This window comes from Bactrocera tryoni, chromosome 2 (assembly GCF_016617805.1).
Source record: "Bactrocera tryoni isolate S06 chromosome 2, CSIRO_BtryS06_freeze2, whole genome shotgun sequence".
In the NCBI taxonomy this organism is placed as follows: domain Eukaryota; kingdom Metazoa; phylum Arthropoda; class Insecta; order Diptera; family Tephritidae; genus Bactrocera; species Bactrocera tryoni.
In genome coordinates this window covers 21820268-21892356 of record NC_052500.1, presented here as the reverse complement: position 1 = coordinate 21892356, position 72089 = coordinate 21820268, and the positions used below count along the sequence as shown (strand labels likewise).

At 35.5% G+C, this 72089-nt stretch overlaps 2 protein-coding genes across 2 annotated transcripts; both read left to right on the top strand.

Annotated features, from left to right (window-relative positions):
• Nucleotides 1-34365: 34365 nt before the first annotated feature.
• LOC120767409 (sodium-independent sulfate anion transporter) lies at nucleotides 34366-43867 on the top strand. The gene is made up of 6 exons (XM_040093451.1): nucleotides 34366-35640; nucleotides 39780-40000; nucleotides 40070-40391; nucleotides 42734-42895; nucleotides 42979-43265; nucleotides 43354-43867. Exons 1-6 carry the CDS (start codon nucleotides 35142-35144, stop codon nucleotides 43774-43776), a joined length of 1914 nt encoding a protein of 637 aa, XP_039949385.1. The 5' UTR covers nucleotides 34366-35141; the 3' UTR covers nucleotides 43777-43867.
• Nucleotides 43868-53928: 10061 nt separating this feature from the next.
• Nucleotides 53929-57874, top strand: LOC120768953 (GATOR complex protein MIOS). Its single transcript, XM_040095742.1, has 13 exons — nucleotides 53929-54104; nucleotides 54210-54383; nucleotides 54444-54584; nucleotides 54695-54805; nucleotides 54869-55058; nucleotides 55120-55337; nucleotides 55405-55885; nucleotides 55966-56056; nucleotides 56116-56397; nucleotides 56471-56748; nucleotides 56809-57001; nucleotides 57070-57275; nucleotides 57347-57874. The coding sequence occupies exons 1-13, from the start codon at nucleotides 53987-53989 to the stop codon at nucleotides 57435-57437; spliced, it is 2574 nt and encodes an 857-aa protein (XP_039951676.1). The 5' UTR covers nucleotides 53929-53986; the 3' UTR covers nucleotides 57438-57874.
• The last annotated feature ends 14215 nt before the right edge of the window (nucleotides 57875-72089 follow it).

The following is a 72089-nucleotide window of genomic DNA, read 5'->3' as shown; positions in this document are numbered from 1 at the left end:
TAACTTCAAAGCCTTTTGACTATGTCAACCTATTTACTTTTTTGATCTAAAGTCTGATAGGTCTTGCTTTTTGGTTTTTGGAAGCGGTGTTAAATATACGGATCAATTCCGAAAAATCATCTAGATTAAATGAGATCTTTCATTTCATTCTTACCGCTTAAGATACCAATTATAAGTTTGACAAAATGGACAGAATATACTTCCAAACTGTTCAGATATGTTCTGATACATATGAACTCTTACTATATTCGGAAAAGCTGCTTGTCTTTCTTCACTGTGATTATTTCATATACCACATATAACTAAAAAACCGTTTGTACTTGAAGGTACTGCTTCATTTTCAATCCATATAAGTTGCAAGAGTATAAAATGTTCAGTTGTATCCGAACTTGGCTTTCCTTACTTCTTTTCATTTGCATTTTAAGCCAAAACTGATCATTATTGTACATTTATTGATGGTCAAATCTGTCTGTTTTTGGAAAATAAATCATTAATACTTTACAGCAGATTAATTTTAATAGATATTAAGCGATAACAATAGTAAAAATGCTTTAATAACAACAAACTGACAACAAAGGTATTGCCTCCAACCACGGCTATACATGTCCTTTTTCAAAATAAGTCTTAAATGATAGTATTGTGCAATTCAATGAAAATAAAAAATAAAAAAAAATGATTTTGAATAAAAGTCATAAATTAATGCTTAAACTTCCAACTGAAACAAATTCTTAAACACAAATGTACTTGTATACCATTTCACTTGTTTTTAAACGTAGCAATGTGCGAATATCAATTTTGCTTTCTTTTGAAAATTTTTCATTTCAACTTAACAACTTTGTAAGCACACAATCGAATGTGTGAGCGAGTAATTATAATTAAAGTCAGCAAATTGCGAACAAACATATCTGTGCAGATGTACGAATGTATGTATGTGTGCGAAGAAACTTCACTAGTAATAGCTTAACGCGCATTTTGTTTGAAAACTAATTTCACTTTAGTATTTTGTTTCGTAGCATTTCCGGCTATCAGCGCGTATGAGAGCATATGAAAAGCAATATTAGGTTGGCACCGAAAACTTCGGATGGAATTAAAAACATAAAAATAAACGGAAATGTAGCTAAATTTTTTATAAGTGACATAATATTATAACGTTTTTGTTACCCTTAAAACATACTTTATTTTTCAATTTCGATATTATATTTCTAACGCCGGTATTCTGCTTGAGACGAGTGTCTCATGTCTCTAATTGTCACAATCGTAATTTAGTGACTACAGGTATGTTTGTCAGGAGTCTCATTTTGGTATTCTATACAGTATGCTATACTGTATCTGCCAGAATACCAAAATGAGACTCTTGACTAACAGAGTCACTAAATTACGATTGTGACAATTAGAGACATGAGACAATCGTCTCAAGCAGAATACCGGCATTAATGTAACAAAAAAATTACATAAAAACGTTGCATATATTTAAAAAAAAATCGATCGTAAAAAAAAATGAGTGTGATTTAATTTATGATTCAAACTAAGCCATCAGTGGACACAGTTCTCAATATATGTAAATAGACACCTATGGTATGTGCAAACTTCTTATATGAAAATATCACTCATACGCCCTGTAGACCCGATATGGTAAGTCATTAAGGCTTATACATACAATGTGATTGTTGCAAAAGTTTCTAACGCAAAGGACTGCTTCAAGAACTGGAGTAATACGACCACCCTATATGTCGTGAATATGCTGATTTTTTCTTCGAAAATTTGGAAAACGATAACGTTTTTTTTAATCCGATTTTCATCTTTTCCGATGAGGCTCACCTACATCTGTGTGGTGCGGTCAGTAAACAAAACTGCCACTTTTCCTGAGAAAAAAATCTATGAATGTCACCATTACATTCACCTACATCGATAGTTTGGTGTGGTTTTTGGTCTGATGGAATCATCGGTCATCATGGAGGAAAAAGTTGATGCTCACAACATCTGGTTCCAACAAGATACAGCTACTTGCCACACCGCACGTTCAGGTACCGAATTATTGCGAGAAACGTTTGGAAATACGATTATTTCAAGAAATTGTGACATTGAATGGCCTCCAAAAAGTGGTAATTTAACGCCATTGGACTAGTTCTTTTTGGGTTGTTTGAAGTCATTGGCCTTTAGCAATAAATCAGACTTTCTTCAACCTTGAGAAGTCAATAGCAAACGTGCTATTTATGACATATGTACGATTTTATTAAGTGGAAATCGGATTCATGGAATTTTTTTCCTGCAAAAAGAAGTCGTGGAGGCCATTTGAATAATGTTAACATTGTATGGATTGTACTTCACATTAAATAACAAATGAATTTCTTAACAATTAGTGTAATTAGTTTACTTTTTTTTTTTTGAACAGAAATCATATCATACTGATTAGGAAACCCCGCATTACACATTTGCCTCACTTCCTCAAACCATACAGAAAGCATAGCAAATTCTAAAAAATATGTTCAAGTGTTGTCAGCGAATTAAAAAATTATGAGTACGACAAACGATCTATTTTATTTTGTTAAAAAAATTCAAGTCGATTATACTATTATATGTTCAACTTACCAAATTTTTTCAAAGAAATAACATTGTAGAACTATATTAAAATTTTTCCTGCAGTAAGCCATTTATAAAATCCAAGAAGAAGTTTTACATACCTGAAAGAAAGATTATTGAAATTACACAAATTATTGGATACTTTATATCAATAAATTATATTACAACTATTACTTAAGTACTTTGGAAGTTATGAAAGTTGGAGTTAATTGTAATTGCAGTGATGCTTTCTTATCTTTAGACGGCTCTTTGGAAGCCTAGCAATTACTTCAGCTTTTAACAATTTGGCCCCACCCTAAAATCGCTGAGTAAATGCAATGTGCGTTTCACCCACAACATATTCAATAGAGGAAAATGTTTTTAATTGAGTTGCGCTTAAAATACTATTTCAAACGTTTCAACATTTGAAAAGGGTGATTCACAATGACGTATGTTCCTTTTCAGAGAAAGGGAAACTACCAAAGTATAATATATTCGTAGAAAAATATGATAATTGCGATTAAAATTCCATATCATAACTATTTAACGCTGAAAATAGAATGATACTAGATAATACCCACACAAAGCAAATATTTCCTAGTATGTAATATTATCGGAATATATTGAGAGTTTTAATTAGATATAAATTGGGATGGATTTGCCAACTATTGAAAAACTCAGTAAAAATGTAAATTAATACAAAAGGCAGAGAAAGAAAAGAAAAATCTTACGGAAACGGTTCGGGACTGATTTAATTTAAATCTAGTTGGAAAGAGAGTTGCCATCTGTCTTAAAATCTTACACTGCGAAAGCTTTGCAAAAAGTAATGGTTTTATGAGAAACATAAGCAAAAAATGGGCAATAAAGTTAAAATTTAAATATTTTTCAGAAAAGAGTTGCCACCTATCCAAGAATCTTAAGAACATGTATATAATAATGATTTCATAAAAAATTTACCACAAGTCGCTATAAAGACCAAAATTTCAACTTTTGATGTAAAAAAGGGTTGCCACCTATTGAAAAAATCAATAAAAATGTAAAATATTACAAAAGGCAGAAAACGAAAATCACCTTACCAAACAGGTTCAAGACTGTTTTAATTTAAATATAGTTTGAAAAAGAGTTGCCACCTATCCAAAAGTCTTAAGCCGCGAATATATGGGCAAGAAGCCTAAAATTTAAAAATTTTTTGGAAAAGAGTTACCACCATTAGAAAAAGATGTAAAATATTACAATTGGATTTGGAAAAACCTTACTGCTATTTTAAAAAAAAGTTTGAATTTAAAATAAAATTTACATTTAAAATTTTGGAAGTGACTTGCCACTTATCTAAAAATCTTAAACAGTGAGATATATGTATGAACATATATGTATAATATCAAAATGATTTCATAAAAAAATTCACCAAAAGTGGATAGAAACACTAAAATTAATTTTTTTTCTTTTATGAAAAAGGGTTGCCACCTATCATCACTTTTCCAAAGTTTCGAGTTTTTAGTTTCGGTTATTAAATGGTCATTTAGTGGTTATTATATCTGAAAGCAATTTCCGATTTTTTTTGTTTTGCATTTAAGATGTCTGATAAATTTGTCCAGGTACTTGCGCAATAATCAGCATCAACCAGAACATTTCCAATATAACACTCGAAGTAGTTAGAATTTGGCACAAATAAACTTGCACGTCTCAAAATGTGAGCAATTAAGTTCATGAGTTGGATGCAATATGTCTCACACATAAATGCAAGCGTAACTATAATTTACGTTTAGCTTTTCGAAATATACATACATACATTTGTAATTCGGCAAAAGTTTATGTACTCTAATATATTGGCTGGAACGAAGAGCCTACATACTAAATAAGGGTACTATATATGGCTATGTGTATACATAAATTGGAGATTAGTACAAAAGTAGCAATTCTTAGGGCACAACAGCTGTTACAAGTGCAATAACTCCGTTGCTTATACTTGTACAGTGGTGGTCATAATTGTAGCGAAAGTGATTTTTTACCCTTAGAATATGTTGCTTTAGAATGTAATAGTTTTTTTTTTCTAATGAACTACCTATTATTTTTACTTATTTTACTATTTTCGCATAATTAAAAACACATTTTGTTAGATTTGAAAATATAGAGTGAAGTTAAACAAAATTTGAAAGATATGTATCTTTATAATTGCATAATAATATAAAATTACTGAAAATAAGAACTATTTTGCTCAAAGAAGCCCATTTGTATCAAATGTACTATTATGTATCAAATGTAGTGAACATGCATACAAGGGATCCACCATATGCATTTTGTGTTACTCATTCGACATGGTGTCCGAAGTATGGCAGGGTTTAAATTAAAATAAGCCATATTTTGCTCGAGTACTCAAGTAACTTAAAGTTTGCATCAAATATACTGAGCATTCATACAAGTGATCCACTACATATATACATACATACATATGTATTTACTACATTATTTGTTACTCATACGACATGGTGTCCCAAGTATGGCAATGTTTAAATTGAAAATAAAAAGCTTGTTTACGTAGAATCCTTGTTTTTAAGACAAAAACTGAAAGCTTAGTGGATACGAAAAGCATTAATTTGGGAAATTACGATAATATACATATACATATTTGGTTTCAGCAGAAAGATTTTTTCAAGAACAAAAATAGGCCTCATATGTTTGACTATCATTCTATATGCAAACGCCGTCAATAAGTGTAATGTCTCCCACAAAATTTTATTTCACTGTAGTTCGAATAAAAAATATGTATTTCATTTAAAAAATGTTGTTTAAGCGAATTATTTCTAAAAAGAGGTCCAAAAAATGTATGTGATACCGCAAACTATTTGTTTTTTGTAACTTAACACAAATCAAACTTATCTCGAATTTTTTAAATTTATAAAAAAACAGCACTTTAATATTTCGGTATGCAGATTGAAACTTAATATCGGATTTTTCATTCCTACCAGAGCTGAAGAGTTAAAACATGCAACCAGTCCATTTTCTCCCATTCACGCATACGGGATTAAAATGCTCATGCCTTAACGCAAACACACCAAGAATAATTTAAGTGAATTTTTTTTTAGTTTTTTGCTAAGCCATTAAAATAGTACGTTTTGACCGAAATGCACAGCTGTGCACTTATATATTATACACATATGTTTCTAGTTGTGTGCGTGGGCGCCACGTAATATTAACGTTACGTTACGTACATATGTGGGTTTGTTTTTACTAGCAACTTTAGCATTTGACTTTTTCACGCACCAGCTGATGGCTACTTCTATTTAAGTTATCACCGAGTAATGTAAATGCACTTTACCGTTATCTATCACTCATGCTCTTCGCTCCGCACACTTGAGCCACAATTGTTTATGCTACTGTCCGGCCACTTACAAATACTCACACACTTCCGCAAGCGTTTTGAACACACGTTTTAGTTGCTTTCCTATTGTCCCTTTTTCTTTGCAATATCCGCCTTCTTAAAGGAGTGTGAAGTGGCACCAAAAGAAAGTGAAATAGCTGGATAAAACGTAGTTCTTGCCTTAATTTGATACTTTTATTTTCGAATTTTATATGGTATAGTGAGCAATTTTGTGCTGCTAATTAGTAACATGATAGATACCCAGCAGCTTGGTTACTATATGTCAGATGAATTACAAAATGCGAAGTGAAAGACTCAGTAGCACACAGCCAAACAACGAAAACTGGAGAGGCAGAAAGAGAGAGAGGGAGAGAGTGAGTAAGAAATTTAACTAATTCAAGATCGCCTCCGGACAGGGACCTAGCACTGTAGTTTCGGTCATCAGACTTATGGGAAATATTGCCCCAGATTACCACCTGGATATGGATTTAAATCATTTTCAAACAAAAAAAAAAACCTTAACAATGACCTTAATATCCTTCTCATATACAAAATATTCCATAGCAAAACTTGATTTTGTTTGCTCAGTTTATATGGTAGCAATACGATATAATGATCCCATCTGAACAATTTCTTTGCAGATTGCACCATTGCCCCATGCAATAACCCTTACCGAATTTTGAGAAGATATCTCGCCATATAAAAAGCTCTCCGTACAAAATTCGATCGTTTAGTTTGAATGGTAGCTACACTAGGCGGAAAAAGTCTGCGAACATGCTTATATCTTATTTTCTGTTGTTAAAGAATAACTTACTTGTTTCTGCTACAATATATGTACATATACATTAGAGTGTTTTTTTTGTAACTATTAATTGTTTTCAGTCCCGTCACGAAAATTCCTTGGAAGTACTCTAAAAAAATTCTCTGAAAATTTTAGCCCTTAATATTAACATTAAGAACTGGGCCAAGGCATGGAAAATACACTACAATCGTGATTTTTTATCTTTAAATTCCTACAGATCAGAGGTGTTTTATAGCATCACTTTGACCTTAGACGCATATTTCTCAGAATTGTTCACTCTACAAAAGTGCCTAGCAACAAAGTCGTAACTCATACCGGCGAGGTAGTACGGGTCTCTAAACCTGATTTTTCCACGAAATTCGCATTTTTTTTATATATATCTCGTAAATGACAATAGCTATAGAAAAATGTTCATGACAAACTTGTAGAAAATTTGATTTGCTATAAAAAAGAACCGAGGGCAGAATCACTATTATTAATACTTCTCGAGATATTCGACTGTATGTAAGGCTGTATGGAATTTTCATAGATGGTATGTAATAAAAAATCACTTTGCACTTGAGCAAAACTCGGCAGAAAGATATTTTTTTCCGATGAGAGCAAGATTTACGACCTTGGAATCAAAGGGCGTAAGATTGTAATGCGAAAAACGGATACGGCACTTGATAAGGAAAACTTGACGCCTACTGTGGAGCATGGTGGTGGTGGTGGAACAATGATATGGCGTACATTGATAGTAATGGTGTAGGCTGAATGGAATTTATAGAGTCCACTATGGGCAAATATGTTTATCCCAATACTTTAAAAATAAATATAAAGCAAAGCGCGAAATAATTGAATGAAGGAAGTAACTGCTATTTGCAATAAGATTACGACCGGAAGTATACCGCCTAAATAGTGAAGCTTTGTTTACTCTACAACGTTCCCAAACAGCTTCGAACACCACCGCAATCGCCAGATTTGAATTTCATAGAGCACCTAATGGATTCACTGGAATGAAAAATCTGCCAACGCACAATTACCTCAAAAAATATGGATAAGGATGTACAGCACGTAGAATGGTGTAAAATCTGTTCAAAAGAAACCTCAAAGCTTGTTAATTTAATGCCAAAACGCCTAGCAGAAGTTTTAAAAAAAAGGGAATATTCAACTTCCTATTAAATTTAAAGAGCAACTTCGGAGAAGAATATCTTTAGTAGACTTTTGTTCGCACGCAGACTTTGTCTAATGGATTTTTTAGTCGTGTGTATATTTGTTTTTTTTTTGTTTAAGTGTTATTTTTGGAAAATTATTTACTTAAATTCACAAAACTACATTTTTAATATCTTTGAATGAAAACAATATAAATAAATTGAATTTTATAAAAAGTGTTTAAAAGCCTTTTTTCCAATGAGTCGCTTTGGTTTGTACCGTGTATGCAGACTTGTTTTGCCTAGTGTAGATTTTATAGTGGTCCGATATCAGCAATTCTGACAAATACGCAGCTCGACACTCTCGATTCGGTACATGTGGGCTCAGGCATGTATGGACTTGCCTCAAATCAGAGATGTCACATAAGAAGATAGCGATTTGTGTGACCTTATCTAAACTTTCATTGAGACTCCAAACGAAAGGAGTCTCAGAGTCACTGAGTCATCCAAAACAAAAGAAAGAATTTAAAATGGTGTTCTATGGAAAGTAGCAAAATGTGCTGTATTCTAAAGCTTTTCTATCCAACTTTTGTTGAACACGCTGAGTGTTTAATCTATTTAAGATGAACAAACATATTATGCCATGTAAAAAATGATTCATCACTTATTTCAAAATATGAATATTTAGCAAAAAAAAAAGTTTGAAAAAGTCTTTCCTTTCGGGTGCTTTCGTTTAAGAGGTTACATGGGTTTCCGGATTTCAAAAAATCGGGTTTGTTACTGTCTTATTAAATTCTACAAGACCCTTAGGATATTGTTCTAAATTTTGAAGTTGATGTGAATAACAGTTTCGGAGATATAGCCTTGAGAACTTGTGCGCTCGAGGCTAGCTAGGCTAAGTGCCGCAGGTAAACGAGTTTTTTTCGAAATTTTTGAAGTCTATTGGCAAGATTTCTCGAGAACTACTCAACCGATCTTCATGAATTTGTACACAGGTCTTTGAGATACACTTCTTAAAGGCTTGGACGATGGATGTTTTTGCGGTTACAGCTATTTGAAAAAAAATGTCGAGAGATTTTCACTTTTTTTAAAAGTGTATACCAAAAATCCAATTTTCATTTTTTTCCTTCGTCCAAGTTCTAAGTGAAGGTTTTAACTAAAACACCAATTTTTTCACTTTAGAACATTCTGTAAGGAGTTATCACGCCAACGCTGGCGCATCTTTTTTCCGAGGGTTTCCAAAAATTTCAAAATTTCTTTGATAATAGTGTATGTTTGCAACAGTAAAAATTTCTAATAAAATATTTCATTTTTTATATGAGAAAAAAATTGTTGAAAAAGTCTTGGCTTTTAACCGAGGAAACCCATGGGAAACCCTTTAAAAATTAGAGTGTGAGAATCTTACCTCAAATTAGAAATATGTGTCAAACAACTAATAAAAATAATTTCGTAAAATTGGTCCGTGTTTATTTTTAAGTCAAAATTGTTCCACAAATAGAGCATGCTCTAAGTACTCACACATACATATGTATGTATGATGTCAATGAAATGACTGATCGACTGCCAAAACGAAAATGCGAAAATTCCAATGCAAACAACGCAAATCCTTGGAATCAAAAGCAATGCAAAAAAAAGCGAGAAAACAAATCAAAAAACGAAATAAAATTGAAAAAGAATCGGGTAAAATATTGCGAGCAGCAATGTTCACGCATACAAAGGAAGTGGCGGAGCAAAACTGCAATCAGCGTCAGCAAATGTCTCGAATGCTTGATGGCTCCACTAGCAGTGGCAGGCAGAAAAACGTGTAGAGCGCGCTCCAGCAGCAAACGCGGAGGGAACAAAGGGTTGGGCGAAGAATGTGTAGCATCAAAACCTGCATGGGCATCAGCGAAAATTTCGTCCATAACGGTTTGCAAGGCAGCAGCAGAATTGAAGCGTCTGCGCTGTATGAAGAAGGACACAACGCTAAGCGGCGAACAATTGGCAGCGGGACTGCATTATTTCGCTTGCTTGGAGCATTCCTTTTGACCATCGGCGTGTAGTAATGCCCAACATTTACGGCTATTTAATTCAGCACATTTATATTATTTGCTTCTTTGGCAAATATTTTATTTTGTTATCGCACTGGATAAAGAGGTGTTTATAACCATTGTCTGACCCTGACCTGAAGCTGACGTTGACGTTGCTAATGCGAAAAGTTTTTTTTGGTGGCCAGTTGCCCTTTGTGTGACAAAACACGAAGGTGGAATTGTGTGGCAGTGATTTAGCTTAGCCCAGCAGTGCAAAAGTTTATTTCAATAACTCGTGATTAGTTTGCACTCTTCTAGTACCCTCACGTACCCTCATGTTTCTCGCATCCCCGTTTTTGAGCCCTAACTCAGGATACCATCGCTCTAAAATTTATAGCGGCTGAAGAATTGAGTTCCTTTCTTTTTTCAAATCCCCTTCGATCCATCTAATGCAGTGAAGGTAAACACTGAAGAGGTGTTTTGTTTCCCACATCCAATCAGTTCAGAAAACTGGATAGATATTTTATGGTTGGAACCTTGTTGTTGTTGTTATGATGGGTACCTAATCCCCGTTAAGGTAGTAAGGATTAGCTAAGTTTTCATCGACGTCATCCAACGGTAGGCTCAAGGAACGACCTGTTTCGATGGGGTGGGACCAAGATGTGGGGGGTTTCGATGAGTAGGGTTATTGGGTCATGCAAAAAGGTGGCAAGCGGAGACTCATTGCACACAGGACATATATTCGATATGTCAGGCTCTATTCTGGATAAGTAGAAGTTTAACCTGACAAAGTATCCAGAACAAAGCTGCGCAAGGGTTGCAGCAACTCGAGCTCTTCGTCTGCAATGGGTGAATCCACGCTATTCACTGAGAGATGAAGGTGCAGTTGGCTCCACTGTGAATGACGGTCATTGCTTGTCAGAAGTTAGTTGTGTCTAAAGTCTGGTCGGCTTATTGCTTAATGTCGTCGACGTAGTTGAAGAATGACCTCTTAATGCCCCTAGTAGCCGGTTTCACCCCAGGCAGGTGACTGCAGGCGTGATTTCTTGGGTTGGAGCCTCTTGAGTTTCTTCTCTCTTCTCGGAGTAGTCTACTTTAACAGTCAATAATGTTATGACCATGAACGAAAGAAGAAGGCTGGATCTAAGCCTGTTGTTGTCTGATTTTTTTTTCAAGGTCTCATTCTTCAAGTAGTATGAAACGAAAGCCAGGTTAAGGCCGAACTAACTTGCGTTGACCATGACTTAAAGTATAAGTTTTATAATAAGCATCTGTCAACTGGTTTTCAGCTTGAATCCTCTGCAAAACTTGGACATCGTGAGATTCACGTTCTGCCTCTGATATTCAGGGAACTCAGCAAGGTAAGATGTCTATAACTAAATTCATCGTCAATTAATGAAATGAAAACAAAAGCTTTTGGTATTAGGAGACATTGCACTCTAGTTCCATAGCAATTGGACCCACTTAACCTGAGTGGATCCTGTTTTAGACCAGCCAGATAGCTTCCAAAGTAGTTGCAAATATGTAACCAGAGCGGATCCAGATTGTAGTCTTTCAACAGCCAAAGAGCTTCCTTCGCAGTTGGATCTAAGTAAGTAGAGTGGATGCAAATTTTACTCTTTCAATAGCCAGAGCGCTGCCACAACAGTTGGACCCATGAAACCCGAGCGGATCCAGATTCTATTCTTTCACCAACTAGAGAGCTATGTTTCATACAACACACCTCTCAATCGTTGGTCTGATTCACCATTTCCTTTGCCCTTTACTTTTTTAAACATTTTTTCTCTCTACAGTTTTCGCTCCTTGTGCTTCTCGTCCTCTGATGACTTTATGCGATTTGCTAATATAATTTGTTATTCCCGCCTTTCTCCTGCACATCGCTGCACCCACTTCGGTTTACTGCATTGTACAGCGTCTGCGGCGCTTTGGCTGTCAGTGCGTTGTGCGGACACAGCTCTATACTAATAGCTTGTGTCGCATTCCTGTTGTCCTTGATTGCCATTGTTGCATTTCTCTCCTTCTATGTCGCTCTCAAACAGTTTGCACAAACATATTACTATGGCTGCGTTCAACCTGTGCGAACTTATCGGCTGCCGAAAACATTTCAAGTCTGTCAAAAGCACCAGCCAGTGATGGCTGCCCGTTCAGTCTGCAGCACGTCGTGTTATTTGGACTATTTGCGCATTTCATTCTCATTTCTTCATTTATGCGATAAATTCCTTTTCATGCATTCGCAATTGCATTGTGTACGTGTGCATTTCTATTAGTGCGTTTGTGCAAATATCAATATTTGGGTGCCAATGTGAACAGCTGGCTGATATGTCAGTACAGCTATTGTTGCTATTGTATGCATCAGTATGCATCACATTTGTTGTTGTGCTATGTTAGGCGAGTAATGTCTCGCTGTCATCGGTTAAATCGAAACATCTCAGTCAACATCCTTTTGAGTAGCCAAATTCCTTCTTTTGAGTTTAAGTATTCAGAATGTGTTTCAGTGTGTTCGGTTAGGAAATTCAGATGTGGAGGTCATGTATAATGTCGAAGACAGCAACTTTGTTCGCTTCGTATGCTTGTTGGACATGGCTGCCAATAAAGCTAGCTGAGGTTCGATCCATTAGAAGACTTGTTGAAATGAATGAATATTGAAAAACGAATAACTAAGGCCTGAAAGTGAATACAGAGATTTCAATGTATAGAGCCCTCTTTGGATAACAGGGATCTTGACATCTCTCTCTCTCTCTATATATATATATATATAAATATATATATCCCTCTCTTTCTCTCTCCCCCTTCCTCTCTTTTTCTGTCTCACTCTCTATCTCTCACTTTTTCTCTCTCTATCAGCCTACCAAACTCATCCAGCATCTTCCAAGCGGAACTACTAGACAAAGAGAAGAGCTGTTTGTCTCTATTGTATAACTACTGGAAATTAATAAAGCCACCATAGTAACAGTTAGTCAGATGGCATTGCTGGCCTTGCCGTTGCCAGAAACTAGTTCTAATACATTGGAAGGTCAAATCCCCTTTGTCGATAATCAGAGTTCCCGTCTACAGGAACAATTTGAACAAGGAAAATACCACCGAGTTGGTCAAGCCTCTCTAAACGAATCTGAATCCAAAATAATACCTTGCTTTCTAAAACCAATCAAGATGAAGATCTGTACAGATTTTTAACAGAGCTCAGAGTACCTTGCATCCCTATTTGTCTCACTGTTATCTTCAGAAGGATTCTTTCGATAATTTAAGTATAAAGTACCCTTGGTTTCACCAAAACTTCATTTCTATGCGAGTTAGATCTATCATTTTTATTTGTATCAGAGTTTATCTAATCTGGAAATATTTGTTAAATTTCAATTTTCGATAAAATTTTCTTTAAACAACATTTCTGATACATAAATAGTGCCGTGAGATCTGTCTGATCTATCACAAAGTCCGACTCTTGGTTTCTATGTAACCGGAACCGGACAGTTATGCTGACTCAGGCAAACGGGTCTTACTCCATAGCACAACCGAATAATATCGATTTCCCAGCGAAGAAAAAAATTCTTCACAGTCCGGAGAAACTCCTTCTTTTCTCTACGAGACTGCACAGATTAAAGTTACAGTGCGACAGTGAGACGCAACCTAGAAAGACGCTCATAATAACCTTTAAATCATTCGTAGAAAAAAATCGCGTGTGTTATCCTTCAGCAATTTCCTTTTGCCCAACCATGAAAATAAACTCAAAGTTCAATATTTGTTTCCACTAAATAACGAAAGCATACAAACACTCACTCACATGGATAGCATTAGCGAAGAATGCATTCATGTGCATCAGACGCGTTGCAGTGGGGCGCTATGTTTCATGCGTAGCTATCTGTCTAAGCGAAAGCGCAGCAAATCCACACACTCAGACTGACGTGCACAAGCGCCAGAAGTTGTAAACGCATTTCGCCTCATATTTGTATAACAAATTTCAATTCTTCGCCGCCGTCATCATTCGTTTCAAGTCAATTTCGTTTACTAGACTTTTACGTTGGCTGCGGTTTTCATGGAACAAATCCGTGATGCATAGTGGGACTGTTTGCGATATATAATGCGAAAAATTAGTATGAAAAGTCATATGTATTGGATAATTTTTGCATGTTAAAAAAATGTTTGAGAAATTTCGGGGGAATTTATAAAAAGTCACATAGAGGATTTTCGTTTCTCAGATTGTAAAGAAAGAAATTGGCTGATGACTCAATATTTCTCAATGGACTCCTATATGTAGTCCTTTGTGAGGCCATAGAAAAGGAGAATTTCTTTGTTCGAAGTATAAATTAGCAAACCGTTAAGTAGTCAATACAAATATGCACAGGTGTTTCATTTCCTTTTCCGCCAGCTCGGTGAGATGCTCCCAAGTGCTTAAGTCTTAAGCTTCCAATCCCCCCCATCTTCTTCATCTCATCAGCTTCTGCACATGGCTTCTGGTGGGATTTCCAGCCTTACTGCGTGGACGCCCATACGGCAAGGCCCGTTTAAACCCCCAAAACTAGGGAGAGCCTAGCCTTACCGAAGGCAAAGAAATAACGAGATCTCTTGCGATCAATCTTGGGCCAAAAGGCTTTTTCGGCAGCGCATGTACCGATGGTCGCCCAGCGCCGACCAAGCTTCCGCGAAGGCCAGCTACTTAGCAGTAGAACATAATTCTACCGATAACAGTTCTAAGATGCCTATTCTTACTAGCTTATCAGCTTTACAGTTTCCTGCGATTACGCTGTGGCCTGGCATCCATACCATTCTTATCACAAGACCACTCTATGCTATTAATAGCGAAGTTAAGTACTCTTAGACCAACCCTGATCGCACTGTTAGTGAGTTCAAGTCTAGTGAATGGTCACTTCTCTGAAGGAGACTACACTCCGGAGCAGTAAATCTACTGCTACCTTAATAGCTGCAACATCGGTCTGGAAGACACTGCAATAGTCAGAAAGTCGGAAACTGGAGTTGGCAATAGACTCCTCCATCAACCTTTCCCCCAAGCTTTAACCCATCCGTGAAGAACTTCGTTACACCCCTTTTCCAACGGCTTCTTCCCACCCACAACTCCTTCGCTGGTATGTGTGTAGTGAAGGAGCCGCCAGAGTTCGGTTTGCCGGCTCCATGTTCCAAGTGATCCCTTATAAAGTCGAAGTGAGTGAGGAGTGTTTAGACCCGTGTTCTTTTAGGAACTTAGACTCTCTGAGTCTGATGGCAACTTTCGCATTAAGCATAGTTTTAATGAATGATTCGACTATGAAAACTTTACATTCGGAAAATTTTGCAGTCCAAGACGACCCACACTCTGCAAGGTGAATGTCGATAAAATAATGTATGTCGTCCAATTCGACCGTCAAGTAAGCACTGTTTAAGCTGTCAAGGAGCTAAACAGTTCACAAAAAACAGAAAATGGCCGGAGTAAATGGTAGTCAAGCCAGAATTGACGGTCAGAAATGTATTCTTAAGTGTATGACGGACAAGCTCTTAATCGATCATATACTAACAATTATACGACTATATACATCGATAGTGACTCGATACACTAAGCTCTGGGAGCTTGTCTATGAGGTTCTTAGGAATCCACCTTAAAGCCCCATCTGGCACCTAGTATTTACTACCTGCTCCTGCCTATGGTGAAATAGTATTTAATAAGTACCTACTCGATCAACGCAAGAAGTCTTGATTTTTATACCAACAAATCAACTAAACGAATGATGACTAACCAAACATAATGAACTTACTAGATAAAACATCTTAGAGTTTATCGGACTTTCCAGAAACATATAAGTGTCGTATCAGATCAGTGAGGCAAGAACTCATCAGTTGAAGATCGCCTAGATACTTGTGATGCGGATCATCAGTTTTATATGAAATGCATGTTGACAGGGGTGTCTTCGTCTATATGATCTCCTTCTAGCCTTAAGGTCTTTCCTTTCGTTTACCTTAGTTCTTATTATATATATATTTATATATATTTATAATAAAATAATTATTTTTTCGTTTTTAATTTAAAAATATTTATTATGTAATTCAACGAAAAACCTTTGCTTGAATCGAAACTTCAGTTTACAATCCACGAAAATTCCACAGAAATAATAAAAATGCGCCACTGTGCCCATGTTGCCATCTTTTTGCCGATGAAGCGCATTTCCATTTGCATCTTTGCAAAACGGATGCGCAAAAGGCATTCCGTTATATGTACCTTGAAAACTACTGTATTTTTACATGCATGTTAGCCGCCGGCGTTGCGCGCAGATTCCCAGATTCCCCCCCTCAACAATTTTATCGTTTATGCATAAATCAGCGAATTTCATGGTGTGATGAACAATATTCGCATTTACTAATATTTTGCAAGAGTTGAATTAGACAAGCGACGAACAAAAATAACGGCGGTGCGAGAGGCGATTTGTGGCAGAGTTTTTACGGAATAAATGAATATTTTGACAGAGTGGAAGAAAACATGATCTAACGGATGTAAAAGGAATTGAAGCGCATCAAATGCGGTTAGAGTGGTTGTGAGCGTTGTTGTTGGGGTTTACACATTTTCTTTGCATTTTTTTACACTGAACAGGGTATATTAAACTTGCCATGAAGTTTGTTCTACCCCGAAGAACTCGTTGGTGACCCTATAAAGTATATAAAGAAATGATCAGCAAGAGAAGCTGAGCTTATCTGTCGGTATGTACTTGAATCAGTAACTAAGTTTTGTGATATCAGTCTGAAATTTCCCACATCTCCTTTTCGCTCCAAGAACCTGTTCATTTGTCGGACCCACCGATATCGGACCACTATAAGATTTAGCTGCCATACAGACTGATTCAACTAGATACAATTTTTGCATAAAAAACTTTTTTATTTGACAAGATATCTTTATGAAATTTGGAATGAACTTTTATCCAAGGTACCGCTATAAACTCCGCAAAAATTATTCAGAGCAGAACTCTACGTCATATAGCAGCCATACAAACTGAGTGATTAAAATTAATTTTTTCTATGGAAATAATATTATTTGTAAAGGGTATGATGGCTTCGGTGCAGCTGAAGTAATTTTTTTTTTATTGTTATTCCACGCTTTGTTATTGTAGCCATCACTTCGTTATCGCAACTGGTGTTCGGCATTTGTTGCGGTTTCTAGGGGTTTCTTTCTTATCGTTTTATTCTCAACTCAAAGGAGTTTTATGGCAGTTGTTGTTGTGTGATTGCGAATTTTTATGAAGTCCTTTATGTGAAAAGGGCATATTTATTGCTTTTTATTATCACACTCCTTGTGTCCCGAAGCCTTACTGCATGCACGTGAATGCGTCGTTAGTCTGCTTTTGGAATCGCTGACTCTGTGACTTCAGTGGTGTATTATTTGTTATTAGAAAAGTTGTAAGGAGTTTTAAATGTACATATATACATCGCAAAAGGAAAATATTTGATTGACATCATATACATATGTATGGGTATAGGCGCACTTCCACTTCCCTTTTTGATGGTAAAATTGCTACTACTACTTCTCCATTAACTTCCAAGAAAATACGATGTTTTTTAATCGTTAATTTTTTACTTTTATGGTTATATTCCAACAACAGATACCAAGAATTACTTTTCGAGCACTGGACTTATAGACCTCGCCAAAAAATGTTTTTTTTTTTTATTATTCCGAGAACTCTTAAACTACTTTCATATATTTGAGGTTGAAACAAACCTATCCTAGGAAGGGAGCTAAAATTTCTGAATTTCTTAGATACATGAAATTCAAATACTAATTTCTGGCAGCTATTAAGCCAAACTGATCTCCAATTCTGTTAAGGGGTTATATTTACTTGGAAAGTTCAAGAAATATATTCGAATGCATGTTGTATATATTTGCGATTATACTCCGAAATTAGTAAATAGTTTCGGGCATACAAGCGTATTTGTAAAATTTTTTTAGCTTAGTGTAGTCGGCTCTCGAAACTCTAAATATTTGATAAAAATTACTTAAATTACTGATTACCATACTGAATTATAAAATCTTGTTCTTTATTGACGTACACACAGCTAACGCGGTTATAGCTGATTTAACAACTGCGCGCCAGTCGTTTCTTCTTTTCGCAAGGTGGCGACATTTGGAGATTCCAAGTGAAGCCAGGTCCTTCTCTACCTGATCCCTCCAACGCAGTGGAGGTCTTCTTCTTCCTCTGCTTCCCCCGGCGGGTACTGTGTCGAATACTTTTAGAGCAGGAATGTTTTGGTCCATTCGGACGACAGGACGCAGCCAGCGTAGCCGCTGTGTTTCAATTCACTGAATTCTGTCAATGTCGTCTTATAATATCGTCGCATAAATCTTCCGCAGAACCTTTCTCTCGAAAACTCGTAACTCCGACTCGTCAGATGTTTTCATCGTCCAAGCCTCTGCACCATATAGCAGGACGGGAGTGGCCAGAAACGATTGCTTTACACATGACTCAAGCAGCCCACAACTTTCGGTCTTAGGCCAAGTAGTCGTTTGAAAGCGAGCTAAAGTGAGAAAGCGCGACATCTCTCCGTTAGGTTGTGCGCTAGGTTTGCGACCCGCCAAGTAAAAAATAGCACCACTAAGGAAAGGGTTAGTTTTTGGATTTGAAATAATTGTAATTTGAAAAATCTTTCTCACCGCCAGACACCTTTTTCCGAAGCCGTGCTAGAGATAGAATATACGTAGGTTCAAGGGAGTCTAAATTGACAGCCTCTTGTTAAAAATTCACAAAAAAACGCTTGACTTCCAGGAGGATGTTACCGTCAAAAGGAACTATTTCATAGCAATTACTATTAATCCCTATATCCAACCACAATTGAAAAAGATGAAAGTAAGAGAATAGAGCCAATAAACGCATCGGCAAAACTGCATCATTTCTATCTTTCCAGATCCAACAAAAATCTTGCAACCACTATAAACTGAAACTTAACTAATCAGCTAGATACACTTTTTCATGCATGCAGTCCTTTTCATGATACCAGATACATATACATATATAAGAATTCCTCTTTACCTTAAAAACAAAATATTATAGTCTCATTAATTACACCACTTCTGAATTTCAGCTCTCTCGCCAAAACAACTTTCATAAAAAAAAAATGTTAACTTTTATGGACAATTAATGATTCCCACTAAAAATTGGAATAAAAGTTCGAAAATATTGCACCTAAATCAACCGATGGATTATACACTGCAATTTTTTTCTTTATAATCCTTCTCTCTTTTCATTTTAGAAGCTTCAGCTTCGTAGCCCCGACTGACAATCATCGCCTATAAAGGCATTTAACACAAAAAATCTGCCCCCAAAGCATATCAAAACACAAACGCAAGCGTCGGACACGTGGCAAATGCTGTGATTCTTTATCCCACGACCTTTGTCACTTCACTGGGCGACCAACATGAAAATTGCCCGAAGCGGTCAACAACAACTGCAACAATGCGCAAACAAATGCAGAGTAAACGCTGGCAATTTGAGAAGCTCAATCTTCTTGATTTGTTTGCAAATTCTTTTTGCTTCTTTTGCGGATTTAAATGCCATGATGGTGTAAACTGTAAATAAAGTTTCATTTTGTATTGGTTTAAGAAGTGAAAAATTAAGATAGATTTGAAGATAGAGATCGGAGAAATGTTCACAAAATAACCAAATACTCTCGGGCATATTCTTGCGGAAAGTCAAAGTAATTTTAAAACTATTAAGTTCAGAAAACTCAGAATTTATATAATTAACACCAAAATCAGTTATTATGTAAGCTCTCTACAATTCAAAGGTATATAGTACCATTATCTTAGGAAATAATATGTGTTTATGCTTTCAGAGGTTCCTCAATACAATATTCTATTTAAAAGATTTCCAGTAAAGATTACTTCTTCATTCAAAGGCTCTAAGCACCAAACACTGCCAAAGACATCCAATTTTGAATTTATTGACGAGCAGACCAACAAGCGGTTTTGTTCCGTACTTTTTATTGTTTTCTGGTTGGATTGTTATATTGTCTTTATTTTATCGACAGCGAATATATATCATCAAATGCGTAACCGTCTTCAATAACTTTAGCTGGATGTATATTTATGGCTTCCAATATTTACGCTCGCTTTTTCTAAGGGCTATGAGACTTTATTCATAATTTTAAAATTCTTAATTTATTCTTCAAAATCGATGCCGTCCCTTTCAAAGTTATCCCCTTGGCTCCAATAAATATCTACCTACGTTGCTCTCAATCCTCGAAATAGTTTTTAAAGTTAATTAGCCTTCAATGCACGTAGCGTTTCACGTTTAATGTCTTCAGTTGAATAAAAACGGTTTTTCCCGGTGCGGTCGTTTGAGTTTGCGACCGGTGAACGGTGGTTGCGACACGATATTAGTTGAAAATTTAGCAAAAAACTCACGAAAAATCAATGCAGTATGCCACGGTGCATTCTCGTGGCGCAAAAACCGAGAGTTGTCGGTCGATAATTCCGGACTCTTTTTACGAATAAATTCGCGCAAAATGACGCTCAACACTCAAATAGCCCCACACCTCGATAATCAAAGAAAACTGTTAACATAGCCTTGATTTTTGACCTGCTCGACGTAGTTTTCGGCTTCTTCTCAGCCTTGCTACGATATTCATCCGATCGATCATCTAAATCCGGATCGTAAACATATATGCAAGACTCACCGCCAGTAATAACACATTTCATGACATTCTGGTAGTCGGAAAGCATTGTTTCACAGACGTTAACGCGACGATATTTTTCTAAAAAATTGAGTGATTTTGGAACCAATCGTGCTTTCACTTTTCTTAGGCTCAAATTAACTTTCAAAATGGTTTTCACTGATTCTACCGATATTCCAACGATGTCAGTAAGATCTCTGACTGTTAATCGTCGATTATCAAGCTCAAATTCTTTCGATTTATTCATGTGTTGATCATCACATTATGTTGATGGCCGTCCTAGCCGTAGTTCGTCGCCAACGCGTTCTCGACACTCTTTGAAAAATTTGCACCAATCAAAAACACTCGCTCGAGACAAACAATTATCACCGAAGATCTTTTCCAACATTTTGAACGTTTCGGCATTACAGATTTGATTCCACACACAAAATTGATTGGAAGTTCTTTGTTGAATAATTTCAACGTAAAAATCGCCGAATGTACTTCATGTACTACTGTAATCAAATTGAAAGGTTAATTTTGCCCACTTATGCCAACGAATTTTCTAGTCACAATAGCACTTGGAAAAAACCTTCGTCATGATGGTCATCCGAGCCTTCTTCGGTTTAGCTTTTACATCCTCAATTGAGTCGAAACGGTGTCCTCGAAGTGGTCATGCAAATTTGTTGAATAGCCAGAAATCACACGATGGTAAATCTGGCGTCAGCGTGGTTGCAGCACCATCTTAGTTGAATATGTGGCGAAATGATCACGAATAACCAATGCAGTATGAGATGGTGCATTATCGCACTTCTTTGTTCAATAAATTCAGACATAGTAAAAACCGAAGAATTCACTTTTGGAGCCTCACAAAACGACCTTTATTTTTATGTGAAATTTAGCATAGATGTCACTAAGAGTACAACCAATTTACAGAAAAATATTTACCAATTCGAAAAACACGCGAAGTATAAATTAAAAATTAACCTTTCAATTTGATCAGCGTAGGACTTCAGGAAAATAAGCGTATACTAAAAACTAATTACTATTTTCGATGAATGGGTTTTCGCGCGAAATTTAAATTAAAAAGTCTTACTATTTTTTGCTCACAGTAGTATTTGAAAATTTCCGAATATTGCTTTCAATATTTAAGGGATTATATGAACTTGAAAATATTCAAAACCATTTTTTTTATTTTTATAATATATATCAAATTTGTATTAGAGCGGATTGATTTACAGAGTAACAAAAAATCGGAAAAATTGCGTATTCAGGAAATGTTCTCATTTCGAACAACTTTGCCTAAAAAACTATGGGTCTAAAACTGATCCGTAGAACTCTTCCCGAACTTCCAAAACTGTAAATACTTTTTTTTTTTTATCGAAAAAGCTGTTTTCAGAGTTAGTGAGTTGGTTGCGACAAAACAGATGAAAACACTCGACCTTCTTAAATATATTTGTCAGATAATGATCGAATTAATAAGACCTTTTTTGATAATAATTTCGGTTTTGAAGCGTAAACTTTTCCACAAAAATCGTTTTTTCTGGTCCTTCAGTTATCTTCATCTATTGAAATACGATTTTTCTTTAGCGTTTGGATTTGATATTTTAAACAGAAAATTCTCCCAGAAAGGCACCTTTTTTCGGAGGTACTCCGTGAACTGGCTACGGGTACACGGAAGCCCAAATTTTTTAAAAATGAAACGCTTATTATTAAATTACATGAATTCACATACATACACGTTAATCTTGACTCATACGTTTTTTGACCAAAATATATAGCTTTTAAGTTGTGTAGTGAAATAAACTACGGAACAAGGTATTTTAATAAATAAGGCAACAATTTGTATCACCTTACGTGAATCAGATACAATTTTGTATTACTTTGCATAAATTATTACTCGGTAATATTCAATGAACTTAAGCGCAAATAGCATTATATAAAATAAATATATGAAAAATAAATAAATAAAAAAACTTACAGTAAAGTCGAAGATGTCAATTAATATCACAGAAACTTTGATTTATATTTATAATATTTTAACCTCAAAACCTCACATTAAACAATTATTGCAGTTCCTTTAGTATGTTGAGTTTCCATTACAACGAGTTAGTTGCCACTATATTTGACAATTCACGACAACATTTTACGAGGCGAGTTGAAACTCAGGAATAAAGGCATACTATTTAACTCCCCTTTCATAACCCAGTTAAAATACGTTATCAGACTTTTACTATTGACCGTTTACTTTGCCGTTCAATCAACTTTGGAGGTCTATACGAGCTATTGGTGTCACAAGCGGTCTAAAACAGACCATTACCACTCTCACAAAACCATAAATCTAACGAATTGGATAGACGTCATCTGCGCATATTTTATACACATACAAGTATATCAAAAGTATACTAAATTTGGTAATATTATACAGTATATTTCCATGCGATAAAACTGAGACCCAAATATTGGTTCTACTTAAGAAACAGAGCAAATTATTTCTATGCCCTCTCCGAAGATAATCTTAGGTATCGTCATCATATGTATGCCTTTTTAAATTATTTATGTTGCATGCAGCTTTGCAACAATTTTATATATGTACATATATACATATGTACATACTATATGCACTTAATTAGCTGTGTATTTACCGACATCGCCGGTTATTCATGTAACTGCTTGTAAGCTTATTGATAACTACAATATAATAGAGCCCTTAGCACGTGTCAGTTGTACAACTGTTGTAATGGCAACAATAACAACAACAATACACGAAAATGTCGTAGCAGTCCAGTAGATAGATTAGAAGCAGTTTTAGCAACACACTTGAGTGCAGATATGCAAGTACATAAGCACATACATATGTATATGTGAATGTAGATACACGTATGTATCAACATATGTATGTATATCATTAATGTATGTATGTTTGACTTTTATTTCCCCCAGAAAATTGTTTTCTATCGGCTATATGAATCAGCGTTGTTGTTGCAATTTATTGACTACTTTGGTATGTACATAAGTAAGTACATGTAGGGCTACAGCTCTTATTTCGTTTTTGTTGTCAGTGTGTACTACTGTAGTTGTTGTTTTTGTTTTTGTTGCCATGCATGTCAAACTGATTCGTTTTAATTAGGATTCAGTTGAGATGCGCGTGTTGTTTGTGCTTTCATCCGTGCAACCGATCAGGTGGTCAGGGAGAAGACGTTTATCCTTGTAGCAGACGAGTGGTCGCAATGCCGTCTTCATCTTTCATCGTTGCCCTAATGTACGCTCAGCTAATTATCACATCTACCGTTAGAATGCATTATTGGAAATTACATATGTGCGTTGTCACCAACTAATTTACGACAGTGTACATATGTATGTACTTTTGTAGGTATCCTTGAAATGACAGGGTGAGTCTTGTGCTCTTGGTAACCCATCAATTAATTAAAGATGAAATTATTAAGTTATTATTGTACTTGTTGTCATGTGTTTAATCTTTAACAACGCGGAGCAGTGTAGCAAATTTCAGAGACACTAATTGGAAACTCTTAGAATTGTATTCCAGCAAAAAATTTGCTTTTGTAGAAGGTCACTATTCACTAGCCGTTAACTAGACATAAATAACAAGTAAGAAATGGCTAAGTTCGGGTGTAACCGAACATTTTATACCTTTGCAACTTGCAAAATTGAAAGACCTGGAAATTCCTTCAGGTTGCTGGGAAAACTTTATACAAGGAGCTTTCCAAAATAAACAGGCACCCTGGTGGCGCCATCTATATGTTGGCTGGTGGGCTAGAATCTGCTCTCCTTATCGATTGTCCAGTGAAAATTTCATGACATTTCATTGATTGGAAGTGAAGTAATTGCGCTTTAAGTGTCAGTATGTTTGTGTTATCGGTGCGAAAATGAGCTTCGAACTAAGAGCCAACATTACATTTTGTTTTAAAATTGGTAAAACTTTTACCGAAACGTTTCAATTGATGAAACAAGTTTATGGCGATGATTGCCTTTCCCATAGCAGAGTGCACGAGTGGTTTTAACGTTTTCAGTGGTCGTAAGGACATAAATGACGATCAACATGTGGGCCAATCAAAATCCGTGATCACCGGAAATTCCATCGAAACTATGCGTGAATTCATTAAAAATGAGCCGAAATAATCATTGAAATTCATGGAAATGGAATTGAGCAGCTCCAAAACATCGATTTATCGCATTTTGAACGAACATTTGGGCTTACGAAAGGTGTGTGCACGGTTTGTTCCGCACAAATTGACTGACGACCAAAAATTGCTCAGAATCCAACATTCGAAGGACAATTATTTGACCAAAAATCACATTTTCACCATTAACCACTCCCCATATTCACCTGATATGACACCGTGCGGCTTCTTATTTTTCGGAAAAATCCATTTGCCAATGAAGGGAAAGCGTTATGCAGACGTAGAGGTCATTCAAAAGGCTTGCACCGGCATACTGGCGACCATACCGGCCAACGAGTTAAAACTTTCCTTCGACAAGCTTTTGGACCGTGCAAAAAACTGTATTAAAGCAGAAGGAGACTATTTTGAATAAAATAATTTGATTTTGCCGAAAAAAACCATTCGTTCTGTTTTTTTTTTATAAGTTCTGTTTACTTTGGAATTCATCTTTTAGGGCATAAAATTGATTGTGAGTAAACTTCGAACTCAAACTGTGCAAAAACAATAACGGTTACTATAATCGTTGTTTAGAAGAGATACCCCGTCGTCGGCAGTGATTAAATTATGTACTCTTTCATCGGCGGTCACCAAAAATATTAAGATAAGTTTTCTATTTATAAATAATTCATTTTAATATCAGCAATCTCAAAATATCACAATCTCAATTAGGTTGCAAAAATATTTCTATTTACGTCTCATGCTCCAGAAAACAAAGCACGACGGTCTTTCGTATTTTGACCGTGCTGCGTATGTCTATGAACAGAAGCATGTTCCAAGATAAAGCTTGATATAAATATTGAAATAACGATAGGAGAATGCTTGCCAATTTCAAAATAACAATTACTTAATTGAATTTACTCGCAGCACCTCTCAAACCAATACCTAAGACACTGATATACCAATATTTGTTTAAAACACGTGTGTTTCATTTAAATATATTAGTGGAACGATAAGAAGTATGTAGTATTGGCATACATATGTACTTATATACATACATACAAGAAGACAGTTAAAAATAAAATTTTTCATTTTATATCTTTCTTACGAATCACAAAATAATATGCTTATTGTCTATACGCTAATATAATATATAGCACCGTAAATAGGCCAAGCTTTTCGTTAAGTTTTGAATTTTGAAGGCAACCTTTTCTTCTTAAAACTATTCTAGACACCGGAGGTATTACAACCGTGATTCCAAAAATTAAATAATTTCTATAATATCAGGTATTCGGATTTGAACTTAGAACTTAGAACTCTTCAATCATTTAAGATGCGCTCAAGGCACTCGGTTACTTCGCGCGACACGTAAATGTACGTACTTCACATATACATATACTAGGTACTTTCGTTCAATCCGATCACCATCCATTCAGTGAACACAAAGCAAACATACGGCAACACGCAGCAGCAATTTTTTGAGCACTCAGAGGTCTGATTAGATTTTGATCGCATGGCTTTTGCCTTTCATTTCTCCAACAAATAAATCTTGCCTCGCTTCGCTGCGACCTTTATACCATACAACTACGTGAGGGGGAAATTATTTTATCTAAATCTTCTATTAATTAATTTAATTAAATCTTCGTCAAGTGCTATTTTTATTTCATTATATTAAAGCATTTTAAAATAATTTACGTTCTTTGGACTCGTGGATACATAATACGTACATGCATATGGATGTATTTGTATACTTAGATAATGGTTGGCGAACTCCAAATTCGATATATCTTATTTAAAATCGAATTATTTTTATACAATTGCTTCAAATGACGCCATTTCCAATGTCGATTTGTTTAGTCAATTTTTGTGAAAAAGGATTCGAGAAAAAAGTAAGGAAGAGCTGAAATCAGGTGTAACCGAAGATTTTATACTATTGGTACTTATAACAACCAAAGCCACGTGAAACAGAGTATCGCAATCCAGGCAATTATATACGGATATATACATATCTGTATATATAAAATATACGTGTCATGATGATTGTCCGCGATGGACTCCTAAACTACAGAACTGAGTTTAGCAAAATTTAGCACACTGTGTCCAGTTTGAGACAACTTAGATTATAGGATAGTCAAAACAATTCATAATTAAGAAATACAGTGAAGCTATATTAAATGGACGCTCTATTTAGTGGACATCTCCACTAACATATTGACCGGTCCCACAATTTGTTGATATTTATTAAGCGGACAACTCTAATAACTGGTCGAAAAGGCTGGTTGATCAGTGTATGTTTATGGTCGCTATCTCTAGCAGCTAGAGTTTTTGTGATTAGACTGGTGTGGGTGCCGGGCCATAGCGGAATTGCAGGCAATTGCAAAGCTGATGAGTTAGCAAGGAAAGGCATCCTAGAATCATTATCGGTAGAATGGGAACGGATCGGTGCTCCTGTTTCTTCTTGTGGTCTACTACTAGATAGCTGGGCCACGCGGATGCTCGTCCAACGCTATGCGGTATGAAGTCACTCGGAAGTTCGAAAATCTTTATAAGTAAATAGTAGAATTTAGACCCCATATACCTAATATAAAGAAGAATTGACATGATTCAAGCCATTTTTGACACGCAGACATTGTTCATGTCATGCCGAATTTGCTTGAAATCGGTTCAGGAGGGCGTAAAATTTAATATTTCTGTCATAACTTGGTATTGATTTATCGCACTTTTAGTAGTTTTTAACAATACCGTTATATGGGAATTCCTTTTTGCAGTCTAGATAGGGGAGGTAATTTGGTTGTTTCAGTTGGATTTCTTTGAGGAATATGTACATATCTCAAAATTTTTAGCTCGATGGTACCCCTCACTAATGCAATCCCATGTGTTAAATTATAGTTTTATGGGTTTTATAAAGCTCACTAACTTTGAAATGAATTTGTTTATAGCCGAATGTGTTTTGCTTTTAATTTTTAATATTTTCGATAAATAACATGTCATTAACTTATTTCTGCCTACATATATAACCCCAAATTTATTTCGGTTAGTTTTAGGAAATACACACAATCGTTAGGTGAACAAAACTGTGTATTATACCCTGTATCAACATGTTGCAAGAGTATAAAAATCTTGAATACAAAGCAGAGGTGAAGCACATATTTCAAAAAATGACATTGACAATTTTATCACGACAGGTATTTTCTTTACGATCAGTTACAATTCGGGAGCAATTGACAATTGACATGTGACAAAGTAGCTTTTGCCAAATTTTAAATTTTTATTGAAAGACTTATCGCCACTTCGGCAAAGTCAAAAAAGGTGGTGGCGTGATAACTTAAACAACATTTTTCACATTATAAACACGTGGATCGATATCGATTATTATTCGTTGTCATCTCCTGCAGCGAAAGTAACACGGTCAACACTTTTCATATATATGTATGTATAACATACATATTCCTGAACTAACCGTTCCCTTTATACCAAATTTATTGGTCAATATATTTTATATGTATCTTAATAAAAAAATCTTTATTGAAAAAAGAATGGATGAAATCATTTACTTATAAGTTTCAAGTTTTGCTGACACCTGAAGGTGTTTGACATGCTTTGAGACTTGCAAGTTGCAAGAGTATAACATGTTCGGTTACTCCAGAACTTAGTCCTTCCTTAGTTGTCTTCGATTAAAAGTAGTAAAACTCTTACGAAGCTATTATCGCGATACTTTGCTCAGAACGGAAGTTGTTAGCAGTTGTGTCGCCCACGCTTTACCCCAAATTTGTCTTGTCATAGTTGGGTATACTAGGAATCGAAAAAAAAAGAAAAAAATTGCCAGCTAATCAAACTTTTGTGACGATTGTGATTTCTGAAGTATCAGCACATCCGGAAACTTAACTGATCAGCATTCAGAATTTTAGGGGCACTTAGGAATTTAGAAGAGATTTAAATTTTTTTAGTTTTTGCATCAGATTTAAAAAACATTTTTGATAAGCACAAATGGTAAATGTAGATTTACTTGAGCTCTAAAATTCGTTGAAAGATCTTAATTTGTCAAATTAAAAAGTATTACATACAAGGTGCGTTCCAAAGTAAACAGGACTTAAAAAAACAAAACAAATGGTTTTTTCAGCAAAATCAAATTATTTTATTCAAAATAATCTCCTTCTGCTTTAATGCACGGTCCAAAAGCATGTCGAACGAGTGTTTTAGCTCGTTGGCCGATATGGTCGCCAGTATGCCGGTGCAAGCACGAAAGCAAGGAAGTCGCACGGTGCCATATCAGGTGAATACGGGGAGTGGTTAATGGTTAAAATGTGATTTTTGGTCAAATAATCGTCTCTCGAATGTGTGATTCTGAGCAATTTTTGGTCATCAGTCAATTTGTGCGGAACAAACCGTGCACACACCTTTCGTAAGCCCAAATGTTCTGTCAAAATGCGATAAATCGATGTTTTGGAGATGTTCAATTCCATTTCCATGAATTTAAATGATGATTTCGGCTGATTTTTAATGAATTCACGCATAGTTTCGATGGAATTTCCGGTGATCACCGATTTTGATTGGCCCACATGTTGATCGTCATTCATGTCCTCACGACCACTTTGATAATGTTGAAACCACTCGTGCACTCTGCCACGGGATAGGCAATCATCGCCATAAACTTGTTTCATCAATTGAAACGTTTCGGTAAAAGTTTTACCAATTTTAAAACAAAATTTAATGTTGACTCTTTGTTCGAAGCTCATTTTCGCACCGATAACACAAACATACTGACACTTAAACCGCAATATCTTCATTTCCAATTCACTTCCAGTGAAATGTCATGAAATCTTCACTGGATAATCGATAAAGAGAGTAGATTCTAATGCACTAGTCGACATATAGATGGCGCCACCAGGGGGCGCTAGATTCCTGTTTTCTTTGGAAAGCACTTTGTACAAGAATTTTGTTCGGCCAGTTTATAAGACTGCTTTATGCTAAGAAGGTCCGATTAGATGGTTTCGACAAAAAGGAAATTTCTTGCGAAAAAAATACGGGTGGGAACTTTCAGATCGATATCTCAAAAGCTGAGGAGCTAGACAGACGGACAGGTAGACGGACAAGCCTAAATCGTCGCTGCTCGTCACGTTGATTAATATGGTATTTTATAGGGTCTCCAGAAATTGACAGACTCTTCTTAATTACTACGCCAAATATGTTCTATCAAAAACATAAGCCTCCGAGTGGTACAAAGCCTTCAAAGACGGTCGAAAGATCGTTGAAGACATGCCCCTATGACCGACCTGCGACCTCTTCAACTGATGAAATTTTATTAAGAAGTGGAAGATATGCTGCTTGAAAATAGTCAAGCGAGTATTAGAGAGATGGCAAGTGGATATTTTGAGATAAAACACGTTCTTGCCCGACACGTTCCGATAGAGCTGAATTTTTTTCAAAAAGAGTGCCGTAAACATGTCTCTTTCAAAGCTCAAAAATCAAGATGATGCTCATAGATTTTGTCGATATTCATGGTGTGGTGCATCAAAAATCTTTTCGAGCGCAATAGACGGTCAATAAGAGGTGCTATTTGGCTGTATTGCTGCTCCGTGGAACCGTTTTCAGTCGATCGAAGAGTAAAACAAAATTCACTGAAGGAGCTGAAGGCCACACAAAAAGTGCTTATGAAAAGTGTTTCGATAGGGACTGGACATCTGGTGGGCATTACTTTGAAAGCGACAAAGTAAATAATAATGAATTAATTATTAAATATTTTACGTTTTATTTATAGTTTCTTGGTACTTTTATGACACATTGTAAGTAGTCAATCAACCAATCAATCCGTGGGTTGAAATGATTCGGCCTTGCCATGACGTCTCCAAACCAAAGTTTAAAATGAAAAAAAAAAAATTAGATCACAACACACCGATTTTGATTATAGACTTTTAATGTTTAGAAAATCCATCGGTTAATTTTTATTGCCTCTCGAGGAGTTATGCCTGTTGGAAACCATTTTTTTTCAATCCAAAAGATTGGCTCAATCGGCATATTTATACTCTCGCAACAAACTTGCTAAGGAGAGTATTATAGTTTTGTTCATATAACGGTTGTTTGTAAGTCCTAAAACTAAAAGAGTTAGATGTAGGGTTCTATGTACCGAAGTGGTCAGGGTGACGAGTAGAGTTGAAATTGTAGTAATATCTGTATTAATGTATCTTTAATGTATCTAATACTATGAATTAAGGATGTGGATGTGCGAGTATCTGACAATAAAAATTAATGTGAAGTGAAATAAATATGTTACTATTAGCATGAGATAATCGTTAATCGATTAGGTCTAGTAAATTATAATGATTTCTAACGGCGAATTTAATTATCATATCAATTTACGAACAGGCACCACCTTGTGGAACGAGTTCGAATATCTTGACAACTGCAAATAAAATACTACTTCCATTTCGTGCCAAAAAAACCCTTAACACACATTTTGAGTGCTATCTATTTATTCTAGCAATTAATAATAAAAAACGTGATGTCAAAAACGTACGATCTGCTCAACAGATATGTCAGTCAGGATGTCTGTTTGGGTCAAAACTTTTGTTAACACATGTTTTGTTGTATCTTAATTGCATACCATCAATCAATATATATGCCAATACCAGATGATTTATGATAACCCACAACAAACGAACTTTAATTTTTATACAAATAACTCCGAATTATAACTAGAAAGCGAAAAATAAATATTTGCATACTTTAGCAAATATTTGCAAGTAATTAATTAATTGTCGCAAAGCTCAAGTAATACAAATACGCCCTGTAATATAGTTATACACGTAATATAATAGATAAGATATAAATAATCAGTAATAGTAGGTATATAAAAGGTAATGGTTGAAGGGCTGTCAGTAAATTTTATTTTAAACAAATAAAACAAGTGTATAGATAGCCAAATGGTTAAATGATTAAGACAACTTCAAGTGGAAAAAGTATAATGGGTAGCTATGGAGCATTCTTGTAAATACCGGATATCATATATGCGTCGCATTTTGTTATCTATTATGGCATACTCTTACACAGTTCTTATCTAAATGAGCGACTTATATGGAAAGTGTGCGATATTACAATTTACAGTCGACTCGTGATTCATTACAAATATATTAAGAATCACAAAAGGTTACCTGGGATTTGGATACTAATACCCGAAACTTCTACTCGCCACACGAAACCGTTATTTTAACATCAGAAGCGTATATAATTTTTTAGTGCGTTTGAAAAGTTTTTCCTCCGACTCAATGGATGAATTTTTTCAGTGATTACCCCTGATCGTATCTAATAACATTGACAGACGGCAGCCGGATTAATACAGTTAATTCAAAAGTTAGTGAAGATAACCATAACTACACTACTGCTTAAGGTTCTGAGAGAAAAATTTTTTACTTTTTGGAGTGTTTGAGTGTTTTTTTTTTAATCTCTTTCAGAAAGTTGTCTCCAGTTCTATAAAAATAAGGTTTCGAAAACTTTCCTTTAATGGATCATGATTACACACACCGTTTGCACATTTACAAACTTCCGTTCAAAAGATTTATCAGTATTATTTATTATCATTAAATACAGTTGAAACAAAAACTTGACTTGATGACCAGTTTTGGGACACTGTTCCGGGCAAATCAACCATCAAGGATAGTATTGGCTAAGTTCAAACGTGGTGAAGAGAGAATCCAACACGGTGACCGTAGTGGAAGTCCATAAGAGGTTGTTACCGACGAAAACATCAGCCCACAAAACAAATTTGGATGACCGTAAAGTGCAGTTTGGGTATGAATATTTGGGTATGAGAAAGTTTTGTGCCGCGGGAGCTCACTTTTGACCAAAAACAAGGACGAGTTGTTGATTTGGAGCAGCGTTGGGAGATGAATTGGGCTTCAAATTGCTTTCGCATATAGCGTATTCTCTAGATTTGACCTCCAGCGATTATTTCAGCTACTCAGATCTCAAAACAATGCTTACTGGAAAAAAATTTCCTCTAATGAAGAGTTAATTGCCGAAACTGAGGAGTACTTTGAAGCAAAGGAGAAATCGTACTACAAAAATGGTATCGGAAAGTTAGAGGGTCATTATGATCAGTGTGTCACCTTTGAAGAGAACTATGTTGAATAAAAATAAATCGAATTTTGCCAAAAAAATTGTTTTAATATGGTAAGTCGGGAACTTTTCAAGTGACCATTTATTCTATGAAGTGGCTCTTGAAGTGATCGAAAGGAAACGATAAAAAGCTATAAGTATCAACAAACAAACAAACAAATTTTATGACCACTTCAACACAGATGAAGATTCAGTGTGAAATCAACTAACGGGAGCAAAGAGACTAGAGAGCGACTGGACAGAGCACCGGTTTCATTTGATAGAATTAGCGGGAACTTGAGAATCGCATACTGACTGCAAGACTTTAGACAAACCGGCTGGCTCAAATACAAACGAATTCATCTTGGTATGAGTTTTCGATAATTCTGCCTTTCAAAGGCATTGTTACCAACTTAAGACAAACTTTGATAAATCTACTTAGGCGGTTACACGGCCAATGTGAGCTAATTTCATTCAAACAGAAAAAAATAGACATTCGCTTAAGGCTAAATATTATTTTAACCCCCAAAAATTCCACCAAACTTCATCAAAATACAAAAAAAAAATTTCAAATATTTCCACCTTGACTTATGAAAGTTGGAAAATTTTTCAAAAAGCTGTTTATTTGACTTTTTCTTTTCTAAGTTTGAAGTTTTCACCAAAGACATTGACCTGCTATGAAGGTTCCCTGGTACATAGCATGAACGAGGTACTAACGGAAACAAAGGAACTTGAAGACTTGAGCTGTGCCTTGCAGAGACTGACTGGAAAGGGAACTGGCTTCACTGGTTTGAGAATCGAAGTACTGACTGAGAGACTCGGGAAAAAACGGCTTCCTAAAGCAGAAAGAAGCACTAGAAAGGGACGGACTTATCTTTATGAAGGTCTTCTGGGACCTAGGACGTACAAGGTACTAACTTTCTAAAAAACTTTAGCTGCGTTGCAGAGAATGAATAGAGAGGGAACTGGATTCATTTGATAGTAGATAGTTGATAGCGCGAACATGGGAATTGAAGCACTTACGGAAAGACTCTGGAAACAAAAAACGTCGTGTTCAAGCGGAAAGAAACACAAAGGAGGAACGGACTTATCTTTTCAATAGTTCCAACATGTTAAGTCATGCTAACAAGTTAAGGCACACTCTGAGAAAACCACTTAAGGTTTACTGCGCCAACAAATTAAAAGAAAAGATGTTCTTACCAATGTCAGCTCATTTCTTCAAATCAGCAAATGCATTCAAAGACCCTAAAATATATTTTAACCCTAAAACGTTCACCTGACTGAGTACACTTCTTCAAAACAAGAAAACAATTCAGAAATCTTGCTTTCCTTTATTTATTTAGGTAATTTGGAAAAATTCTTTTAAAAACGCTGTTTATCTGTCTTTTTCCTTTCCTGTCTTTAAAGTTTCCAGCAAAAACATTGATCTTCAACGACAGGCACCAGAGGAAGTCGAACCAGGTACTTTGCAAAAATACAATCTTATTCTACACATCAACAGATAAGTAATGATGAATGAATTTATTTACTTATTTATTTATTTTAACGCCTATCTAGTGACAAGCGGTTCGTTAAGTAAGTATGTACTATATTACTTATCGACCGTTATGTTAGCTTACTGCTACAAATGTACATATACTCAAACGGCTGGTATAAAATTTGTGAACTTGCAGCGTTTCGGGTTATTGTTTACACGACACCCGCCGCATAGCCACCGTCGTTAACGCGCTACGCTCGATTCGTTGCATTCACGAAATACAATTCACACTTTCGGGCGAGCTAAAACAGACAAAACATACCGGCGGGACTGTGGGGCGTATAAAAGGCAAAAATATACATATTTACATACATAGCGGCTGTCTTAAGATCCCATTAAGAGGCGATTATATTTAGAGCAAATACGACAATTCTCCAAATGCGACAATAAAGGCATGCTTACACACCGACATACTAGTATGTAGCATGTAACAAGACGACGCACCGAGTGATCATACATAATACTTATAAGAGCAGTCCAAGCGCTTACTCGATGACACGATCATCCGAACGACAAGCAGTCAAATTGAGCGGGAGCAGGTCAGACGGCGCATAACGTAACGTGCATTTAACCGCAAAGTTCAAAAGCAAAACAACGCGTGATCGGAACGAAACAGTGCGAATCACCAAACGCGATCATTGTGAACAAAATATACGAGTGCTAAGGAGATTAATTTACAATAAAAGTATATTCGTAAATGTGGGTGTTTAGACGCTAAAAAGCGGTGGAAAAGTTTGAAGTGTATAATAAAAAGAAAATAAATCCCAGACACATAGTGCCATTTGAAGTAAAAGGACTTAATTTTTAAAGAAAGAATTAACAGTAAATAAAAAGAGAGATAATTAAATTATTTTTGAAAAAATATTTTCGAAAAGTTAAAAAAAAAAAAAATATAAATAAGCTAAAAATAAAATAAAAATATGACGAGCTACGACAGCGCCGACAAATCGGCAAAATCACAAATGCTGCCGCAGGATGCCACACAAATCATAATGGAATCGGCAAAACCTTTCACCAGCGATGCACTGCGTCGCAGTTCGACGCCACACACGGTGGGCGGTAAAGTGAAGAAGGCGCTACGCAGTCGGCTCGAAATACTCAATTGGATTGGCGATTATAATACGGAATGGGCTATGAGCGATTTGATAGCCGGCATTACCCTTGGTCTCACCATAATTCCCGAGAGTATTGCCTGCGCGCTGCTAGCCGGTCTACCGGCACGTTATGGTCTGTGTTCGGCCTTTTTGGGCTCCTTCGTCTATCTGATATTTGGTTCGATAAATAAAGTGATCATTGGTCCTACCAGTCTGGTAGCTCTGGTCAGTTTACAATTCACTGTCGGCAAGCCAATTGAGTTTGCCATATTGCTCACCTTTCTCACCGGTGTTGTGGAGCTGATAATGGGTTCGTTGCGCGTGGGTAAGTGTCTGAATTAGATTATAGATATTAATTGTAAGACTTTGTCGAGTGGCGGTGATTTGCGCTTGATAGCGTTAGTGTAGTTATGTTGCTTTAAATAATGAGACTGAAAGCGACAAGCGTCTGAGTGGGGTGTTTAATGGCAACTACATACATACATATAGCAATTTGTATACACTGTGACAAATATATGTATATAATTCCGTATTAATTTTTTTATAGTTCCACTTAATCAAGTTATAAATAAATATATATATACATATATAAAATATAAAATAATTTAATTTTTGGTAATTAAAATGTAATTACTTGTAATCATTACTTTTACGAGTATTTAATTTACTTCAAAGCTGCTTTATAATCTAATTAATAAATACATTAAAATTTATCTTAGGTAATTACGAATGTAATCATAACTTTTACACAAGTATATTTAATGAACTTAAAAGCTCCTTAATAGTTTAGTTTTCAGAGAATACTAAATTTAAACGTAGGTAATCAAAATGTAATTACAATTGTTATCATTACTTTTACGAATATTTAATTAACTTCAAAGCTGCTTATAAGTCTAGTTTTTAAAATACACTAAATTCGATCGTAGGCAATGAAAAGTAAATTACATGTAATCATTACTTTTACACGAAATTAATATTTAATTAACTTAAAATTTGCTTTATAGTTTAGTTTTCAGAGTACACTAAATTTGATCGTAGGTAATCAAATTGAAATTACATGTAATCATTACTTTACACGAAACGAATATTTAATTAACTTCAATGCTGCTTTATAATCTAGTTTATGTATGCATTAAATTTGATACCAAAATGTTACCATTAAGCAGCTAGTATTGTAGTTTTGTTTTTGAAATTCACTAAATTCGATCATACATACATACATATGTACATAGGTACTCAAAATGTAATAAAAAAGGTAATCTTTACTTTTATAAATATTTAAACAATTTTGAAGTTGCTTATAATCTAGTTTCTGAGATACATTATATTCGATCTTAAGTAATTCAAATGTAATTACATGTAATCATTATTTCTATACGAAAAGAATCTTTAATTAACTTCAAAGCTGCTTAATAGTATAGTTTTTGGAGTAAACTAAATTTGGTCGTAGGTAATGAAAATGTAATCACAAATATAATCATTACTTTTACGAATATACTTCAACTTTAAATTTCAATTAGCTTCAAAGTTGCTTAATAGTTAAGTTTTTGTAATATACTAAATTCGAGCATATGTAATCAAGGTGTAATCACAAAGTAATCATTACATTAAGACTAAAATAATTTTAATTGCTTTTTTATATACTTGAGCACAAATTCAATTATTGTAACATAGACCACTTACTTGCTTCCAACAAATCAAGGGGTAATCATTACGGTTTAAAAAGTAATTAATTAATTAAAGAATTTAAAAATGTAAGTGAGTCCAAAAAAATATTAATTTACTTCTCCCGAAGTGGTTGATATTTCTATATTTAACTAAGAAAAGCAGTGTTTTTTAAAATAATATTTGCAATAACAGCAAGATAGGTGCAAAGATGAGGTGAATACGTATTGTGTAGTAACAAAAACGTATTTGTATAATAAATAAACATCAATTCTTTTTGCACCTGTTTCAATAATAAACATATGCGATTGTTTACGTCGCTAATTTTGAATCATAGGTCTGGATCTAGATTTAACAGTTAAGTCTCAAATCCCGTTCATGACCGTCAAAGCCAATGATCTATTAAACATAAATAATAGAGTTTGACAAACGACAAGCCCGGCTCTACGCATATTCATAACCAAACACAAACAAAAATGAAAAAACGCAAACAAAAAAAAAAAAAATCATATTATAATAAAGCACATATTTACGTTCTTGTTTGTAAACATTTTTCGCGAATTTAAACTTTTTGCCAGCATAGGTAATATACCAGAATTTCCAGATGAATATGTAAATAAACGTGTGCGTATATGTAATTGAACAGCCTGAGGGTGGGCGACAGTGAGCGACTACTTGAAAACCGGCTGTACAAACGGGCGCACTCTCGCTCAATCGGTGGGCGCACACAACGAGGGCAGTTGAAGGTCGGTATGACGCGCGTCGTACAATTGCCAGAATTGCAGCGCTGTCGGCGACAACGGCAACGTTCCCGGTGTTAGACATAGACTTTACAACGGCTCGTAGTAGTACTCAAATTTGATTTGAAGACGCCTGCTAACATTTACGAATTAGATTTAAGTGACTTGAGTTTGTCGCAGCGGCGCAAGAGCTTCACAGAAACATCTGTGCACATTCTATTGCATTTCTAATGTGGATAGGAAGTATTTTGTGGAAAGAACCGAGGTTGAGTATACTAGATATGTAATAGTAAAATTAAAACAACCGTTAATATTGTGCATCATTGTAAGCCCTCAGCGCGGTCTCACTGGGTTGTTTGAAACTTTTTTTCAAAGAAGGCCTTTTTGAAATTGTTTTTTGATTTTAAATTAATTGGAAGAATATTATATACTTATATTTAAAAATGACGCCGCCAAAGGTAGCTCAACCGGACCGGCTTTTTAATTACCGGTCAGCGCTTGCTCGTCTAGCGTTCATTGCCATTGACTACTGTTTTTGAAACATGTACCGGTTTTCGACAATATTGTATAAATGCAATTAATATATTTGTAAATATATGTATATACATTATATATATACATATGGATATTGTTTAACAGGTTAACAGCCTGAAATTCACGTGCTTACTGACAAAATATTATAAGCCATCAAATGAATGCTCGAAAGCAATTTACTTAGTTAATTCGTTTAGGAAAATTTTTGGAATATGTGGTGGTGATGCGAAAGTAATCAATATGATTGTAAAGTATTTTGATAACTGTTATATTGATAAATAATAGTTGGTCAAGCAATCTGAAAGAATATTAAAACAAAAAGTAGGTAATTACATTTTCTGAATAATGATTATATTTTGATTACTGTGTGAAATAATAATTATGATTACCTTTTCAAATACCTGTTAATTTTTTTATTTATTTTTAAATAAAAATTACTTTTTAATTACTGTAAGTAAAAAGTAATGATTACTCGTAATTATGTAAAAATTTTTAAAAAATGATTACTTTTTGATTACTGCGCTTATGTACTCGTATATGACACACATTTCAAATTTGGAAGAATTTTGTATAAATAATAATAATTACTTTTTAAATACCTGGTAATTAATAACATTTTTAAAATAAGGATTACTTTTTAATTACTATGCTCACAAGGAATAGGTTTAAGTTTTGAAGAATATCAAGAAAGTAATGATTACAAATAACTAGATGACTTTTTTTAAATAATGATTATTTTTTGATTACTGTGTTAACATGACGCAAATTTAAAATTTGGAAGAATATTGAAAAAAAAATAAAAATCATGATTACTTTTAAAACACCTGATAATTAATTACATTTTTAAAATAATGATTACTTTTTAATTACCGTGTTCACATGGCACATGTCTAAAATTTTTAAGAATATCAAAAAAAAAGTAATGACTACTCGTAATTAGGTAAAATTTTTAAATAATGATTACTTTTTTATTACTGCGCTTATATGACACACATTTGAAATTTGGAAGAATAAGGTATAAATAATAATAATTACTTTTTAAATACCTGGTAATTAATAACATTTTTTAAATAAGGATTACTTTTTAATTACTATGCTCACAAGGAATAGGTTTGAATTTTGAAGAATATCATGAAAGTAGTGATTACAAATAATTAGATATTTTTTTTTAAATAATGATTATTTTTTGATTACTGTGTTAACATGACGCAAATTTAAAATTTGGAAGAATATTGAAAAAAAAATAAAAATAATGATTATTTTTAATTACCGTGCTCACATGGCACACGTTTAAGTTTTCAGAATATCAAAACAAGTTATGATTACTCAATAAAAAAAATATAAAGCAATTTTTATTTGTATTTGTTACAAGAAGTACCCAAAATTACTACTTAATAAAACAGAAGAAAATATACTGCTTAAGCAACCTAGTGAGAATCTCTAACCATAGTTTCTGTATTTAAACTTTTCTAAATCGTTATTTTTATATTTTACTAATCATAAATAAATTTCGCTTCCTTAACAGGCGTTATCTTCGAATTCCTCTCAGTACCAATCATTAAGGCTTTCTCCTCAGCCACAGCTATACTCGTAATCGAATCACAGATTAAGGTTATGCTGGGCGTCAAATACCTCGTGTCGGGTTTCATTGGTTCTGTAGCTACGCTGTTGCCTAGGCTTCCAGATACCAATGTTGGCGATCTTGTAATGGGCCTCTTTGCTGTTTGTTTTCTGCTCGGCGTTGCGGTAAGTAAAAGTCGATCGGAGCCAAATTTCTTATACTTTGGCTATATCTAATTAATTACTTTAATTTAGCAAATGGAAAAATTGGCGAATAATCCAAAAATGAATCCCAAATTGAGCACCGTGTTGCGTTACTTATCATTCTCACGCAATACACTTGTGGTTATAATCACCGGCGCCGTATCATACATCTGGCTTAGCGAGGAAAGCACCGTACCATATGCGCTGAGCGCCAACGCGCTCGCTGGACTACCCAACTTTACCATACCGGAATTCTCGGTGGTAACGCCGGAGAAAACATATACATTTGTCGATATGTTAGCCGAATTGAATGTGGGCATTATTGTTATACCCATCGTGGGCATACTAACGAACATCTCAATTGGCAAACTGAGTAAGTATCAGATAAATATATATTATATGTTCTCCCTCATCAAAAAAAAATTGATCTTAAGGAACCCATAGATAAAGACTAATAAATTTCTAATCACTTAACAAATCCACGTTCGTAACAGCCCTCCGAATCTCCCACTCTCCCTCTCTCTTTCTATGAGTGCAGCCAAAGTAATTAATTAAAATGTGTTCTGAAAGGTTCCGACAATGTCTTGCTCACTTGAATGTGTCCTCACGTTCACTAAATCAAGGCTAGACTATCAGTGGTAATCATTATAAGTACTTGCATTAGTGAAGTAGTATAATTTCTCTTATCTCTTTAACTTTAAAAGAGTATTTATGAGCTTAACGCGATATCCTCGTATACAATTTGATATTCAATAATTCATAACGCTTCAAATTTTTTACGTCCTGGTAGCTTTGACGAATTTTTTCAGACTACATTATTAACAAATTATCAACATAATTACTGAAAGTTGAAATCCAAATACAATGCGAATGAATAAAAAATGTAATTTCAATTTCAAAACAATAAATTATGTAAATTTTTAATTCAGCAGCGTAACTTTCAATACATTAATGAAACAAAAACACTAAAAATTTGCATTATTAAAACAAATTGGAAAACTGGTACTTGAAAAGTAATTACTGAAAAAGAATATTAATTTGGCAAATATTTTGACATGATTGTCTGTCAAAATGCAGTGAAAACAAAATTGTTTACCGCTAAATTATTAAAAATATTTTTCATGCACAAAAATATTATCGTTTGCATGTAATTATATGCATAAGTTAATTACTACCAAAACAAACTAAAATATCCAAAAACTCGTACTTGGTCATATTTAAATTTTTATTTTTTTATTCTGATTTTCAATTAGGTATGCAAATCAAACGATTTTTCTTACATGTAATCATAACGCGCCAAGTTAACAATTATCTTACAATCAATTCTTGAGAATTAATGATTTATTGCTTGCAATTACTAGCAACTCATGGAAATTTTAATGCTGTCAAAATTTCACTTCGCAAGCAGTCAATGTCCAAAATCCAAAAAAAAAAAAAAAACAAATTAATTAAACGATTGAATTACTTTCTTATTATTAATAAATAATGATGCTTATTATTTGTTGACATGCTATGCATTATGTGTCAGCTACCGCTTGCCTAACGTAATAATTGAATTCTAATTACTAATTCGATTATTAACTTGTTTGTGAGTTCGACTCATATTATTATTCATATTATTGTTTGCAAAATTTATTTCAGTTTTTTTTTTTTTTTTAAAGTAATCATAAAGTACTTGATTATATGTAATCATTACTTTTAGATTACAATATGTAATTGATGCAAATTGGCTTCTAGCAACCACCATATTGATATTAATGTATAAAAATTATTTTTTTTTAGTTTTTTTTTCAAAAGTAATCAATTACATGTAATCATTACTTTACACATTATTGAAATTAATATATAAACATTATTTTTAATGTTTTTATTCTATGGTTATCATAAAGTAATTATATTTAATTTTTGTTTCCTTGGTAATCATAAAGTACTTTATTATGTATGTATATGCAATCATTACTTTTAGATTACAATACGTAATTGGGGTAGATATTATATTTAAGACCTTTCGAGTGTTCTAAGCGTTAGTAATACTCAAACAATACACGATAAAAGCTATCACTATTTAAATAAACTAAGCTGCACCGCTGTCTGGTTAAATATTTATAGATACTTAGAACAACTACCAAGGGCTTTCCTCTGAATTTATAATACAATAACAAATTTGTTGTCTTTTTAAATAACTGCAGTCGAAAATTCTGATAGCAAACAACCTTTTATAAATATTAATAAATAATGATTACTCCTTGTTTATTCTGCTTACATGACACATGAAATTCGAAATATTAAAAAAAAACATAATAATAATAATGAAGATTACTTTTTAAATAACTGGTAATTTACTACATTTTTAAATAAATATAACTTTTTAATTACTTTGATCGCATGGCAAATTTTTGAAGAATATCATAAAAAGTAATGGTTACTCGTAATTGTTTTTTTTTTTCAAAATAATGATTACTTTTCCATTACGGTGCTCAAATAACTCACTTTTGATATTTAGAAGAAATTTTAATCAAAAATTATAAGATTACTTTTTAAATACCTGGTAATTTACTTTATTTTTGAAATAAGGATTTATTTTTAATTACTGTGCTCATATGGCACACGCTTATAATTTTGAAGAATATAAAAACAAAGAATGATTACTCGTAATTAAATAATGATTACTTTTTAATTACTTTGACATTATTTTCTTTTTACACTACCTTACAGCTCCTAAAGGCATGGTCGATGCTAATAAGGAATTGATTACAGTGGGTTTGTGTAATCTTGCGGGTTCCTGTGTACAATCGATGCCTGTTTCCGGCGCTTTCTCGCGCTATGCCATCAGTAATGGTTGTGGGCTCAAAACGCCAATGGCCAACTTGTATTTAGGTAATTTTCATTCCATTAATTTTCAAAACCATAATATGAAACTGATTACTTAAGCAAAAATCTGTTTTAATAACTCAAATTAGGCGCCATTGTGCTGCTGGCGCTTGGCTTTCTCAGTCCCTACTTCAATTACATACCCGAATCAACGCTCGCCGCCATTTTAATGTGTTCCATTGTCACACTTTTGGACTTGAAGCTGCCCTGTCGCTTGTGGCGTGATGCCAAGCGCGATTTCTGCGTTTGGGTATTATGTTTCACCGTGTGCATACTGTGCGGCGTAGAAGTAGGACTCTTGGTCAGTATTATAGTCACAGTGCTGCATTTGCTATTCATGTGGGCGCATCCGCAGATCTCAGTGAAAATTGAAGAGGTGCGTGGAAACATTTGAATCTCTGTCTTATGTGCTTATTTCCATACAAATATTTGTTACTTTCTTTTTTCTTTCTTCTGTACTTTAGGTAAATGAGCTGCAGTATATACGCATTACGCCCGTCGGCGTCATCTATTTCCCCGCCATCAATCATTTGCGCGCCAAAGTGATGAAAGCCTGCGAACGCGTCCACTTCAGTCTGCCGGTCGTCATGGACTGTCACAAGATTACCGGCATTGACTTCACCGCAGCGCAGGGTATCTCGAAGCTGCCCGACGATCTGTCACAGTCGGAAACGGGCGATGGACCATTGTTGGTCATACACCGACTCGGCGCGGATAAACAGAAACTAATTCAAACTTCCGCCAAGCTGATATTCTGTGACGACGACGAGCGTTTGTGCGAAAGCATCACTCAAGAGTCGCTAAAGAATGGCAATGTGGTGTTAAAAGAACAAGAGAAATCTATAAATGGGGTACTAAGTGAGACCCATTTAGATTTGCATTACTAAAGCGCGAAGACAAACAAGAAGTCCGGGACACACAGAGTATACGCAAGTGGGTCTATGTGATAACTAGTGAAAATTAATAGAAGAAAAGCAATGAAAGTAAATAATAAGAATTGGGACAAATGCAAAACTTGCAAGACCAGCTGCATTTGGATGCAACGCGTCGTGAATGGTTGTATAATATTTATGTCATAGCTAGTTGCTAAGTGTTAGCTAGTGAATATATAATATAATATGTGTGCCATTGTTGTTGTCGTCAACGTTTAGCCAGACCAGAGAGTATTCGAATGTTTGTGTGAACAAAAAAAAATGCACATTCATTCATTTAGTTGTAATTTCAGTTTAACAATAAAAATAACAATAGCAAAATATTAATATAAGCACATAAATGTACATATGTATGTAAATATAGTATATAATACAGTATTTGAAGATGAATAAGCATAAAAAATGTAAATAAATATACATAATTGTTGTAAGAATACAAAAATGCTTCAATTTTATTTGTTTGGTTGTAATTATTTCATTAACGGTGATTGTTGATATGCGAAGTTAAAAGGCAAATATTTGCAACTGTTTATGTCGCATCAAAATGGCTGGAAAATATTGATTTAGTGCGAAAAATTTCTAATATTGATAATATGCAAAAAAGGTAGAGTGAAGTGCGAGGGCAAAAAACATTGAACTCTGGTGCCACTAGAGAACTCCCGGTGGGGATTTCCACTGAGATTCAGTACACCAAGCACAGAAAATTTTCACATGTGAATATTTAAATCCAGAAATACACGTTTTTATTTTTTGTTCTTTGTTTTTTTTTGTTTTTTTTGCTACAATTGCTTTGCATGACTTAAGGGGTTACATGGGTTTACGGGCTTCAAAAAATTCTAATATTTTATTGTTTTATTAATTTCTACAACAACTTTAGAATATTATCCTAAATTTTAAAGTTGATCCGATTAATGGTTTTGGAGATACAACCTTGAGAACTTGTGCGCTCGAAGCTAGCTAGGCCAAGTGCGCCGTCTTTAAACACGTTTTTCTCGAAACTGTGTTTTTGAAGTCTGTTGGCAAGATTTCCCGAGAACTACTCAACAGATCTTCATGAAATTTTACACAGGTCTTTGAGATACATTTTTTAAAGACTTGGACTAAGGATTATTTCTTTGATTACAACTATTTGAAAAAAGTTTTGTGAAATTTTTTCTGAAATTTCAATTTTTTTGTAAAAATATCTACCAAAAATTTTCGGTTTTTTTCTTTCGTTCAAGTTCTGTGTTAAGGTTTTAACTAAAGCACGTATTTTTTCACTTTAGATGTTCCTGCCTAAGCGGGCGGTTTTTTTTTCCAAAGGGTCACCGGAAGAGGCGTCACAATGCCGAGTTTTAAATATTATTTTCAAAATTTTATTAAGAATTTCTTTGTTAATAGGGTATGTTTGTAACAATAAAAAATTCTAATAAAAAGGCTGTTTTTTTCGAGGAAACCCAAGTATCATTTTATAAGTGAATAATGAAGAACGTTCTGGGCGGCCAAAAAAATTTGAAGATATGGAACTAAAAGCCTTGTTGTATCGGATTGTGACTAGTGATGATCAATGTACCCATTACGATAACTTTAAACGGAAACAAGTAGGGAATGGTTAAGTTCAGGTGGAACCGAACATTTTATACTTTTACAACTCTTAAGAATCAGAGTTCCAGAAATTATTTTAGACTTTGGTAAAACTTTATATTAAACAAGTCAAGAGGCTAGGTCAAGTTTTGGCCCAATTTTATGTATTTTATGCACAAAGATAAACTGTCATGAGTACAACACGCTCTACAATTTTCATTGAGATAAGTCAAATATTGGCCGATAGATACGGTATAAAGTCACCCGGAGGCTTTAAAATCTTTACATTAGGCATATGGGCACTAAGGGGAAATATGTACCCTATTCTACCCATTTTTGACACACAGACAAGCTATTATTCGGAAAGGATTCCATCTGAATTTCATAATTATAAGGAGGCTTGGTTGTACTCTTCTTTCACCCACTTTCACATTGTAATACAAGAATGCTAGAAAAATGTTACATACCGAATTTGGTTGTAATCGATAGAGCAGGTCCTAAGATAAGTATGTGAATTTTTGGTTTTTTGACACCGGCTCGTATAAAGTCCTCTCATCTCGGAGGTATGACTTAACGTCTCTGGCGTTTATAGTTATTGATTTATTGCACTTTATGGTCGAATTTTTATAAACTGGAGATGCTTGCTAATGGTGTTTGAAAATCGTCAGGCAACTGTTAAAGAGAAGACAAGAGAGCTCAGCATCTCTCGCGAGTCCGTTCGAATGATTCTGGTAGATATTTTGGGTATGAAACGCGTTCTTACTCGATTCGTTCCGGTAAAGCTGACTTTTTTTTCAAAAAGGGTACCATAAACAGGTCTCTTTGGACATGCTTGATCGTGCCAATTCCGATCCGACATTTATTAAGAACATTATAACTGCCGATGACACATGGGTTTATGAGATTGACATGCAAAAAAGTCAGCAATCATCGGAATGGAAGGAAAAAGGAGCCGAAACTAAAAAAAAAACACGCCAAAGTCGCTAAGAACTCAAAGTGATGGTCACTGTTTTTTCGATATTCGTGGTTTGGTGCATCATGAATTTGCTCCGGAGGGACAGACGGTCAATAATGAGTTCGATTTGGCCGTATTGAGGAGTTTATGTGAAAACATTCGTCGAAAACGGCCGGAATTGTGGAAAAACAGTTCATGGATTTTATACGATGATGCACCATCGCGTGGAGCTACGATTGTGACCGATTTTAAAGCCAAAAACGCAATTAATATCACAGACCAACCACCGTATTTACCATATTTAGCTGCGTGTAATTTTTTCTTCTTCTCCAAACTGAAATTGCCTCACCGTGGAACCCGTTTTCAGTCGATCGAAAAGATAAAACGAAATTCGCTGTAGGAGCTGAAGACCATACCAAAAAGTGCTTATGAAAAGTGTTTCGAGGGCTGGAAAATTCATTGACATAAGTGTATTTCATCTGGTGGGGATTACTCTGAAGTTTTATTGCCTGCCTTTAATAGCCCTGCAAAATTTCAATACCGATTATATAGTATGAATGTCTTGAAGCTTCAATAGGCGTTTGCTTCCATCCTGGCCTTTTCTTCAATTTATGGATGGTATGACGATGAGCCGAAGTTTAGTCCTGCAAAGGACATTGAATGAACAATGCCGTACTTATCGTACGGAAAGCCATCTCATGTGTAAAGATTCGTAAAATCTCGACCAAGTCCTTAGCAAATTTCATAACTTACATGCATGACTACAATTAAAAATATTCTTACTAAACACGGCTTAAAATAAAATTCGGACGCTAATATAACGATCAATTAGAATAATTAAAGTTATTAATTGCTAGAAAATATTTCTGTTTAAGTCGCGCACTATAGATAAGCGACGCTAATTAGTTGAATACACCGTTATTATTAGTAAGTTGCGAAATATCACTTTCAAACATACAAGCGGAAGATTCTCACGATTTTTTACAGACATCCGTTATACCTATGTACATATATCGGTATAAATTATTATTTACATAAAAATATTTTATGACAACAACGGTATTTAACACATTTACATTGTATTGCTAAATGTCAGCCGATTGCTGTTTACAGACTGACATATTGCGAAAAAATGAAATTAAAATGTCAACCTTGGAAAATGAAAAAAATGTTGTAAAATTTCCACTGTTAACGGATGAAATGGAAATCTACTCAATAATGTTCTTGTATATCGATCGCGGATGTAAGAGAAATGATGGGAAAAGGAATAGAGAACATGCCGAGCTTTGGACTTCGTGGAATCACTCCTGGTATTACAAGTTGATAGACGATTAAATACTCTCCATGCTCTCTTTGATTCAGAAAATTTCATTGCGATCTGTTTTGGTGACTGGATCACATCAAGAAGGCTTATGAATTGCTCAGCTTAGTTCCTGTGGTTTGATTCCATTAGACAACTTTTTGTGGAGGTCAAAGCAATGTTCTAATGTGAAATTCGGCTATTTATAAAACGCGATTTGCCATAGTAATTATAATAACTTCATACATAACCTACGTCTTGAAGTCAGCACTCATTCCCATATTGAACATAATTACTACCCCGTTTCCGTTTCATTCTGGCTCATAAGATATTACATTTCTACTCTTACATATAAAACTTATTGCATGCGTTGCCCCCCATTCTCTTCATTATTTTGCTAATTACCCAAGAGTGGAAACAACAAGGAACAAATTACTTAGCTGTATACATTGACCTTTACAGTCTAACGGATGGCAAGTTGATTGACAAAACGAGCTCAATAAGCCGAGAAGATTTTAATCAATGCTTGAATAAGTTTCTACTTAACATATGTACATTAGAGCGGATGGAAAATCACGTTTGAGAGAAATGTTCTACGAACCACTCTGAACAATTTTGCTTAAGAGACTGTGGGTCTAAAACCAGTTTCGAGCCAGCGATTTTTAAGGCGATGTTTTACAGAGATCCAACAGTTTTTGAAATATTCCATTGAAATGTAATACGTAGGTGCATTTTGTTATTCTATTGATCATTTGTCGGAAACGGTTAGATCGGACAACTATATCACATATCTCCCATACAACTTGCTATTCAGACTTTTTAAAGTTGGCCTTAACAATTGTTGCCTCGAACCCTGTTTTACACCCATAGTGTCTTAGGCAAAGTTATTCAGAAAGACTTGTAAAACATTTCCCGCATACGCGATTTATAGATAAAAGTAAAGAGGCTCTAATGTACATACATACATACATATATACTATCTTAAGTCATTAACAGCTATTTACAAGCTAAATTAGAAATCGATAGCTCACTAAATACACATGCACATAAATAACGGTGATAATGTAATGAAAGTCAGCATTGTACTGATGTGATGACAGAATTCGTCGAACTTATGTACATACATACATATATGCATTGTAGAACAAATACTGCAGACAGTAGCACTTGTGCCCCTATTTACTAAGCGACAATTTTAGTCAAACTCACGCGCATTAAAGCAAATTAAAGGTAACATCTTTGTATGAGCTCTTTTTTGGGTGTAATCAAGTGCCGCTGATATTTTTATACCCTAAACATTAGTCAAAGGGGGAAGCGAGACGCATTTGCAGACAAAAAAGAGAGTGGTCAAAAAGCGTGAGTATGAAGAGCTTGACAAGCTGGCAGGAGTATACTCTTGTAGAAGTCCCAGTGGTGATCTAGTGACTGATGCCCAGAGCATACTAAAATTATGGAGGTAACACTTCTCCGGCCTGCTGAATGGCAGTGAAAACTTAACACCAGGAGATGGTGAACCCTATTCTCTAATCGATGACGATGGAGCAGACGTTCCAGCGAAGCAAATGGGTCCGGTGGTGAACGAGAGCAAGACGAAATATCTCTTGTCATCAAAGAAATAGTCGTCTAACTCGCAACTAAGCTCCCACGTCACTGTTGACAGTCGTAAACTTCGAAGTCGCAGATAATTTCGTCTATCTTGGATGCAGTAAAAATCCAACGAATAACTCCAGAATAACTCTTGCCAACAGGTGCTACTTCAGACTGAGTAGGCAATTGAGAAGGAAAGTCCTCTCTCGACGAGTAAAGACCAAACTCTACAAGTCACTCATCATCCCCGTCGTTCTAAAATAATGTATATGGTTCAGAGACATGGGCGACGGCAACATCTAATGAGTCGGCTCCAGCTTTGAGTGTATTCGACGCAGTACCCGCTGGGGGAAACAGGGGAAGAAGAAGACCTTCAATCCGTTGGAAAGACCTGGCGGAGAAGGATTTGACTATACTTGGAATTTCCAATTCGCGCCAAATAGCGAAAAGAAGAAACGACTGGAGCGCTATTGTAAACTCTGCTATAACCAGTGTCTACCCCAATAAGGAATGAGAAGAAAAATTGTCCCGATCCTACCCGTATAGTTAATAGCTGCCATACAAACTGAACGATGAAAAACAATTTCTTTCTTTTTCATTTGTGGAGGGTATTATGGCTACGGTGTAACGGAAATTAACGTTTTTAAACGTTTTTTTCCTCAAATATTGGTCAAGGAACAATGTAGGCAGGTTCTTGTGAGCAAGTTCACAATTTTTTCATATTTTTTTCCAAGGTCGCTTTGAGATTAAAAGATATTGAAGTCAGGTAGAAAAATCTTCTAGGTTCCGATCTATGTATAAAAGCAATCCTGTGGAAAAACGAACTCCAGTTCTTAATTCTATAAATATAGAATACTTCAAGATTGTGAATAGCAAACAATTTCTATAAGCCGATAACTCTTGTCGACAAATTTCCTATTACTTTTAAAACAAACAAATATTTTTTTGTACAAAACATTTGTTTAATCAATATTAATAAAATAATAGTTGCAGCAAAAGTATTTCAAAGGAAATAGCCATTTGCAAATTTAACAATCTTATCCAAACACTTGAAATGTCATATCTCACCGAAGAAATCGTTACACGAAAATGTATAAATAAATTATGATCCCTTTTGAATATAATTAAATGTATTTACCATTTAATGTACAATAATTTATTGAAATTTTAACTCATTATCTTGGTAGCCACTTCCAACGGCACTTCATATCTTAATGTGTACACAATTGACAGTTAGTTGACAAATGGACGATCGCGTTCGGCAGATAAAGTTCGGCTAATGTGAAATGACAAATTTTAAATTATCTTTCATCTCTGTCAGCTATTCTCGGCTGAGTGGGTATAAATAAACGGCGACAAGAGATATGCGCCAAACAACACTTATAAAGTATATTAATGATAATAGTTGCTAATGAAATAAAATAAAAGCTATACTCACTTCGTCTATATGTTAAAAAGTTGTTTAAAGATAAAGACATTAATAGTGAGAAATTTTTAAGCTTTCCATACTTGTTCTTAACGAAAATGAATTTCTTTAGTTTTTTGTTATTCTCATGAAGTTATTATCAAATTAATTATATATATAATATAAATGGTACTTCAAACGATTACAGAATATTTATGTATTTTGGGCTTTTATAATCTTCAAACATATTACATAGAAAGCTCTAATAATTTACTATATCTCCTTAAAATGTTGATAGAGAAGGAAAGTTACTTACATGACAGGCCAATTGAAACGACGTTGGTCTACTATAGTAGTATACCACACTTTTTTGAACTGAAATTCGTTTTTTTTTTATTCAGCATTAGTTCCCTTCAAGGGTGACACACTGATTATAACGACCTTGAAACTTTTTGATACAATTCTAATAGTTCAGCGAGCGCTCTTTTGAGATCTGAGAAGAGGCTAGGGACAGATTTGGAGAATAAGGTGGATGCGGAATTCGAAGCACAATTCATGTATTTTTGCGATTGCTTTCACCGACTGGTAACACTGTGTATTGTCTTGGTGAAACAGCACTTTCATTTTCTTTTAATGCGAACGTTTTTCGGCGATTTCGTCTTTCAAACGGTCCAAGAACGCTATGTAATAGTTGCTGTTGATGGTTCTTCCTCTTTCAGGGTAGTCTATAAAAATTATTCCTTGTGCATCCCAAAATACAGACGCCACAACCGACTGTTGCGTTTGCTCACGCTTTGGAGCGGGTGACATGTACAGTCCATTTGGATGACTGTAAAGTGAGTTCGCGCGACACCCACGTTGAAAAGAGCTTTACGATACCCAAATATTCGTGAATGATATGATGTACAAGTTCAGTTGATAACTTTAGAGCGCCTGCTATCTCGAACAACTTCAAAAATTACGATCAACGGCGATCGTTATCGCGCCATGATAACCGACTATATGATGCTTGAAATTGATGCTTGTGATCTCGGCGACATTTGGTTTCAACAAGACGGTGCCACCTCTCACACGCTGCTTCAATCAATGGGTTTATTGAGAGAATACTTCGGTGAGCAGATCATTTCACGTTTTGGGCCATCGGTTGACCACCAAGATTGTGTGATATCACACCGTCATACTTTTTCTTGTATGGATATGAATATGTAAAGTCTAAAGCTATGCGAACAATGGCGCTTTGATTCAGGCCTTGGAACAATACATCACGCTTGTTATTCGCCAGTTACCAGTCAAAATACTCGAACAAGTCGTCGAAAATTATACTCATCGGATGATCCATCTGAGATGTAGCCCCGGCCAACATTCGAAAGACATCACCTTCAAAAAAGAAATGCCAAAGAATGTTCTTTCGAATGATAATAAACATTCCCCATTTAATGTGAAGATTCTCTGGTTTTTCTTAAAAAAAGTAGGGAACATCTAAATGAATCACCCTTTAACTCTATCTGTTATGTACATTAAAATAATAAATCAATTACAAAGCGATATTTTCTAGACCTATTTAAAAAATGTGATTGCTTTCTAACGAACAACTTAATGAAAAAGTGAAGGATGATAACTAAGGTTACATTCAAATCGGCCTTTAAGTTGAACAAAAAGGTTTCCTGTATACTATGTACTCATTTACTACACCAAATAATATCATTTCAAATGATAATTTCTTATGTTCTTCTTCTTTATGGGTGTAGACACCGTTTACGCGGTTATAGCCGATATTAAAAAATTTATGATTTGAAAACGTGATTTCGTTCTTAAAATGAATGATATGGATCTACATCTTTAAGGCACAAGTTCCAAAAAAATTAATACAATCGAGGTCACATCTTATAAAAAATACATGTTTATTAGTACCTTATACTTATTATAGGAGTATTTTTTTCATTTTGCTATAAAGGTTGCATTTTATTTTGTAATACTTTCGAATATTTTCTTGCATAAGGCAATTTTTGAATAATTTATTTAAGGCTGAACCAATTATTATTTAATATAAGAACATTATTAGGTAATCTGGTTTAATCCCTAACTAAGACCAGTTGAAAGTGGGATTTTTTTTTTAATATTGGTACACCTTTGTGCCTAAAATGGATTAATTTAGGTGAAAACTTGCTCTAGCCCCCTTAGAACTAATATCTGGATTCACAAACATGGTTGAATTTACACTTTGTACTATAAATTGCTGGTGGGAGACACGTTAATGAAACTCAGAGACCATATTTTTCTGTTAATAATTTGTAGTAATGTCAAAAATAGATAAAATGTGGTCAATACTACGCCTGTCGCCCATATGTCTATCTATCATAAGATTTACAAACTTCAGTTTGGTTTTATACCGTATACAACGCTCAATATGTAAGATATCTTAGCAAAATTAGCTGAACATGCGATTATGGTATATTGCCGAAAATATGTGAACTTAGTCCGTGAATTACCCAAAGAAGAAAAAGTATTCATAAATAATTACAAATACATATTAAAGTATGCTTGTATATTGGTATTTACCTTATCCTGAAAACTGCGTGGCAACAATAATGCAGACAATTTACTGAAATTAACACAATAACAAAACCGAGCACGCGCGTACGTCCCTATTCACTATGCCTAACACGCTAATAATATATTATACACACTTTTTTTTAATTTACAAAACTTTGCACCAATATTAACAAAACGAACGATTTTAAAGAGAAGGCAACCAAAGCAGAACAGGAGCCTTTCTAAATGCTCCTCCTTTCACTTCTCACTTTTCACTTTTAACTTCTCACTTACATTTCACTTTCATAACACTCACACAATTTACACATTTTTATCACTTTCAGCTCAATAAAACTTTAACTAGGACCATATTAATTAAAACACTAAAAATTCTTTCACAATTACGAAATTTAAGAAATGACGCACTGCACAAATTAACATAACTGAATATTCCACTATTTCCGTTATAGCGTATGGCGTCAGCAATAAGTGAATAAGTGTTGCCACCTGCCGGGCGTCAGCAAAATTAAATGTTGATTTTACGCCTTGAGTACAGAACTTTACCAAAACAACTTATTATTGCTAAAAATGTAACTGTGAAAATATATATTTATCCAATTACTTCTCAAAGACAGGAACCAAACAAATATCTGAGCTGTAATTTACGTTCCACAAATCCCTTCATTGCTTGAAGCGGCATATGGCAACATTTATAGTTGTTTTCTGATTGCTCAGGTAGCACCACAGCTGATTCGCTGATAAGAATTTTCGTAAACAAGTAGAAGAAAAAGACGCACGAAAACGTTAGACTTGCGAAAAAATTATGATGAGTGGCACAATACATGGATTAAGTTGGTTTCCACAATTTCCGGATAAGTTTGTGACCTGGGGACAAGAAATAAAACTCTATGAACGCACACAACACGACGATAATCGGAGAAGTAGAAGCCGCATCGGCAAGCAAAAGTGCAATGGCGACGCAAAGCCTACATTTTTGCTTGGAACTCAAATATATTTCGATTAATCACTGTGTTTTTACTCCACAGGTGCGCTGCCAAACATTTCGGCCAATTTTTTGGCCACCGAAACACGCTATCAATATGCACGTTGTGTGCAGCCCTCATACCACAAGAATCGGCCAATTATTGCTGTTGGCTTGGGTGACGGGAAAGTAGGCATATGTGATTTTCATGAGACTGTCGACAACAGCTGGGAGTTCAGTGAGTTAAGAAAATATGTTCAAACTTTAAGAAAAATGTAATATTGCAAAATATTTGCAGCACCGCGCCAGCAACGCATGTGCCTTTGTCTAGCTTGGAACGAGTTGGATCATAATGTATTGGCCATTGGGCATGATCGCCATCGTTCGGACTCGTGCATCACAATTTGGGACATTGAACGTGGTGTGCCCAAGGATTCTGGTAAGTTTGTGGTGTTTTGTCACACAGTGTGCAATCTTCCTTTTTAAGTGAGGTTAGATATAAAAAACAGAATAATTAATAATATATTTCTTTATTTTTTAATTATGCAGTTAGCTTCTTTGGGCACTCCGAATCTGCACATTCAATGTGTTGGGACAAGAATCATCGTGTATTAATCGCCGGTGTAAGTCAGAAGCAAATAAAGCTCTTCGATTTGAAGCGTAAGTTTTGTAAATATTTTGTGAATATTTGAGAAATGTATTAAACGAATTTCTGTCTTACAGAGGGCAATACAACCTGTCAGTCCATACAAACGAAAATGGTGCATGGACTTGCTGTGGCACCAAATGGCAATTATCTGTGCTCCTATTTAGACTCTGTCATTACACTATGGGACTTACGTGTGCTCGATCATCCACTGAAGATCATACAATCAGGCAAAAATCATTTACAACTCAGCTGGTGTCCAACACGGTACATCCAATGCGAATATATTTATTTATCACGCTTAAACAATTATTTTGTTTACTTACAGCAACAGCTTACTTACCTCTCTGCAGCGCGAGTCGCCTTTCATTACGCTCTATGATATACGCAGTGTTGATGCGGAGAGTAGTCGTGAGGTGTACCATGTCAAGCGCCAATTGCAGCCATTCCAAGCCAAATACTATACCTCCAATAAACCACCATTGCTAACCTCACTTTCTTGGCACAATACGGATTATGAACGCGCTTTGCTGTTGTCGGAGCAAGGTTTTTCTCGCTTTTAACAATATAAATGTGCCATTTAATAAATTAATGTATATTTTTTATTTACTAGGCAACATTTTGGAAATCCGCCTACCGCTCTCCTTGCTCACCACCTATAGCAATCACAAGAAATTACCACTTCTGCCACAACGTCCATTAGCCATTGCAAATTCACCCATACGTCAAAATAGCAGTCAGAGTACTTCATCTCTTACCTCAACATCCATACTGAATTCGGCGCTTAATTTTGAAATTCTCGATCATAGTTTATCCAAAGAAGATTTGGTTGAGGAAACCTATCAGCGTGCTTTGGCCGATTATGGCCTAAAAACCGATATGCATGTGGATAGTTTGCCTTTAACACCCTATCTGAAGAGCGTATGGCTGACACTCGGTAATTTATATAGAGAAGAACGTTTGACGGGGCTTAAAAGCGTATTGGGCATTAATTTGGGTCACACCTCGGAGGCGTTGATGGCCTCGTCACGCATTGAGTCGCATGTGCTACAATGGCCGGACTTTATCAATTCAAATAATTTAGTGTGCTATAGGTGAGTTGTTGTTGTTTTGTACATTTATATACGGATTTTAGGTTAAACATGTTTACAATGGTTTTTGCTTGTTTTTGCAGGAGCGAGCAACGTGACATTGCGCTCAAACTCTGTGGCTGGGTTTTCGAACAGGATCTGGAGCGTTTTGTCAATGGCCTCTGTGATAATAAAGTGAGTTGTGTGCGTGCATAACCCCAAAAAAATCCATTTTACTTTCATTTTCATTGCAGGAATTCAGTCGCGCTGCGATGATCTGCGTTTTCCATCTAAAAATCGTGTTCGCTTGTGATATACTCTCAAAAGCTGCCGATCTCTCACGCAATTCCAAGGATCCACACGATGCAAGCATGTTTCGCATAGCTGCGATTGCTTTGTCCAGCTTCAATGCGGATCGTTGCAATTCCACGTGGCGCAATCAACGCTCGAATGCGAACAAGCAAATACAGGATGCGCATTTGCGTGCGATATTCTCCTTTCTCACCACCGAAAACGATAATTTCGATGCCGTGTTGGTATGTTGCACCAAAAGAAAGGCAAAGCTGTACGAATCTCCGTTAAAAATTTTAAAAATATTCTTTCTTGCAGACCGAAGACGGCATCTCACTCGCAGATCGCGTGGCCTTCGCTTGCAAATACTTGTCGGAGAGCAAACTTTCCGATTATGTAAAGCAGCTGATACAGAAATCTATTGAAAATGGTGACTTAAATGGTTTGCTGCTCACCGGCGAATCGCTGGATGGCATCAATATTTTACAAGCTTATTTGGATGCCACCTCAGATGTGCAAACTGTTGCGCTGATAGCGGTAAATTACTTTCATCGCGAACATTTCACCGATAATCGCATACAGTACTGGATTAGCAGGTAAGGCGTTTGCTGGTCTATTTATAGAAATGTGGTTTTCATAAATATTTATTCCAACAGCTATTTGGACGACTTAAACTCATGGGGCTTGTGGGAGAAACGCGCCGAATTGGATATAAAAATTGAAAATTTGCGCACCGGCAAACGCGCCACACGCAGCGTCTACCTCTCCTGCAACTTCTGCGGCAAATCCGTCTCGAACGCATTGCAGGAGGATGCGCGCATGCGCAGCGCTACATCGAATGTGAATAAGGTTAGCGCAAGTGTTCAATAAACACCCTTCATTATGACACACAGTTGTTCTTCTTTGCTTTTACTTAGCTCTCCAGCTGCCCCAGCTGTCGTAAACCCCTGCCACGCTGCTCTCTCTGCCTACTACACATGGGCACCACGCTCAATATTACGCTACCCAGCGATTCCACACATGAAAGCCTCGGCTGGCAATCAAAACCATTCTCCAAGTGGTTCTCTTGGTGTCAAACCTGCCGTCATGGTGGCCATACCGAGCACATGATGCAGTGGTTCAAGTAAGTCGAATTTCAATAATATCTTTGTATATCGAAATGTTTCCACTATGTATATTGTATATATTGCGCAGACAAAACTCCGAGTGCCCGGTGAGCTCCTGTACTTGTCGTTGCTTTGATATGGACGGCACCATACCCAATGACATAACCGACTATTCGTAGCTTTAACAATGAGTTTCGCTCAAATATTTATGCGAGTGCTTAGAACTCCATGTAAATTCTTTAATTAGTTTTAAGTTTATATGAAAATGTAATGAAAGTTATAAACGTTTTTAAGTTTGGCGGAAAATTTGTTTAAAAAAAATCTCATTATATCATTCCCTAACCTCACTTCACGTGTCATTTTTACAACATCCAGTTCCTACTGCATCCCAACTCTTTTAACCTTTTTAACGACATTTATATTTCATTTTACATTTTCATTTCACTTTACATTTTCTTTTTCGTCTCATGCGCCTCATTATCTTACAGTTCCTTTAACCTTGTTTTACAATTAAGCTAAGTATGCGGTACTTGAAAGCTAAATTACCGTTAAAATTTGAATAAATGGCATTTCTACTTTTAAGTAGCTTAACAGTTATTGCTTCGGCTACCTTACAGCTGCTCGGTTTCTTTTTATTATGGGCGTGTAAAAGAGGTTCATTACGGCGCTTGGCTCTCTTATGAGAAAACACATAAATGAAAAGTAATTTGTTTTGTACTTTGTGCTTTGCTTTAGCACTTCTTGCGCCGGCTAAATGGTTTTCAATTACTGTTTGTTTCTTTCCTATTCTTCAATTATTTGATTCGGTATTTATTTGCTTCGGTAGAATTGAAATTTTCTCATTTAGCTTTTTTATGCTCTCGCTGATTTACGGGAGTTCTTAAAGCGTAATTGTTGGCTTTTTTCTTGTTCTTACTTAAATGAAATGTAAAAGTGTGGTAAAAGGAGATATTTTGTGGCTAATGAGCCGTTCAAACCAAGGTTGGAAATGATGTTTTGAAAATATATTGATTAATTCAATTTTGAATTTTCAATCCTAAAAGAAATATTTTTGAGCAGTCCGGGATTCTTCGGTGATGGAAGCTGGGTTGTGCTTCCGTTTTCCTTGTTTTGGAGAGCCTGCTGTGTAGCTGGAGTTTCTCTTAAGGTTGTCTTTTCTCCGGCTTGGTCTGGTTGTTTGGGAGTAGTAGTTACCATAGGGGATTGAAGTATTCTATTACTCCTACGGAAGACGGTTCCGTATTCCTTAACTTTACATCTTTGTTTTGTTGTGTTTTCTTTTGCTGTTCTTTCTGTTGTTTTTTTCTGTTGCCTTTTCTGCTATTTTTTTTTTGTTTTTTGTTTTCTCTGTTTTTTTCTGTGTTTTTCTGTTGCTTTTTTTGTTGTTGTTTTTTTTTGTTGTTGTTTTTTCTGTTGTTGTTTTTTCTGTTGTTGTTTTTTCTGTTGTTGTTTTTTTTGTTGTTGCTTTTTCTGTTGTTGTTTTTTCTGTTATTGCTTTTTTTTCGATGTTGTTTTTTCTGTTGTTTTGGTTCTTTTTGTTTTTGTTTTGCTATAATGGCTTTCCGTTTCAAGCCGCTATCTCCGCGCGTTATAACAGTTCCCCTCAAGGAATCCCGTGGTTATCTATGCAAGCAGGAATCCACGCGAGGGTTGACAAGTCCTTATGCGAGCTTAGGTTCAGAACCAAGTTCAGGCATTAATTAGAATTTCGCATCAACTGAAGCTGTGCGGCTAAAAATATGGCGACGTGCATTGAATGTATTTGAAGACCTGTCAGGGTTTTAATGAGACGGAGGTGAGAAATGCATTGGCCTACCAGCCATTTTGGTGAGATGTCACTCTAACCTACTGAGGTGACAAAATGCTGCTCTCACCAACCCTTTGTCATAACTGATCCATGAAGGGTTTCCAGTATACCATAATCAGAATCTTACTGACTTCGATTCTGATGGTTCCATGTCCAGAGTTTCCGTCGACGTCTGTGCTGTGTGATCCCACGTCGCTTGATTGATGCTTCCCTCCTTGACTGATGCTTCCTCCCGTAGGTTCTCCTTCGGTGCAATCCCAGTGGGGATTGTGGATGCTTATTTAAAGGCGGCATCTATTTGCCTCTTCTGCGGAGGTTCATTGGGGGCATGAGGCATTTATGAGCCAAGCCCTCCTTAAAATTAAAAATTTAAAATATTATATTTCATGTTTTTTTATTAAAATTAATTTTTAATAAAAAATGTCTTAATAAAAAATTTAGATCCTTGGGCCATAATAGTCCTTAATTAAGTCAGTTAACAACTTTTCTTCACATTGTGTGCACTAAGCGCTGTTTTCTTAAATTCTGGTTAGGAACCAGTTAAATTTGCCTGATCTTAACTGGTAAAGTTAACTAGAACTTAACTTACATTGAGAAAACGGCCCTAAGTAATATACTAGAAAAAAGAAGACCTGAAATACTTAAAAGTTAGAAAACAATTTAAACTTTATAAAGTGTTCCTTATTAACCAAGTCCTCTTTCCAATATTCTGGTATGTCAGTGTCGATTCTGTTTGTTGGGACTGAGGCCTGGTCGGCGTACTGTTCGTTGTCGTCGACGTAATCAAGGTTTCTAGGAGGCGAGTAGTACCTGAAGTGGTTACCATTTTACTTTTGGTTATACGTTTTTGTCAAGTTCGATTAAAGTATCTAAAAATAGACTCGACTAAGGTTTAAAATCGAGAGTACAGTAGTTTTTATTTTATATACAATTTACATATTTAAGTGTACATGTATAGTATATATCACTATAGTCGGAGGGGGTAAACGAATTACACCACGAATACTCAACTTCAGCTCACTAGGACGAGGAGGACATTGTTTGTTTTAACATTTACGGGTAACTGACGAATTACACACTTGATGTTTTGTTCCAAGATCTGAATCGAAAAGTGATTGTCGGCATAGACTTTAGAATTTACATATCCCCACAGAAAAAAGTCTAACGGTGTGATATCACACGATCTTAGTGGTCAATCGACTGGCTCAAAACAGGAAATTATCTGCTTACCGAAGAGTTCTCTCTTCCTTGAACTACCTCGTCCTAGTGAAATAAATTTATAATTAAGCCCAACTGAAACTTTAGGAAGCGTTTTACTCATTCGGTAGAAATTAGGTTTGAGATTTTGGTCGAACTCCAACAGAAACTTCATTTTTGGAAGTACTCTTGTCTTGTTTTTAGACTAGAAATGCTGCTTACAATACCATGTTTCTGCTACGGGCAACATAAAGCCCTAACCCTTAGCGTTATCTAGAGGTGTATATTTTACTAATTTTGCTCATAAATCAAACTCATTAAATTATTTATTTTTCCACGCCATAATTCGCAGTCATTAAGTTTCTCAAGTCTTTAATCATATTCGTACATATGTATGTATGTATGTATGTATATATGTTGCTGCTACATAGTTGATAAACAGCCAGAGACTGAGCACACACCCTCTCCACAAAAAGAGGTGGAGCTAAGCGACTAGCTTCTCGCTTAAGAGAGTGCAAGACAGAGAGTCGCTGGCTTTTACATTCAAACACGTTTACACCGCAATACAAATGTATATATTAATACATACACACATACATATGCATATAACTTTGTAATAGGAGAGAATAAAATGTTTCGTTTTTGTAAGTTTTTGAAATATAAATTTCTTATATTCATCAGCTGTTAATCTAAAGTCGATTTCGCTTGTAAAATCATTTGTAACATGGATTGCCAAACATTTACCGTTCTAATGTATGTTTACGACTTCTCTTACACTTGTTTGAATTTTAATTAAGATAACTGCCTTGCTTTGTTGTTATGCTTGTGTTGAAGTTGTAGTTTTGATAGCAAGAATTATCAAGTCAAATTGTATGTAACGAGCTGATATCGCAACTAAGAAGCAATATTTTTCATTGAATTGATGTTTACTTACTTTTTATGCACGAGGTTTTTTTGATAGAACAATAATTTTTATTTATTTCCAAAAAGAAAGGTTTTAATTCTAAAAGTTTTAGTTTTTGCTTAAATTATAAATTTCTTATTAATTTTTGGATTAAATTTGGAATTTTTAAATTAAATTTTCTAAGCTGTTGGCAACCCTTCTCAAAAATATGTTCGGCGAAAAACTTCTTCTTCTTTAAGCCCATATTGTAATTCTTCAATTATAACATAAATTTAGTGAAAATTTGAAAAGGGTGGCAACTCTCTTCAAAAAATTTTAAAATATAAAATTTCACATAGTTTTCCACATTCTTACCCATTTGGTTGTATTTAGAAATGTTTTGCACCAAAATTTGAAAAGAGACGGTAGCCTTTTAATCTTTTTCGACCATTTCATTTGTAATTACTTTCTAATCTCGCATTTAAAAAAGGGCCTAAATCGAATTAGGAGACCTTGACTGCCGCAGACATCTATTTAAAGTTCTTATAAAGCTTCGATAAAAATGGAAAAACTCTTTAATTTCCAGATAATAAGCTAAAATAACATTGCACTAAAGATTCTCTGCCATTGAACTGTCTTCGTATTTTTGTAATATATATTTTTATCTTTTTGTGATTTCTAAATACAAATGTTTCATGATTGTTGTAAATACTGAGCAACCGCGCGACATTCTAAGTTTGTCGTTATTTATTTGTGTGTGTTTTTGCATTGTAGTGATTTCCATAAAAAAAATAGAGTACGGACCAAGTTAGCACAAATATTTCTAAAAATCTTGGTAGATTGTCTTTAAATTGAATAATAATCAGTTATTTAATAAAGTAATATTATTTGGACTAATTTCTTAATTTTGTTAATTGAAAACCAATCAGGAAAAACACCAACATAATAAATAATCAGCGAGGGAATATGATTTCCTCCTCTCAATTAAAAAGCATACCCCATCTCTGCACTTTAGAAGAACAAAAAATTATTATTTGACCAAACGAAGTTGCTATATACATACATATGTACATAGTTTTGAGGGATCTGCTTGTGCGTCGATTCCAAATTCTGATCTTAGCATGTCGAAGATCTCGGCTAAATCAATCTTAAAAAAGATAGTCATTAAATTTTTACTTTTATATTTTGGTGTTTCTATAACCTAAATATCGTTTGAAGGTATTTCGAACTTTTCTCCGTGCTCGGGAAGTCCAACGAAAAGCGATCCTTACTCCGTATAACTAACTAACCATACAACTACCGAAATTTCACACGATTTCAAAATATACTTTATTGTCTAAACTTACAACAGTCAAATATGTGTACAGTACACTAGCAGGTCCGACATTGAGGGGTTTATACGTGTCTTACCTATATTTTTTGTAGGCATGTTGCCTTTATATAACTTGACTGGTTGCTTCTTGAACGAATAGCCAAAGAAAATAGGAAAAATTTGGTTTCTATAAATCCCGTAACCGTGCTTCAAGGTAACTCTGAAAATAAAGTCTAGCGGTGTGAAATTTTTCTACTCAAAATTATCTCGAAACCAAATAACAAAAAAACAAAAATATTCAGTCGAAAAAGTCCGTCCTTTTGTATTTCTAATCAAAATTTAAAAAATATAGCGAAAAAATGTGTGAAAATAATCATAAATTCAGGACCAATTCACTTTTGCTCGATATGACCACCTTTTGCCTTACCTAAGGCCTTGAGATGGTCAAAAAACGAATCGCGTGCTGCCCGAATGTGACCTGCGGGTATTTTGCGGGTATTCACGGACAATGCCTTTCTTCAGCATTTCGAGACTGGTGTATTTTTTACTTCGGACCTTGTTCTCCAAAATGGCCCAGAGAGAAGTTCGGAACGTTGTTTTTCAGGCATTCTTGGTTCACTCGCGCTTTGTGAAACGGTGCTGAGTTTTGTTGAAACGTTCATGGTTTGCGACCGAAATGTTTGTTTGCCCACGGCTTCAAAGCAGCCTCCAGAACACTTTCCCAATAATATGTCGCATTTATTTTGACGCCAGGCTCGATGAAAACAATTGGAGAGCGCCCATCTATGGTGACAGCGGCCCAAACCATTATTTGTGGCGAGTCCTGCCTTCTGGTGGCCAACCGATGACTTAGATTCTCGTATGAACGGTCGGTCACGTAAACGCTATCGTTTTGGGTGTTTACGAATTGCTCAATTGGAAAAAATTTTTTGTCAGAAAACACAACGTTCGGAATTTGAACACTTTCGGCCAAGCGAAGCAACTGCTGCTTCGGTGTGAGATCATGGACCTTTTGGAACTTGTAAGGCTTGACCTTGAGCTCATTTTTCAATATGCGTCGGATGCTGCGGTCGGATATTTTCAGTTCTTTAACCATTTGATTGGCACTTCGTCGTCGAATGCGCCCAAGTCGCTTCTTCACTTTCCAAACCATCTCACGTGACGTTGCAGTCTTTTGATGACCACCTCCAAGGCGTTTTGCGATGCTACCAGTATCATTGTAACGAGTGATGGTGCGATAAACAAAAACTTTATTCACATTAAGGTGTTTGAGCTCACGAACAATTGCTGGCTGTGATTTTCCAGCTAAATACTCGTATAAAGCAATCACACTATTACGTTTGAATTCCATCGCTGATCACTGATTTTTACGTTCACTTTTGGCAAAACGCCTTTGTACACTTGTGAACAATACTCGTAGCTGTCATTCAGCAAATTTATAAACAGCTGATTCGGTTCTGAAGTTGGTTACACTTCGAATGCCGGACCCTGTAGTATGACACGTGATTGATAGCACTGCAGATACACGACTGCAACGACATCTATTGACAAAATACGAAAAGACTTTTTCGACTACCCAATATTAACTATTGATTAACGCAGAAAATGATCGAAATACTAGCCAAATTTTGATTTTTGACTATATAACGCGGCTTCCCAAAAAATACGTACCAAACGAAATTATTATGAAATTATAAGAACTCGTATTCTCTCGGTCATTACCCGACGAATATAACTAAGAAGATCGTGGCAAAATTTCAAGTCGATCGGTGCAACCGTTTCGGAAAAATTGTTCTTCACGACTATGTACATACTAATCAGAGATCATTCGACTTTTCGACAATCCACGTTTGGGGTTTTCCAACCAAAGATTTGGTGAAGCATTTTCCAAGCAAAATCATTACCCATTTCAAGCTACTCCATAGCCTCAAAGTAGGTGAAACAGCACAAACAAATTTAAAACCCTCCAAAACAAATTTGCCTGATTTCCACCATTCCCAGCAATTTTTCATATTTTTTGATTAGCTAAAGTTCCACGCTAAGCCGGTTTAGCGTTCACGCATTTGGTTAATTAACAACTTTCCTGTTTGTGTTAATTCGAGGTGGGTGTTCCTCTTCAGTCAATCTCTAAACATGATTTGCGCATTTTCATTTACAAATTAATTAAATCAGTGAACAAGAAAAAGCCGAGTACTAACGAGGTTCAAGCGCAGAAAACATACACACACACACACCCAAAACTCTTTAGCGCTTGCGCGCAGGTCCTCCATGGGCTACTTTTAATTTAAACTCCATGTGATGAGGTAATTTTTCAACGCCGCTAAACGAGTGCACACGAGAGACCCTTCAAGTGCCATGTGAAGCGTGCAACAAGCTCTTACGTATGTACATACATAAATTTGTCGGAGGTGTGCGCGCTTGTCGGTCGTCCACTTATGAATTTTTGATAAACCTGTTCACAAATTAAATTTAGCTTCCAATGGTTGCGAAAGTGCCAAGCATGTACACTTACTAGACTGCAGCAGTGAAATGCACTTTGGCGGTGGGAAACCTCCACTGTCAAGTCGGCAATCCATCCACACCTTCTCAACGGCGGCCAACATCCATCAGCGGTTGGTCCATCATTTAGCCGCTTGGCTGTTAACTGTTGGCTTGGCTTGGCCATATCAACAAGTTGCACAGTTTATTAAATTCATCGTAGTAATTCATCTTTGCTCATCAAGATGATTTGCTGATCGCGATGCGGAGATCACCGGTGTTGCCTATGTTGATCGCCAGTTATGCTGATCGGATGTAATGAGGTGAAAGCGTACAACTTACTGGTCTTTAGACCGCACTATTGTTGCAACGCAGTGGGAGACGATTTTGTTGTTGTTATTATTGTAGTTGTTGTTGTTGGTTTGGTACTGTGTGGTCATTTGTAACAGAGACCGCCAAAGTTGTTGGGAGTACGTGGCTGATGCTTAGGGTATTACCCAACAGGGAACTGGGGGTTTCGGTATTTTGGATGTTGGTTCCAAGACTGTATATTTTTTTTTTTTAAAACTACAGTCGTAAGATTTCTACATCTCTTTTTTATTTACATTTTCTTTTCATTGTGGTCAATTTGTTTAGAACCAAAATCGCTTCCTCGAGGTATGGACACTTTTCCGTACTTCCTCGACAATCAAGTTTTCTCTGCCCAGCCCATCTTTTTACGATCTTAAATTTCTCGTTCTTAAATTTCGGAATTTTATTCTTTCATATATAGGAATCCTAGGGCACTAGTAATTATTTAAACACATACATAGACATCAGAGCCTAGGTTCCAAACACATTTTCTTAAAAGTCCATCACCTGACACAATATCTCTAAGTTCCTGACTGTTTTCTCAAAAGCTTCTACGTTCCAACACAGTTTTAACCGAACGGGCTAAGCTAAAACTCGTTTTTTTTTATTCAACATAGTTCCTTTTAAGGGTGATACACTGATTATAGCGACTATCTAACTTTTCGATACCAGCTTCAAAATAGACCTCAGTTTCGGCAATCACCTCTACATTCGACGAAACTTTCTTCCCGGCGACCATTTCTTTAAGAGCTGAGAATAGGAAATAGCCGCTGGGGCCAGATCTGGAGAAAGCGGTGGATACGGAAGCCGTTTGAAGCCCAATTTATGGATTTTTGTCATCGTTTTCACTGATTTGTTACACGGTGCATTGCCTTGGTGAAACATCACTTTCTTTTTCTTCAAGTGCGGCCGTTTTTCGGCGATTTCGTTCTTCAAAATGTCCAATAACGGTATGCAATAGTCGCTGTTGGTAGTCCTTCCTTTTTCAAGGTGATCAATAAAAGTTATTCTAAGCGAATCCCAATATACAGACACCATAACTTTGCCAGCCGACTTTTGCGTTTTTCCACGATTTGGAATGGGTTCAACGTGTGCAGTTTACTCGGATGACTTTCGATTGAACTTCGAAGTGAAATGATGGAACCATGTCTCATCCATTGTCATATATTGTTACAAAAACTCGGGTTTATCACGCTTGAACATCTCCAAACACTGCTCCGAATCATCAACTCGTGGTTGCTTTTGGCCAAAAGTGAGTTCGCAAAGTACCCACTTTGCAGTGAACTTCTCATACCCAAATATTCGTGAATTATATGATCTACACGTTCAGTTGAGATCCTTAGAGTGTCAGTTTTCTCGAACTACTTCACTTCTCAGTCATCCAAAATAATTTTGTGGATCTTTTTGATGTTTTTGCCGTCAGCAACCTCTTTTGAGCGTCCAAAAGGTTCACCGTCTTCGGTTTCACCACGTCTAAACATAGCATACCAATCCTTGATGTTTGATTTTCTTAGGACAGTGTCCGAAAACTCGTCATCAAGCCAAGTTTTTGCTTCAACTGTATTTTTTCCCCTTCCTTTTTATCCATTATTTATCTTCAGACTGAAGAACTCGTGAGAAAATACTCATATTATGGTACCGTTATTCCCACTTATGGCTTCGGCTCTAAATCTTTTCTTTTCACTAGGTCCTCCAGATAAGGCTTCATACATACATATGTACATATATAGTATGGTTCAGGTACTACTACTTGAAGGATTTTACAGCTTTTAATGCTAGATCTTACGCTTTTTTTCGTGTAGCGCAAAAAACATCACTGATGTAATTTAGAAGAATGCTACCGAGTTGATAGTCCTTGATCGTATAAAAATCCGGGTCCGTTCCGGTTGCTTAGACCCGATTGACGTGGGAACGGGGAACGATCTGGTCTGATATACCCGGTTAACCAATTGGCAACCGAATATTCAATTGCCATTTCCGGTCCGTTCCGGTTACATATGTATATCCGACTGTTATGGAAACGGGACTTATTTAGGTCGACTATTTCTATCATTTACATTCTATCATTTTGAGCCCATTACCCTTGAAAACTTGTCTTGCGGTTGGTTTAGGAGACTAAAGTTAATTAATTATATTTTTCTGTATTAACTCAATTCCTTTCAAGGAGTATCAAGCAACAAATTTTCCTCGGAACTCTTGTCTCCAAAGTTCAAGAACATCCTAATCTTATCGATATCTTTGTTGTAGTCCCTTGAATTGAATCTAACTGTTTGCTGGGTTAGCCTACCGACTTCATGTCTATAACGCAAGCTTAAATGCCTCTGCCACAAATATTTTACGAGCATGCGTTGTGCAGAAGCCAAGTTCTTGCCGGTTAATGAAATTTATTACCCACACGATGTGGCAGCCGCAAATAAAGTCCCCACCAAACGTAGCAGCTTCAAAGCGTGGATTTGAGAGTCAGTTCATCAACGTTGCATGTCACGCATATCACACTATCCACTCTTACGTTTGCGCGCCTCCTTAGACCCATTGCTTGCCATCTAAACTCTTGCTTACTACCTTATAGGCCTTTTCGCCTTCATTGGCCCTCTCGTTTACTCATTCCCTAGCTGCCACACAGTTTTCGTCGGCAAACCAATCATCCCAGCGCGCATATTAAATTTACATTCATTACCTTGTAATTAATCTTGCCTCCTATGTCGGCTACTACCAGTCGGCAAAGCATAGCCGATGTGCTTACATATGTTCTTACATTTATTGCTGTTGTTGTTGTGCTTGACTATCGCCGCCACCATTGGTTGCAGTCGCGTTTGAAAAAAAAGTGGAGGAATAAATTGAAAATTTGTCTTCTATTTTTTAACTAATTACGAAGCGTAATTAATTTTCAACAAAAGTCAACAACTACAACATTCCTACATTGCTTTTTCCGCTCTGCTCTGCACTTGTTGATATTTTTGCCTTGCGCAAGCGCTAACGTTGACGGCAACTAAAAGTATTTGGCTCCTGTACATACATGCATATGTTGAACATATTTATATATACTATATACATACATACATATTTCTTTACTCTACTCCTTAGTAGCGTCTTGAGTATGCAACGCCTATATATTGAAATTTATCATAATTGGCAAAGTGATATTTTATAAATGAGCTGATCCTCACTTGTAGTAAGTACTAGTAACAGCGTAGCTTGACTGCAGCCAGCTTACATGCACACAAGTCTATATTTTCCATTGTTTAATTTTTTGTTGTTGTTTGATGAATTATAAACGGTTGCTAATAAGCCTTCCCTCGCTTTCAAGACTCTGCTTTGGCAACAATTTAAGCCAACTGAAGCTCAGCTTTTAGCTTCTTAATTATTTTTGAAGCAAAATATTTACAACAACCATCTCATTAGGCAAATTTATACGAAAGGATTCATTAGTAAATCTTAAAAGAAAACGTAACTCTGGCGGTTAACACAGCTAATTTGTAATTGCTTTCTTTTCGTAGCATTCCTTAGGCAACTTATTTAGTGCTTATATACTTTTTGAACTAAAATTATTTTGTTTCACCAAAAGTTATCATTTCGGCACAACATCTTATCAAGCAAGTACCATTCTCATTATTTTCATTATCATTAAACTTAGTTTTATTGAAAAATTTTGGCGTAAATTTTATTGACATTGGGTTGCTATGCTCTGGCTTGAGACTCAACTTAATCTCGTTATTATAAATTCTTCTAAAAGTGGTTATTTTATGGATATAACCATATTTGTTTCATCTACTTGTACATACTACTGTGCCCAAAAAATAAGGAGACTTTGTATTTATTTTGAAAATTCTTTATTTATTCTTCCAAATCAATTTCATCCCCTTCAAAGTAATCCCCTCCCGATGCAATGCACTTATGCCAACGGATTTTTCAATCTTCGAAACACTGGTTGTAGTCACTATCCGGAATGGCCTTCAGTCCGTCTTCGCGGTAGCTTGAATCTCCTCTATCGTATAAAAACGATGTCCCCGGAGCGGTCTTTTGAGCTTGGTGAACAGCCAGAAGTCTCGCGGCGCCAGATCAGGTGAATACGGTGGTTGCGGAACGATATGGGTTGAGTTTTTGGCGAAATGATCACAAATTACGAGGGCAGTATGGGATGGTGCATTATCGTGCTGTAAAAACCAAGAATTGTCTTTCCACAGTTCCGGCCTTTTTAGGCGGATAGCGTTACGCAAACGACGCATAACGTTCAAATAATATTCCTTGTTGACTGTTTGACCGGTTGGAAGGAATTCATAATGCACAACACCACAATAATCGAAGAAAACAGTCAACATGACCTTGATTTTGAGCGACTTTGGTGCAGATTTTTTTGGTCTCAGCTCTCTTTTGGCACTATATTCGCTCGATTGATCGGTTGTTTCGGGGTCGTAAGCATAGATCCAAGTCTCATCGCCAGTTATAATGCGTTTCATGACACCCTGGTAGTCGGAAAGCATCGTTTCACACACTTCAACGCGACGCCTTTTTTCCAAAAAATTCAATGTTTTCGGTGCCAGTCGAGATTTGACGCGCTTGATGCCCAAAACATCCTTCAAAATGGTATTGGCTGAGCCTTTCGATATGCCAACTTCATCAGCAAGGTCTCTAATTGTTAATCGACGGTTTTTCAACACCAAATCTTTGATTTGTTGAACGTGAGCTTCGTCGGTTGAGGTTGATGGTCGCCCTGGACGCTCTTCGTCTTCGACACGTTCACGGCCGGCTTGGAACTCACTATACCATTTGTAAACATTTTTTTTAGACATAGCCTCATCACCAAAGGCTTTCTGCACCATCCTCAACGTATCCGCAGCAGAAAATTGATTCCGTAAACAAAATTTAATGCAAATTCTTTGCTCAACAGATTTCGACATCGCAAAAAACGAAAAACTCACTATTAGCAGCTCAAAAACGACACGTATCTCAAACACTAATGAATATTTTGACATGAAATTTGACATAAATGTGACTGACAGTACTACCAACCTAAAAAAAAATAATTCTCCAAATCCTTCGACGCGCGCAGTTTAAATTCAAATGCTTTTTTTTTGGGCGCTTAGGCGAATTTGAAAATTTCCATAAATGGAGCTTGCTTTTTTGTCTCATTAAATAGTACAATTTTTGTTTAAAAAATTCTACAAGAATTCAAAAAAATTATCTTTCTCATCAAAACCACAAAACCCGGGTTTTTTAATAAACACATTCAAACATAAAATTACAAAATTTTTTTTATGTTTATTTATTGGGTGTATAACAGTTAAATAAATTGTTAAAATAACACGTAAAAAGAAGGGTCCTGTACGATGTTCACGATTACGGCCGCAATTTTGATCTAAAACAAAAATTTCAAAGAGATTATTAATCTGTAGGAAAGTCGTTATCGCGCTATGAAAGCTTTTTTTTTTTTGAAAATTTATAAAATAGCGCCGGTTAGAACAAAAAGTATCGAATTTATCCCCTTTTTTCGAGGAAGATTTCAAAAAAAAATAAAAGCTTCCATAGCGCGATAGAGAATGAATAGAGCTGTTCTCTTCAAATTGAAGCTAGATATCTTCAAAATTCTTTTGAGAGTGGAAACCGTTTTGAAAACCACCATTCTGAGAAAAAAACGCTTAAAGATTAGAGTCGCTCCGTTCCCCACTCTATTCCTTTTCTAAAAGAAACGCTGTAGCGACCGTAATAATTTGAATTTCGATTTCAGAGAATTTTTGCAGTGTATACTATCCGATTGTGCAACAAAAAAATGAAAATCTTGAAAATCTCACACTGAGACGATCCCTTAACAGGAAAAAATTTTTAACTTTGGTAAAACCCTGCTATAATATTTTCCACAGGATTAGATCTGAGGTTTTTTTTAGTGCTATTTTTTTATCGCTGAGACAGGAATTATCATAGTTACCAAACATTGCTGCTGTAAGATCGTTGGAGTATCAGAAATGTGACGTGGCTGGCAACCAAAAAAAAAAAATTATTAAAATTACCCTAAAAAGCGTTGGCCTCTCAACGCTTATTTTTTGAAATTCATTCGATTTAGAGATTTCTTTACCAACTTCATTAAAACCATGCTGTATTGGCTTACATGATAAAACACAGCCGCAGTTAGAATGCTACAGGATCCAAAAAAGTTTTTTCCGTTCTCCAGTTTTTCTCTCTTTTATTTGAATAATATACATATTTATTCCATACGCGGAAGGATTTGGTCCGATTCCTCATGTCAAGACTCTGGATTTATTTTCAGGAATAGACAAAATTTTTGGAAATAAAATCGGGCAGTGTTGATTGCTAATGCTTGAACTGTCTACCACTACCATTTGTGGTATAAACTTTCAAATTATCTCTGAAATAAAAGGTTTTACTAGTTCCAAGCTACTTCCGAGAGATCAGTGAATTTTATAAGATGAAATGCCTCAGAAATGTGGTTATTGGTCACCGAGGGACAATCGCTTTGAAAGCTCCTATTGAATGCAGTTGAAGTCAAGTGTGAGAGCTCATGCGCTGAATAAAGTGATTAGGGTCCTATCGTATATCATATATATGTATGTATATATGTATATAAGATTTTGGAAAAACGTCTCATTTTCTTTAGTTATACTATATGAAATGAAATACGGGCACAATATCTATACGAAAGCCAATAATTTGTGTTATTTTTAACTTCTTTTTGAAAAATTGGAGAATTTTTTATATCAATTGTTTAATTCGTTTTAAATTTCAGTTAATTATTGGCATGTGTACCTAATTGTGATTAAATTCAATACTGAAAATGTAGTATTTTAATG

Excerpts from the sequence above, each read along its gene's own strand:
- LOC120768953 (XM_040095742.1), top strand. The coding sequence starts at position 53,987 with ATGATGAGTGGCACAATACATGGATTAAGTTGGTTTCCACAATTTCCG. Across the intron at positions 54,806-54,868 it reads AAAGCTCTTCGATTTGAAGC|AGGGCAATACAACCTGTCAG; the intron begins GTAAGTTTTGTA and ends TCTGTCTTACAG. Across the intron at positions 56,057-56,115 it reads ATGGCCTCTGTGATAATAAA|GAATTCAGTCGCGCTGCGAT; the intron begins GTGAGTTGTGTG and ends TTTTCATTGCAG.
- LOC120767409 (XM_040093451.1), top strand. The coding sequence starts at position 35,142 with ATGACGAGCTACGACAGCGCCGACAAATCGGCAAAATCACAAATGCTG. Across the intron at positions 42,896-42,978 it reads AATGGCCAACTTGTATTTAG|GCGCCATTGTGCTGCTGGCG; the intron begins GTAATTTTCATT and ends AACTCAAATTAG. Across the intron at positions 43,266-43,353 it reads TCTCAGTGAAAATTGAAGAG|GTAAATGAGCTGCAGTATAT; the intron begins GTGCGTGGAAAC and ends TCTGTACTTTAG.